Genomic DNA, 72,089 nt, shown 5'->3' on the forward strand with positions numbered 1-72,089 from the left:
GCCCGAGGCAGGATTCGAACCTGCGACCGTAGCGGTCGCGCGGCTCCAGAGTGTAGCGCCTAGAACCGCTCGGCCACCCCGGCCGGCCACAGATGAAGAACAGCGTTCTGTAATCCGTTTTTTGTAAGCTGAAGTTGCACCAGGAACTGTTCTGTATTGCGAAAAAGCTAAAACGGTGCACATTCCCAGTAGCAAGTTTTCTATCCAACAGCTTGCAGAGGGAACAAAAATTTGAATTTCACTATTTCATAAAATTATTGACCTAATTTAAAAATGAACAATAATCTTCCCATCAAGAGGTATAACCTTACACAATAAGTCAAGTATTAAAGTAAGAAATTGTGTCTAAGCATTGATGCAGTATAACTCACAGAGTGCAAATTAACCAGACTATACTCTTCCAGTATTTGTGAATGAAAGCACTTAGCGATTTCCAACAAAGTTTATACATAATTTCAACCATTTTCGAAACTTTTTATCGCTGACATCCCCCATAAAATAGTGAAAGAAAAAAAGATTATTGCTTATTGCATGCCATAAAACTTCACCACCAGACATCATCTTTTTATTTATAACTTGTTTACTAGTAAATGTACTCGCAACATATTTTTTCGGATAGTATCCACATATGCCACTGAATGTTCTTGAAGAATTATGTCATTGTACAACACAATGGTCTGGAGATATGACATCATCGCTCTTCTCAAAATGGAACGCCAATTGCACTGACCACGTTCATGCATAGGAGTTCGATTCTTTAAGGAATCATGGGTCAGGGTGTTACTGACATCCACAGAATACTTTCAGTACAGTGCGGGGGGAATGTTTTGCCGTGTCGAAGTGTCTGCCAGGGCATTTCAGATCGGTCGAACAAGCATGAAGGACGAGGAAAGCGCATCATGTCCAGTCTAACCTACTTCTGATACCAACATTGAGCTAGTCCATGACAGGATTCTGAATAAATAACGATTGAATGTTGATGAACTAGCAACCCAGATGCATATTAGTCATGGTTCTGCGTATGACGTTATCCATAACAGGTTCAACTTCTATATTGCTCGTATAACATACGTCCCAAAACAACTTAATGAAAACTAAAGACGAAATGGTGTTCGAATTTGTCAGCAGCTACAGAACAGTCACGTTAATGAAGGTGAAGTTTAAAATGCAATTATCATCACTGGAGACGTGACATAGTTTCATCACATTGAACAGAGAGCGAACGGCAGGATATGGAAACACGTCAGATCTTCAAGCAAAAGGAAATTCAGTGGTCAGTCTTCTGGAGGACAAGCGATGCTCAAAGTTTTTCGGGACGCTCGAGGGGCAATTCTGAAATAGTACCTGGAAAAGGGGTATATAGTAAACAGTTGATGTTACAGTTACATACTTAACAACTAGCTGAAGTCTGCAGTCGAAACAAACGCGGAGTTTTAGGGCGGAACGGATCCGACGAAGTGATGAAGGAAACAGCACCTATTTGGCTTGTTGCTCACACATATTGATTTTTTCTCAAGGTGTTGGAAAGTTTGTCTAACGATAGACCTAGTGGGTTGAGAAGCTGGACGACTATCTTGTAAAACGAAGTCATTGTAAATTTTGTGATTAATAAATTAGAAAAATGTTGTGCGGATACTTTTGGACTTACCTTCGTATTTCTCGTGAAAACATTACGGAGACGAGTGAAACCTCAGTTGGTAGTGTGCCATGCGATCCAGTTGGCAACGTGTAGTGCAACAGTTCCGGGCCATTACAAGTGAAATGGGCCACTGTGCGGGTGAACAGACGTGAGCGGCCGGCTCCTGTAGCGAGGCAAGAAACGGAACTAAACAGCACCAATTCATATCAATCTATATTTGTCATGCAACCCATGTATCATGGACTTTGATGAGGTAGAGTGGCCCGAGTACCTCGACAATACAAATAGCCATCCGTACGTGCTGAATGAAACGAGGCGTGTCTCTGGAGACGCCAAATATCTGCTTCCCGAAGGACTTGCTGTGCTGGTACTGTGAAACTAGAGGCGTTATTTTTACCGAGGATTAGGTACCGAAAGCTGGTTGAAACCAGACATAAAAAGCAGTGAATTTGAACTCTGATTGGACAATGTTTAGGAAGGATAGGACTGATGCTATGGGAGGTGGTGTGTTCATTGCAGTTAAAAGCTGTTTAAACGCAGTTGAGATCGATAGTGCGTCGGACTGTGAAATAGACTGGATAAAGCTGTCAATCAGACAAGGATTGACCATTGTATTAGGATGTTTTTATAGACCACCAGCATCCGCAACAAACGTCGCAGAAGGTTTCAGGGAAAGTATTGAATACATAGGAAGTAAATATCCAAATTATCTATTAGTTATAGGTGGAGACTTTAATCTAGCATCCACTGACTGGGAAAATTACACGTTTATCACAGGGGGCAGAAGCAAAGATTCGTGTGAAGTTATTCTAGGAGCGCTCTCAACATACAACCTTGAGCAATTGGTTAGAAAACCAACTCGAGATGGGAACAAATTAGACATCTTGGCAACAAACAGACCTGATATTGTTGAGGAAGTTAATCTAGAAGAAGGTATTAGTGACCATAATGTTGTTGTGGCTTCTATGCCAGAAAAAAAAACCAGTGTAGAGTTTTCTTGTTTGGGAAAGCAAATAAAAGTGCCATTAATGAACATCATAGTCAGCTCCAACCATTCACCGCGGGACGCAAAAGATATTGAGCATCTTTGGTCGGAATTTATAGGTATTGTCCACCATGTGCTAGAGAAGTATGTGCCTAGCAAATGTATAGGAGAGGGAAAGAATCCACCTTGGTACAACATACATATTAGGAAGTTGCTGAGAAAGCAGAGAATTTTGCATAGTCGTTTTAAACGTAGTCACTGCCCCGCTGACAAGCAGAAATTATGCGAAATGAAAGTAGCTGTCAGAAGGACAATGAGAGACTCTTTTAACGAATTTGAAAGCAATATTTTGTCTGCAGATTCTAAAAATAACACCAAAAAATTTTGGTCGTACGTAAAATCTATGAACGCTACAAATAATTCAATACCTTCTCTTGCTGACAGTATGGATAACGTAACTGATGATGATAAACAGAAGGCCGAAATTCTAAACTTAGCTTTCAAAAACTCGTTTACGATAGAGGACTGCAGCACCATTCCCCCTTTCAATTATCGAACAAACGAAAGGATGGCTGACATAGTGTTTAGAGTATCTGGGATTGCAAAACAGTTAAGATCCTTAGACGCCAGAAAGGCGTCTGGCCCAGACTGTATCCCCGTAAGATTTTATGTTGACTATGCTACAAATACAGCACCATTCTTATCCGTCATCTATCAGAGATCATTGCAATGCGGAAAGTTCCACGGGACTGGAAGAAGGCCCAGGTCATAGCAATCTACAAAAAGGGTAGAAAATCGGATGCACATAATTACCGGCCAATTTCACTGATATCGATTTGTTGTAGAATCATGGAACATATTTTGTATTCAGACATAATGACCTCTGAGAAGCTCATCTGCAGAAACCAGCACGGTTTTAGGAAACAGCGGTCATGAGAGACACAGCTGGTCCTCTTTGTGCATGATATACAGCAGGCTCTAGATACCGAGTCCCAGGTTGATGCCATATTTCTCGACTTTTGAAAGACATTCGACTCAGTTCCGCACTGTCACTTGCTACAAAAAGTGCTCGCTTACGGTCTATCAAATGACATATGCGGTTGGATAGAAATTTTTCTAACAGACAGGGAGCATTATGTCGTCCTGAACGGGGTAACTTCAACAGAAACAAGAGTAACTTTAGGTGTGCCCCAGGGCAGCGTTATAGGTCCTCTGCTTTTTACGATTTCCATAAACGATCTGGTTGATGGTATTGACAGCGGCCTTAGACTGTTTGCCGATGATGCTGTAGTCTACAGGAAAGTAGTATCACACGAAAGTTGTGAACAAATCAATGAGGATTTGCAGAAAATAAATGCGTGGTGTGATGACTGGCAGTTATCTCTCAATATCAGTAAGTGTAACCTACTGCGTATAACAAGGCGAAAATCCCCATTAATGTATGAGTACAAAATAAATGATCAGTCTTTGGAAGCGGTAACATCAGTCAACATCTGGGTGTGACTATTCGAAATGATCTGAAATGGAATGATCAGATTACACAAGTAACGGGTAAGGCGAACTCTAGATTGCGGTTTATTGGTAGAATCCTGCAGCGATGCAATAGGAAATAGCTTACATTACGTTAGTTCGTCCAGTCTTAGAGTATTGTTCGTCTGTATGGGACCCTTACCAATTGGGTCTGATTCAAGAGATCGAGAACGTCAAAAGAAGAGCGGTAAGATTCGTGACTGGTACATTTAGCCATCACGAGAGCGTTACAAATCTCATAGAAAGTTTGAAGTGGGACACACTTTCAGATAGACGACGCGCTAAATAGAAGGGGCTGCTCACTAAATTCCGAAATCCAATCTTCACCGAGGATGCAGAGCATATATTATTACCATCAACTTTCAAATCGCGTAATGATCATCATTCAAAGATAAGGGAAATAAGAGCTCGTACCGAGGCGCTCAGACAATAGTTTTCCCCTCGCGCGAGCCGTGAGTGGAACAGGGAGGGGAGGGGGGGGGGGAAGATGACTTTGGCGCGTATTGTGCCCTCCGCCACACACCGCTTAGTGGCTATCGGAGTATATATGTAGATGTAGATGTAGATCTCCACTTTATGGTTAAATGATGATGACATCCTCTTGAGTAAAATGTTCCGGGGATAAAGTAGTACCCCATGTGGATTTCCAGACAGGGACTACTCAGGAGGGTATCGTCATCTGGAAAAATAAAACTGATATTCCACGGGTCCTAGGGTGCAGTATCATGTCCCTTAATTGGGTAGGGGTGTTAGAGAACTGAATAAGGGGAACTGATATCTTGAAATTAGATATACAGTGGGAATCAGTGAAGTATGATGACAGGCCTAACAGGAGTTCAGGTCAGGTGAGTACAGAATTATAAATACAAAGTAAAATAGGCGTGATGCAGAAGGAGCTCCAATAACGATTAAGAAAATGGGAATGGTAGTATGCTTCTATCATCAGTATAGTGTACGCATTATCGTAGCAAAGATTAGCATGACGTCTACACTCACCGCTCTAGTACAAGTTGATATGTCAAATAGTTCCGCAGATGACAAGATTCAAAGAATGTGTTGTGATGTAGTAGGGAAAGGAACAAAGTAAGAAATAATAGGAGATGGGGAGTGTGGTAAAGGAATGAACGAAGAAGCCGCCTGGTAGAATTATGCACCAAGCACAATCTACCATTGTTAATACTTGGTTTAAGAATAATTTAAACGGTTGCACACGAGGAGGAAATCTGGGGACACTGGAAAGATACAGGTTCGTATAGTGGTAAGGCACAGATTTAGAAACCAGATTTTAAACTGTAAGAGATTTTCAGGGGCAGATGTGGATCCTGACCATAATTTACTGTGTATGAACTGCAGATACTAACTGAAGAAACTGCAGGAGAGCATGAAACTCTGTCCTTGGGACCTACATAAGTAGAAATAATCGGAGACTATTGAGAGTTTGGGAAGGAGCATTAGGTAATGTTTAATTGAACTAGGGGAATGGAATACAGTAGTAGGTGGATGAGCAGCTTTGAGAGATGAATTAGTGAAGGGAGCAGACGACAAAATAGATAAATCGGAAAGTCTAATTGAAGTCCTTGAATAACACAGGAAATAATTTAATCGACAAAAGGACAAAATATAAAAATACAGTGGGATGAAGTAGGCGAAAGGGAATATAGACTTCTAAAAAATGATATTGGAAGAAAGAAGAAGCGGGAATGGCTAGAGGGCAAATGCAAAGCTGTAGAAGTTTGTATAACTAGTGGAAAGATAGATACCGCTTATAGGAAGATTAAAGAGACCTTTGTAGAAACTCAAATAATATCAAGAGCTCAGGTGGTAGACTAGTACTAAGCAAAGAAGGGAAAGCTGAAACATGGAAGACGTATACAGGGAAATGAACTAGAAGACAATGTCATAGAAAGAGAAGTAGATAAAGATGAGATTGGAGGTAAAATGAAACACGTATGTATTCATTACCAGCGATGGCGAGGCATGACAGAATCTCTGACCAGAGAGTTATTTATCGTGGCTAGTCTGCGCTTGACCGCGCGAGTCGACAGTAGGATAGTAGTAGCAAAAAAATGGCTCTGAGCACTATGGGACTCAACTGCTGTGGTCATTAGTCCCCTAGAACTTAGAACTACTTAAACCTAACTAACCTAAGGACATCACACACATCCATGCCCGAGGCAGGATTCGAACCTGCGACCGTAGCAGTCGCGCGGTTCCGGACTGCGCGCCTAGAACCGCGAGACCACCGCGGTCGGCGATAGTAGTAGCAGTCTGGTACAGTTGCGTGTAGCGAGTCGGCAGGAACAGTTGCACTCTGTCTGCAGTAGTGAGTTGTACTCTGTAGTAGTAGTCAGTCGTCAGTAGTAGCGAGTGGACGGCTGTACTGAGCAGGCGTCGGCATGCGTCGGCGGCGTGTTCTTCTTGTGACTCTGGTCAGGATTGTGGTGGACGATGAGTATTGTTGTAGAAGGTAATGAAGCAGCGTTGCGCACATCTAGTAATGTATGTTAATTGTAATTAATTTGTTCAAAAAATGCCCCAATAATAATTTTTTTATAAAGTAACTCCTTTAAAAAAAGTATTCATTTCAATTTAAAGAATATTTCCTATGCATTTCCTCCAAGAATCAAAATTAAATACACGCCAGCATTGCACGAAGCTGTGTCGATAAATAAGAGCAGATATAGATGCAGTTTTTATTGAGGTAAGAATTGTGCTTTTGTTATTCAGAATACAGGGCCGAAGGTCAGCGCTGCTGTCCTTATAAAATTTATCAGGTTTAATTATTTCTGTTGAGATGCTAGATACGGTTCATGGTTCACTATTTAATTAACATTATTGTGTGGTTTTTGGTCAATTACCATTCTGTGGGGAGTTCACGCAAGCTTGGCTCCATTTTGCATTTTTATTCATTAATTATTGCGGGGAGGTTACAAAAATAATACGAAGTGAATTTGACAGAGCACTGAAAGACCGAAGTCGAAACAAGGCCCCTGTAGTAGATGGCCTTCCCTCAGAGCTACTAAGGTCCTGGTGCGAGCCAGCCACGATAATACTATTCCACCTGGTGTGTAGGATACTGTGACTGGCGAAATACCCTCGGTCTTTAAGAAAATGTAGTGATCAAATAGCAAAGCATTCAAGTGTTACGGGTGTGAATATTGCGTAACCATCAGTTCAACGTCTCATTGTTGCAAAATACAGACACGAATTATTTACACAAGAATGGAAAGACTGGCAGAAGCCGACCTCGGAGAAGATCGTCTTGGGTTCCGGAGAAATGTAAGAACACTCGAAGCAGTACTGAGACTACGTCCTACCTTACAAGTCAGTTTGAAGAAAGGCAAACTTACGTTTATAGGTGCTCTATCCGCATTGATATTTTGAAGGTAGCAGAGATAAAATACTGGAAGGGAAATGTTACTTACAAATTGTTCAGAAACCAAACTACAGTTATAAGAGCCGAAGAACATGAAAAGCAAACAGAAACTGAGAAGGAAATGAGATAGTGTTGGAGTCTGTCCCCGATATTATTGAGTCTGTACACTGAGCAAGCAATAAAGGAAACCAACGAAATTTCAAAAGGGAATCAAAAGCAAGGAAGAATAAATAAAAGCTTTGAGGTTTTCCGATAACATTATAATTTTATCAGAGATGGAAAAAGAGCAGTTGAACGGAATAGATAGAGGTTGAAAAGAAATTATGTGGCGAACGTCAAGAAAAATAAAACAGAGATAATGGAATATAGGCGAATTAAATCAAATGATGCTGAGGGAATTACATTAGGAAATGAGACCTAAAAGTAGTGGATTAGTTTTGCTACTTGGGAGGCAGAATAACTAATGATGGCAGAATTACAGAGAATATAAAATGCAGACTGGATATAGCAAAGAAAGCATATCGGGAAAAGAGAAACTTGTCAACATCGAATAAAAATTTAAGTGTTAGGAAGTTTTTCCTGAAGTCATCTTACTTGTCTGGATAGTAGCCTCGCATGGAAGTAAGATGTGGACAATAAGTACTTCAGACGAAAAGAAAACAGAAGCTTTTGAAATGTCCTGCTACAGAAGAGTGCTGAAGATTGGATGGGTACATCGAGTAACTCATGAGTGGGTACTGAATTAGACTGGGGAGACGATAAATTTATGGCACAACTTGATTAAAGGAAGGGATCGATTGATAGTGCACGTTCGGATGCATCAATTAATTGTCGGTTTGGTATCGAATGGAAGGGCTGAGGGTAAAAATTATAGGAGGAGACCATGGGATGTACACAATAAGTAGGTTTAAATGGATGTAAGTTACAGTAGTTATTCATGGAGGAAGAGGCTTGCACAGTATAGAATAGGATGGAGAGCTGCACCAAACCAGCCTGGACTTACGACCAAACTAATAACAACACATGTCATGTTCTAAACAGACTAGAAGAATTATTTTAAGGTATCGTCATGCTTTGTTTACGCCTTAACCTCAGCCCAAACCTTCCCCCTTTTCAATCATCGTACGAACTTCGAAAAGGCAGATATTGAGATAACCGATCGCGGAATTGAGTAGCAGCTACAATCGCTTAGTAGTCGAAAGGCTTCAGGACCAGATGAGATACCTAAAGGATTGTATAAAGATTATGCGAAAGAACTTACTCCCCTTCTAGCAGTAATTTATCGTAGAACGCTTGAGCAACGAAAGGTACCTAACGACTGGAAAAAAGCGGAGGTCATTCCTGTTTTCAAGAAAGGCCGTAAGACAGATCCACACAATTATAGAACTACATCGTTAACGACAATCTGTTGTAGAATTATGGAAATTGTTTTATGCTCAAGAATTATGACGTACTTGGAAAATGAACATCTCCTCTATAAAAATCAACGTGGATTCCTCAAACAGAGATCCTGCGAAACTGAGCTCGCTCTGTTCCTCCATGAGATCCACAGTACCGTAGAGAATGACGCTCAGGTTGATGCCGTGATCCTTGATTTCAGTAAGGCATTTGACACCGTCCCGCGTTGCTCTTTAATGAAAAATATACGATTTTAAGGAGAATCGGAGCAGACCTGCGATTGGATTCAAGACTTCATTGCAGAGAGAGCTCAACACGTCGCTCTTAACGGAACTAAATCGACAGATGTAAAGGTAATATCCAGATAACCACAAGAAAATGTGATAGGACCGTTGCTGTTTACAATATACACTCCTGGAAATTGAAATAAGAACACCGTGAATTCATTGTCCCAGGAAGGGGAAACTTTATTGACACATTCCTGGGGTCAGATACATCACATGATCACACTGACAGAACCACAGGCACATAGACACAGGCAACAGAGCATGCACAATGTCGGCACTAGTACAGTGTATATCCACCTTTCGCAGCAATGCAGGCTGCTATTCTCCCATGGAGACGATCGTAGATATGCTGGATGTAGTCCTGTGGAACGGCTTGCTATGCCATTTCCACCTGGCGCCTCAGTTGGACCAGCGTTCGTGCTGGACGTGCAGACCGCGTGAGACGACGCTTCATCCAGTCCCAAACATGCTCAATGGGGGACAGATCCGGAGATCTTGCTGGCCAGGGTAGTTGACTTACACCTTCTAGAGCACGTTGGGTGGCACGGGATACATGCGGACGTGCATTGTCCTGTTGGAACAGCAAGTTCCCTTGCCGGTCTAGGAATGGTAGAACGATGGGTTCGATGACGGTTTGGATGTACCGTGCACTATTCAGTGTCCCCTCGACGATCACCAGTGGTGTAGGCCAGTGTAGGAGATCGCTCCCCACACCATGATGCCGGGTGTTGGCCCTGTGTGCCTCGGTCGTATGCAGTCCTGATTGTGGCGCTCACCTGCACGGCGCCAAACACGCATACGACCATCATTGGCACCAAGGCAGAAGCGACTCTCATCGCTGAAGACGACACGTCTCCATTCGTCCCTCCATTCACGCCTGTCGCGACACCACTGGAGGCGGGCTGCACGATGTTGGGGCGTGAGCGGAAGACGGCCTAACGGTGTGCGGGACCGTAGCCCAGCTTCATGGAGACGGTTGCGAATGGTCCTCGCCGATACCCCAGGAGCAACAGTGTCCCTAATTTGCTGGGAAGTGGCGGTGCGGTCCCCTACGGCACTGCGTAGGATCCTACGGTCTTGGCGTGCATCCGTGCGTCGCTGCGGTCCGGTCCCAGGTCGACGGGCACGTGCACCTTCCGCCGACCACTGGCGACAACATCGATGTACTGTGGAGACCTCACGCCCCACGTGTTGAGCAATTCGGCGGTACGTCCACCCGGCCTCCCGCATGCCCACTATACGCCCTCGCTCAAAGTCCGTCAACTGCACATACGGTTCACGTCCACGCTGTCGCGGCATGCTACCAGTGTTAAAGACTGCGATGGAGCTCCGTATGCCACGGCAAACTGGCTGACACTGACGGCGGCGGTGCACAAATGCTGCGCAGCTAGCGCCATTCGACGGCCAACACCGCGGTTCCTGGTGTGTCCGCTGTGCCGTGCGTGTGATCATCGCTTGTACAGCCCTCTCGCAGTGTCCGGAGCAAGTATGGTGGGTCTGACACACCGGTGTCAATGTGTTCTTTTTTCCATTTCCAGGTGTGTATATAAATGATGTAGTATAAAGCGACGAATACTCTTTAAGGCTATTCGCAGATGATGCTGTTGTGTATACCAAAGTAGCAACGCCAGAAGATAGTAAGAATTTGCAGAACGACCTGCAGGGACCTGGTGAATGGTGCAGACTCTGGCAGTTGACCATGAACGTAAATAAGTGTAACATATTGCGCAACATAGGAAAAGAAATCCACTACCGTACAGCTACACTATTGATGAAAATCAGCTGGAGACAGCGTCTGTCGTAAAATATCTAGGCGTAACTATCCAGAGCGACCTTAAGGGGGGGTAGGACGTCAAACTGGCCGACGTGGAGCAGGAGAGGCACCACAGGACATTTTAATTTCCACTGTCTATACTTTTACAAGTAAATTCATAAAACTTTGTCAGCATGACCAGGAAGGATTCTGGATTCACGCTCGTAGCAGAGTAAGTCCAAAAACATAACAAAATAATTTTTTTTACATGTGAAATTTCATCATTTTTTCACTTACTATTGGCTGTATTTGTTGCTATAGTTACACTTTTCTTCATAAGACTGTTCGATGAATTTTGCACAGCATACAAACCATACTTACAGGTGTCTGAAATTCTAGAATCTATTTAATTTATGAAAAAATGAATGAGCTGTTACGTTTTAAACTTTATGTTTAGAAAAAAATCAAATTTTGTAGTTAATTATCTCAATTTTCACCACAATTTTTAATAGATTTGGAAAATTCTAGAGTTTCATACATCTGTGCAAAATTCATCAAAGAATCTCTCTTACTTGTGAAGAAAAATGTACCTATAGCAACAAATGCAGCCAGCAGTAAGTGAAAAAATGATGAAATTTCTTATCTAAAAAAATTTATTTTGTTATGTTTTTGAACTTCCATTGCTATGAGTGTAAATCCTGAATCCTTCCTGGTCATGCTGACAAAGTTTTATGAATTTATTTGTAAAAGGATAGGCACTGGAAATTAAATTGTTCTGTGGTGCCTCTCCTGCTCCAAGTCGGCCCTTTTGACGTCCTACCTCCCTTAAGTGGAATGACCACATGAAACAGATACTGGGAAAAGTAGATGCCGGCCGTTGTGGCCGAGCGGTTCTAGGCGCTTCAGTTCGGAACCCTGCTGCTGCTACGGTCGCAGGTTCGAATCCTGCCTCAGGTATGGATGTGTCTGACGTCCTTGGGTTAGTTAGGTTTAAGTAGTTCTAAGTCTAGGGGACTGATGACCTCAGGTGTTAAGTCCCATAGTGCTCAGAGCCATTTGAACCATTTGAAAAGCAGATACCAGACTCAGATTCATCGGAAGACTCTTAAGGAATTGTAACTCATCCACGAAAGAAGTGACTTATAAGGCGCTTGTTCGCCCGATTCTTGAGTTATTGTTCATCAGTCTGAGATCCCTATCAGGTAGCACTGATAGAGAAGATTGCGAAGATCCAACGAAGAACGGCGCCTTTCGTCAAGGGATCGTTTAGCTAGTGAGAGAGCGTTACGGAGATGCTAAACAAATTCCACTGGCAGACATTACAAGAGAGGCGTTATGCGTCACGGAGAGGTTTACTATTGAAATTTCAGGACAGTAGTTTTCAGTAGTCAGACAACATATTACTTATCCCCAGATACATCTCGCATATTGACCACGAGGAGAAAATTCGAGAAATTAAAGCCAATATAGAGGCTTACCGACAGTCATTCTTCCCCCGCACTATTCGTGAGTGGAACAGGCTTGGAGTTATCAGATAGTGGTACAGATAATACCCTCCGCCACACACTATTAGGTGGCTTGCGGATTATGAGGTAGATGTAGATGTTCCTACACAACTGCAAAACCAACAGAAAGTCTACATCAGTAGCCGATCTCATGAGCTTTACTTAACTAATTTCCGTTACGCAAAATACCTTTTGTAAAACATTGTAAAGCGGATACCATGAATTGTTTACTGATGAAATTGTTTTATACAGTGTAATGACGAGAACATGTAGTTGTGTTCAAACAAACGTATCGTGAACCACTTATCTAGCGCCACATAGGAGTTTAGTCCACTTGGTTTCTGATTTGTTCTTTGGTAGCAGTTTGCACTTGTCTCTTGATTAAGAATGTTGACGAGTTACAGTGCATCTAGTGCACAATTTTCTATAATTGATGTAACATCGGTAAGCTATGCTATGACTCTAATCAGTGGTGAAATGTAACATTCTTTCAAGTCTTTTGAGACCAGTTTGTATTGTATTTTATAGCCTTTGGAAAGGACGATAGGTCGAAACGCTTAAGAACATCTTGGAAATAATAAGGAGTGTGGTCAAGACACCTGAAAATTATTAAGCTGCATCACACTAATAGGTGCAACCCGTCTCTAGACGTGGTAACGGTCTCTATTAGGCTAGGCGGAAAGTTCACAGGTTTCTTCAGGGTCGCCATATCCATCTCAAGCCAGTCGATGATTACTTGCTACAGAGCTACCAACGTTACATGTTACCCGTTATCCCAAGCAGTCGCATATATTCGCTGCGGCATGAAGATCTGGTGATTCAACGAGTCATTCGAAGTGTGAGAGGATACCTGCGTGTTACGAACCTTGTCGCCAGCATGCGAGCACATTGCACACCATGCATTACTAAAAATGGTCAAACATGTGTGAATTCCTAAGGGATCAAACTGCTGAGGTCATCGGCCCCTAGACTTACACACTACTTAAACTAACTTATGCTTAGAACAACACACACACCCATGCCCGAGGGATGATTCGACCCTCCGGCAGGAGGTGCCGTGCACTCCGTGCATTGCGCCTGAGACCGCGCGGCCACTCCGCGCTTCCATACATTGCTGTCCCTGGTGATCACGCACCCCATTAAGATGCATGACCCGCGCTTGCTGATGTCCAGGGAACCATCATGGCTCGTGGTGACTTCAATGTAACTATTGACTTCGAATAAAAGTGTCATTTCTCTTCGTCTCGTTGCATGTTTCTTTCAGTGATCTTCTGCACTACACTGCAGCAGTCCTTTCTGTCCCTCATATCTCTCCTCGACCTTATCGCTCTTGCCTGAACAACATGACAGAAGCGCCCGTTCCCATCAGAGCAAAATCAATTCCGTCCCATTCCATCGTTCAGCCACTTTCTCGAAGTCCTCCTCAGTAGCAGGAACCATGCTCTGGAATAACCGCCCGCATTATATCAGAGAACTAACAAGGGAACCTCCCCATCGCACCCCCCTCAGATTTAGTTATAAGTTGGCACAGTGGATAGGCCTTAAAAAACTGAACACAGATCAATTGAGAAAGCAGGAAGAAGTTGTGTGGAACTGTGAAACAATAAGCAAAATATACAAACTGAGTAGTTCATGGGAAGATAGGCAACATCAAGGACACTGCAAACGCAGGAGCGCCTTGGTCTCGCGGTAGCGTGAGCAGCTGCGGAGCGAAAGGTCCTTGGTTCAAATCTTCCATCGAGTGAAAAGTTTAATTTTTTATTTTCAGTTTACGTGACAAACTCTTATGTTTTCATCACTTTTTTGGGAGTGATTATCAGATCCACAAGAAAACCTAAATCGGGCAAGGTAGAAGAATCTTTTTACCCATTCGCCAAGTGTACAAGTTAGGTGGGTCGACAACATATTCCTGTCATGTGACGCACATGCCGTCACCAGTGTCGTATAGAATATATCATGTGTTTCCCTGTGGAGGAATCGGTTGACCTATGACCTTGCGATCAAATGTTTTCGGTTCCCATTGGAGAGGCACGTCCTTTCGTCTACCAATCGCACGGTTTTGCGATGCGGTCGCAAAACACAGACACTAAACTTATTACAGTGAACAGAGACGTCAATGAACGAACGGACAGATAATAACTATGCAAAAATAAAGAAAGTAAAATTTTCACTCGAGGGAAGACTTGAACCATGGACCTCTCCTTCTGCAGGTGCTCACGCTACCACGGGACCACGGCGCTCGTGAGCTGACGGTCTCCGTAATATTGCCTATGTCGCCCATGGACTACTCAGTTTGTATATTTTGCTTATTTTTTCAGAGTTCCACACAACTTCTTCCTGTTTTCTCAATTGATCTGTGTTCTGTTTATCAAGGCCTATCCACTGTGCCAACTTATAACTAAATCTGATGGGGGTGCGATGGGGAGGTTCCCTTGTAAGTAACATCTCCAGCTTCAGAAGACAGTTACTGACATATCTGTTGAAGCAACAATAATGACTACCATTATCCTTGTATGCACTAATTAGGGTCTCTATATACTTCTTTATAGCCAGATCTTCCTCATTTCTTCAGTTTTATTAGCTGGTGCAATCTGTAAAATCTTTTTAAATATGCAACTATAATTATTGTTGTTACTGTCACTGTTATTGTTATTATTATTACCAACGATAATTTTATTAATTCATAATGTTACTTACTCACGTTGTCTCTATAGACACTCTAATAATTTTAATATTGTTATTTGTTTGATAACTATACTGTAAAAAGGTAATGTATGTGTGAAACGCTCATCATATATAAGAGAGGGCTTGATGACTATAATTAGCTCGGGTTAAATAAATAAATGCTGGCAGCTATACAAGCTGTGCGCCGTCGCAGTCAGATCTTCTGCCGTTCTTGTGCAGTAGACGGCTCTCGCACTAGTGCGTGGAGTCTCAAGAATCGCAAAGAGCAGAAATGTATAACTTCATATCTGCGGCAAATGGGAATACGGCTTATAAATGGAAAAAGCCAGACAAAAATAATAAACCGCGCAACATTCATACCATTTGGTAAGTAGGAGACGATATCCAAATATACCTGAAATATGTTAATTAGAATTGTTAATTAAAATCTTACGTAAATCCCGACCGCCTTCGTCGCCGAATGGTTAGCATCGCTGCCTTCGGCGCGGAAGGATCCTGGTTCAATTTACGATGCCTTTTCGGATTTTTCTGAGGTATGCAGGTCTCAAAAGGGCTCCAGTCATCCTCTTTAGGTCAAATGAGGAGCTGCTAGAATAAAGAAACAGCGGCATCATCAAGAGTATCTACTGCCAATAACGGCTGGAGTAACTGACGACATGCTGATCACACGTCTCACGGTCATAGATCGCTCTTCGTACCGCGTTGTAGGCAGTATTCTGGCAGTTGGAACAGACCTAAGGCTAATCCGTGAGCGTGTTTACTTTTACGTAGCTCTTATGCTGCACCATTACCATCTTTCGAGAGAATACACCGATCCCAGTGTTTCTCCCTCTTTTGAAATGATCATGGAAGTCAGTCTTTCATAGGACATTTAGTACCGCCTGCAATTCCATTTGAATTTCCTATATTACAATAAATCTTCACTTCTTCAACTGGACTTCCGCCTTGGGGAAGAGCTAGAAGCCGCACGGAGATAAGTTCTAGTGAGTTATACGGATAGAGAACAACTTGAAACGTAAACACTGCCAATTTATACATACCTGACACAGCTTTTTATTTCCTTTGCCGAATTACTTTTTATTTGTCTAACGCCATTATCGATTCTATACGATTATTAAAATATGACTGCCGGCCGGTGTGGCCTTGCGGTTCTAGCGCTTCAGTTTGGAACCGCGTGACCGCTACGGTCGCAGGTTCGAATCCTGCCTCGGGCATGGATGTGTGTGATGTCCTTAGGTTAGCTAGGTTTAATTAGTTCTAAGTTCTAGGCGACTGATGACCTCAGCAGTTAAGTCGCATAGTGCTCAGAGCCAACCAGCCAGAATATCACTGCTCTATTGTTTTCCTAGGTACAATGTATTTGTAGCCATGTATAGTGATTGCATCAAGGAAATTGTAATTATCAATGGGAGTGTGTAATTTCACCTTCGTTAGGAAGGCTGTTTGCAAATGTTTGGAGAACTCCCTGTGAGGTTCAGCTGCGCTGCGTATTTATGAGCGCCAAAATCCCACTGATACTATTGTGGCGACATATTTTAGACAAGCTACGGGCAGAGCTTTGACTGGAGTTTTCTTTGGCACGGCGCGAGAGCACGCTACTTGTGGGTGGGCGATCTGGAGACGCCGCACAAGCGCAAAAGAGAAGAGCGGGGCTTGGGCGGTACATTGGTGCTCAGGTCGCTAGCAGTGGGAACGCGTGAAGGCTGCCCAGCACAGCGGACAGTGTTGATTTTGAAAGCTGGCATGTTTCCCCGTTTGGAGGTGGCTACGTGATTGGTAGCCACGTGAAAATTGTCACTTCTTTTGCGGTATTTCCACTGCTTTCATGCAAGGTTCAATGTAATGAAACTGGGTTCTCCACCGCCACAAAAGTACTTCACCGTAGTGCTCTTGCTTAGAAACCATGTGGCACTTATTACCATCATACAACAGAAATTAATGGTGAGCTCCTGTCTGCCTTTTCCATAATAACTGGGTTTTGTCAAAGGCCAGTGAAGTTACTATTCATCATGGAAGTTCGGATGCCCCCACCATTTATGTTCCCTGTGTTCTAAATTCCTGTGAGTGGACCAGCGGTAATACGGGTGTACTTTGGGTGATTTGAATCCGTGTGCAATTATCAAACAACCTGGTCAGTCGTTTGTCACAAGCTGCTTGGCGTTTAGCCACCTGAGCTGGTAGCCGTTTAAACGTCTGCGATTCGACCAAAAGGACCACCTAGTAATCGATTATTCATTTGTGACATTATGTCACGAGTGATTCCTTCTGTTGGATAATATGTAACTGTTTTAAGACGCTGTTGTTCATGTAGCAACATTATTTATTTCCGTTTTAGAGCTCTAAAACTTGATTGTCCTAATGCACCTAGCCGGCCGCGGTGGTCTAGCGGTTCTGGCGCTGCAGTCCGGAACCGCGGGACTGCTACGGTCGCAGGTTCGAATCCTGCCTCGGGCATGGGTGTGTGTGATGTCCTTAGGTTAGTTAGGTTTAAGTAGTTCTAAGTTCTAGGGGACTTATGACCTACGATGTTGAGTCCCATAGTGCTCAGAGCCATTTTTTCCTAATGCACCTCTAAATCTGCTGTAACGACCAGCGTCTAAACAACGTTTTTAGGACGAAACCTTGATATTCGTCGTCGGTGTACGTCTGGCAGATTTGGTAAAAATTAAGAGTTGTGATTTGGGCTGTGTAACTGCAGTTCTGTCTGTATTGAATGTTTATTTTGATTACTAGCGTGTATAAACTACTTTGATAATAGGGACTTCTGATCCAGTTGCTGGTACCTTTTAAAAAAATTTTATGTTAAATTATATACTTTAATCATTGGGGTTTTGAGTAAATTTTGATGTGCAGCTGATGCTTTAATTAGCGGCCCTTTTAAATATTTGTTTGGATGTTACACTGTCATATCTTTTCATTGGCGTCTTTTCCACATTAATAGTATTTGATGTACTGTACACAGTTTAGTAGACACAAGTGCTAACGGAGTTTCAGATGTGCTTAGGTTACGAGTTTGTGTCTTATGTAAACTGTGTGTGTTCCATGAAGTTGTGAGTTTTTTCTGCCAAGAGTCATCTTACTACGAGTAGCTTACCACTCGCAGATCCCCGCAACCTTAAAGCTTTTCGATGGTACCAGGCTGGGTGGTTCGTGGGCGGACGGGTAGTTGCACACGTTGGTAATGAGGAAATGGCATTTTATGTAACTATAGTTCTGCTTGTTTTACAGAGTATATGGTAATGGGAGCAAGAAGTATTCTATGGCTGATCCATTTAAGGACAGGTTGTCTAAAGTAGGAGTTAAAAATTCATGATAAATCGTAGGGGGACAGCGTCAGTGAGTTATGTCAGCAGTTGGCAGGCAGCATTAAGTCATCCAGTAAACATAACCATAAGGATGGTTGGTGAGGTAATTGCCACCTGCTCCACTTGTAGGTCGTTGTTTCCTGATGTGCAAGAGAATGTTAGACTGGTAGTTGGTACCTCTCTGTCTCGCATACAAATTTTACGTTTGCAAGCATTATTGGGTCATCTCGTTTATAGTGTTTTTGATGTGCATCTGATCTGTGTGGATCCCAAGTTTTTGCCAAACACGCAAGCATTGCAACGAAAGTTTCTGTTATTGCAACAACGAATTTCGTTTTTCAATTGGCAGGCATAGGACGGAGCAATTAATGCTGGTCGAGAACGGAATTCTAGTACGATCGGGGGGGCCAAATCATAATGTAGTTCTGTGGAATGAATGTAGTATACAACGGAATCCACTGACTGCTATTGTTCAGAAAATGCAGACGTGATATATTGAAAATACTAATCACATGTATGGAGTTGTTGTGGATAACCATCATATTCTAAAGACCGATCGAAGTGCTGAAGATTCCGCATGGAATTGTGCTTCAAATGATTCGTCTATTAGCGGCCAGCCGATTGAGTAGGCAGGGTTAATAAAACAAATTGTATTAGAAGATCTGGGGACTCATAGACGAAAGGAACTCACTGACCAGAGTGATGGCGGTGAATGAATCCTTGAGTGATTACATCAAAGGTGTACGTACAGCAGTGACGACACTTTGATTAGACATTCCGGAAAATGAGGCTGCCTTTAATGTTCTCAAAGACATGTGACCAGAAGACTGGTCGAGAGTGCTGCTTATGGTTAAAAGTCACACATTTTCTGATTTAGATAAATAGGTTGCCGGCATTGAGCATGCACATTTCAGCGACGGGGGGGGGGGGGGGGGGTGTAGAGCCACGAGTTACTGCAATTCCACTGGCCCGGATAGAATTCGTAGTTTGCCACGGGGAACATGTGTGCGCTATAGTAACCAGAATCATTTTGTTAAGGATTGTGACGAGCGGCGAGACCTGCGCAAGAGGAGCTGATGGCCGCCGAAACGCTGTCATAAGGTATATGCCCATCATAAAGTGCGTCTCCCTTTTGTCTGCGCTGCCCTCTACTCAGAACCAGTTTGTGCCTTGCTCGATTCCGGTAGTACTGCTGGTATTGTAAGTTATCACTGGGTAGGGAAATCTACTAGTTTTCAGGCTGTTCGTGGTTGGTCCATTAAATTTTGTAGGGGCAGGCCCATTTTAAATTAGGTCTTCGGGATTTTATATGGCGTTTTAAATTTACTGTCGTTGAAGTCCTTACTACGACGTATAGTTGGGCTCGATTTTTTTGTGTTACTGTGTGATGGATTATGCGGGGAAAGGTTTGCTGTAATTTGCCGGCTGAAAGGAGATACAGATCTGTAGCCACGTCGGTTTTGCTGATGTTCACGTTAGTGATAGTAAATTCAGCATGAATCATTTAGCTAAACCTGAGGCCGTACAGTTATTGCTGTTACTGGATAACCTTACTGAGGTTGTAACAGATAGATTACGTGTTACCAACAAGATTCAATATCAGATTCAACTCACTAGCCAGATTCCGATCCAGCAGACTGCATACCGTCTTTCGCCACCAGATACGATAATTATGGGAGTTACGTAAAATCATAAATCATATGTTAGACGGCGATATCAGACCTTCTGTTCCGACCTTTATACTCCCATGTTTTTGGTGCCAAAACTGTGCAGTGGAGGGTGTATACCAGTCGTTGCTTACTGATCCTTAAATCAGAAAGTGCTGTTGGAATCTGTCCTGCTTCCTGACCCACATAACTGCCTATGTGATTTGCAGGGATGCATGTTCTTACAGTGCTAGGCTTACCCTAGCCTATTGCCAAATACACTTCACCAATGATTCCAAGCCTTTAACGGCGTTATGCAGTGACTACGACCTTGTGGAATGTAACAGAGTTCTGTGGAATACACCACTTCTAACAAACACCGAACAACGCGCTCCAGTACGCGGCCGCCAAATACATCGCTGGCCGCACTTCTCTGGGCGGCCTGCTGCTTCCATCGCTGGCCGTCTTCACACGCTCGCCCCCTTGCGTGGCCTAGAAATACATCGCTGGCCGCACTTCCCCGGGCGGCTCGCGGCTACCATCGCTGGCCGCCTTCGCGCGCGCGCGTTTGTCAGCACCCAGCAATTGGCTACGCCAGGATACATTGCGATTGGTTTTCCCTGGAAAACAGTGACCCCAGCCGACGGCTCCATTAACTAGCAAGCCTTATATAAACCCGGCCGCCGCCGCAAACGACAGTTCTCATCGGGAAGTGAAGTACGCCGTGTTCCAGCTGCTTGTGGATGACTCGCCGCACCACTCGAGGTGGCTGCTCGGCGGAAATCTTGCGACATCACTTGGAGAGACTGAACTTCACTGGACTTGGGAATAATTACGGGACGTGCACCCCACCATGCATATTTGGACATTGGTATAACCAAACTTTAATTATGCATTACTTCTGAGTGTGAGCCTGGGTAGATGCTTGGCTAACATAATTGTTAAAAAGTGATTTGTGATTTAATAAACCAGACTGAAGAGGTTATTGTGTTATTCCTGGTTATAACAAGTTCCATTTGGTCTCTTCACAGGGGTGGAGGTTTTGTCACACCTGTTAGATTCTGTGTTGGGAAGCTAACGTTTAAGTGCATCTACAATTACTAGACGGCATGATTGTTTATAGTCCAACTTTTTCTAATCATTATTCAAGTGTTGGTCCATCTGAGGGATGTGGGCTGGACCCTTTAGCAATTCTACAGCTGTGAATTCCAACAATGCTGCATCAGAAGTGAATTTTGCCCATAGTGAAATACTGTTTTTAGGGCTTATAGTGTCAGCCGGTGGAATTAGTATAGATCATGCACGTAAGCAAGCTTTTTACAAGTTCCCATCTCTCAGGGGCAAGAAGGTTGTTGCCCGTTTTATAGGTATGGTGAATATTTTTAGAAAATTTATCCCCAATATTGCATAACTTGCGGTCCCAATGTGTTGCAAAAATGAGAAACTCTGATGAGGAGATTATCAAAAGTCAGCCTTTGATTCACTGAAATATGCATTGAGCAGTACTCCAGTACTTGGTACCCAGATTTCAATTTAACATTTGTTATCTAGACAGACGCATCTAATTCTGGTGTTGCCACTATTTCATTACAAGAACGTGATGGAGAGCAGACGCATAAGGCTTATGCATCGAGAGCCTTGTCAGCTGCTGAAATAAATTATTCTGTTTGCTAGCAGGAAGCTCTGGCCTTCCGTTTCGCCTAGAAAAGATTGTTTTACCTGGAATGTAAGATATTCGATTAAAAAATGATAATAGGCGCTGAGTTGGTTTCTTGCTGACCCCGTAAGACTGGAAGAATTGCGTAACGGGCGGTCCAAATATCAGCCTTCCAGTCGAATAGTCGAATTAGTACTTATCAGGGAGGCACAAAACCAAGTCACAGATCCGCTCAGCCGCAAGTCTTAGGAGAACTTGCCGGAATCTCACGATGAAGTAGAGGCACCACCGTTTGTGAAAAATGTGGCGGTTTGTTGATCTTAAGGAGAGACAACAGCAAGATAGTAAGTCGGTCGAAATTTGGCGAAAGCTGGAGGAGGCTATTCCTTACTGAACACGTTGAGATACAAAACGCAGAATCTATTTAGTCCCAGCTGTCTTTAGTTATTTTCATCGTTCTTTCTGTGGAGGCCACCGGGACTTTATAAAATCAGGATGAAAATTAAAGAACATCTGACTTGGAGAGCATGGACTATGTTATTAAGAATTTGGAACTTAACTTCAGCAATGTGAGACTGCTAAGTCTAATACTAACACCAAAAGGGGTCCTCCAGGAAATATCAGACTGTGTATAAACTCTGTGATTATTTGTGGCACCTTCCATGTACCAAAAATGTCAATAAGAATGTTTTAGTGGTAGTTCAAGTGTTCACAAAGTTCGTATGGTTGGTGCCTAATAGAGGCATGACGATCGCCGTCAATAAGCAGTACATAATTGTTATATTTGCTAGTTATCTCCTGCGATCTTAGTAAGTGACAGTTCTCTGCAATTTATGTCACATTATGTCAACAAAAAGTTTTAATAATGGAATTTATCATGTGACAACTGTCCTGTATTACCCTCAGTCGTGTTTTGCGGAAAGTGTTAACAGGGATCTGAAATCTGCCTTAATAATTCATCATTCTCGTTCGCAGAAACGTTGGGACAGTTCCTTGAACCTCTTTAGTCTTCTGTTTAATACTGCCTGCCATGAAGCACATAAGATGATGTCCACCAAACTAATTTTCACATTCTCTCTACATTCGCCTTTGCGTAATTTGCGGTCGTTGAATGATCAGTTACCTGACTGCATTGACCCTGAGGACGTCAGCGTAAGTGGTAGGCAGCCAAAAATAAAATCGCTTGCACATCAGAGTGATACTTGTGGGTATAGTCGACGGAGATGCGTGATGCTTGATAGCGGGTATTTTGTTTATGTGGAGAATTTCTTGGGGCAAAGTAAAGGTGCACAGAGGATCATGGAGAATATACTGCCCGGATTTCTCGGTCCTTGTAATGTCATTAAGAGTTTGTCTTTAGTCAGATTCTTGCTCCAAGATTTAAAAACTCATAAGGCAACTGGGGCTCATTTGAGTAAGCTGAAATTAAGTAGTACCGAAGCAGAAGCAGGTACGTAATGAATTAAAGAAACTGGGCTGCCAAACCCAGTTTCTGATTTAAGGGGGAGAGATCGGTACGTTCGTATCGATATATTTGAGTAAGCTAGCGGCAGTGCTTTGATTTGAGTTTTCTTTGTTATACAGCAGGTATATTACGGGTAACCACATGTTGGTTGGTTGATTCGGGGGAGGGGACCAGACAGCGAGGTCATCGGTCCCATCGGATTAGGGAAGGATAGGGAAGGAAATCGGCCGTGCCCTATCAAAGTAACCACCCTGGCATTTGCCTGAAGCAATTTAGGGAAATCATGGAAAACCTAAATAAGGATGGCCGGAAGCGGGTTAGCCACACGTAAAGTCGTCGCTTCTTTCTTGGCATTTTCATTGCTGTCACGGCAGATTCAATGTGGTGATTATACTCTGCCACGAAAGTACTTCGCTGAGGTGTTCCTGCTGCGATGTCATGTGGCAGTTATTACCAGCATACAACGGAAATTAATGGTGAGCTGCCATCTGCTCTTTTGCGTAATAACCGGGTTGTGTCAAAGGCCACAGAAATTATTAGCTATCGGATTCGATTGCCTTACCACTGAATTATGAGTTGTGAATAGGTCACGGTTTAGACGCAGCACAACTGTGTCTTTGGGTAGCTTGTTAGATACTGTGATAATGTAGACTGTCATTTTATAGCTAATGTAAATTCATTCTAATAATTTTATTAGGGGACATTATGAATAAGATGAAACCACTAAATTATATAGACTTACAGCAGCACTGAAAGTTCAGAATAAAGGGGCTGTTAAAAACTGTCATCTTAGTTTTAGTCAAAAGTTCTTGAATAGTGTAGGCCTTGTGCGGTCGTGCGTTGTTATGGTGAAATATCCTGTAGTTCGTCCTCCACTACCGTGGATGTTTTCTTCCTCGTCCTGCGTTAACCATCTTACAAGGGAACCTCCCCATCGCACCCCCCTCATATTTAGTTATAAGTTGGCACAGTGGATAGGCCTTGAAAAACTGAACACAGATCAATCGAGAAAACAGGAAGAAGTTGTGTGGAACTACGAAAAAAATAAGCAAAATATGCAAACTGAGTAGTCCACGCGCAACATAGGCCACATCATGGATAATGTAACATCTGGAGCGCCGTGGTCCCGTGGTTAGCGTGAGCGGGTGCGGATCGAGAGGTCTTTGGTTCAAGCCTTCTCTCGAGTGAATGCTTTTAATTTTTTATTTTCAGACAATCATTATCTGTCAGTCCGTCCGTCCGATGCGAGATAACTGCGCAGTAGTACGGCGACGCTACACATGAACAGACATCGAAACACACGGCGTCAGTCGACTACAGCGCACGGAAGAGAGAGTATTCCTGGATTGATTCGTTGCAGTTTATGTGACAAACTCTTATTTTCATCACTTTTTTGGGAGTGATTATCACATCCACAAGAAAACCTAAATCGGGCAAGGTAGAAGAATCTTTTTACCCATTCGTCAAGTGTACAAGTTAGGTGGATCGTCAACATATTCCTGTCATGTGACGCACATGCCGTCACCAGTGTCGTATAGAATATATCAGACGTGTTTTCCTGTGGAGGAATCGGTTGACCTATGACCTTACGATCAAATATTTCCCATTGGAGATGCATGTCCTTTCGTCTACTGATCGCACGGTTTCGCGGTGCGGTCGCAAAGCACAGACACTAAACTTATTACAGTGAACAGAGACGTCAATGAACGAACGGACAGATCATAACTTTGCGAAAATAAAGGAAGTAAAGAAAGTAAAATTTTCACTCGAGGGAAAACTTGAACCGAGGACCTCTCGTACCGCAGCTGCTCACGCTAACCACGAGACCACGGCACTCTTCGACTCACGTACTCCTTGACGTTTCCTATCTTGCGCATGGACTACTCAGTTTGTATATTTTGCTTATTTTTTCATTGTTCCATACAACTTCTTCCTGTTTTCTCGAATGATCTGTGTTCAGTTTTTCAAGGCCTATCCACTGTGCCAACTTATAACTAAATGTGAGGGAGGTGCGATGGAGAGGTTCCCTTGTTAGAACACAGCTATATAACTACTTATTGACTGTATGATCAGGAGGGGTGTATTCTTTATAAACAATTGCGTCAATATAACATTTTCAGGCTCTTAACCGCAAATATAACTTTCGTCAGGAGCAACAACTTTGAAAGGAAGCTTGAACCGCCTCAAAGCAACTTCTTAAGTTCCCTGCATGCTTCCACGCCATGTTGCTTCTGATCTACTTAATGCAGTCGCGGCAAAGAATTCGCCACAATCTTCTTCGTGTTCAGTTCTTCTGACAGATTTCGTCCACTTGTACCAGAACCTGTTCCCAGAGTGTTGTCTTGGATGGTCTGTCTACGATCTTGCAGAACAAAAATTATTCCATTCCATGGCGGCAGAGTGCTATAGCAACAAATTTCGAATTATTCCAGAATAAAAACAGTATTGGCTGCGAAATTATATACTGTCGCGTTTCACATCCAGCTGCTTTTACACAATCTGATGATACCCCAAAAGGGTGAAATACGCCTTTTGCATTAAATAACTTCGCAACCAAGACTGGTTTTACTCTGGAGAACTTTCGCAGAATCTTTCTGAATATTTTCTGTTGTGATGCCAGGTGCGGGCCGACTGGAAGGCACGAGTGTGAAATGCTGATACCAGTCATAAGTCTGGCCCCGAACTAAAGCGTTATCTCCGGAAGCTTGCTTTAACATTGTGAGTTTTGCAGTGGTTTCCCCAAATTTAAAACAAAACTTCTTGCAGACACGCTGCTCTTTCAAGCCAGTTATTGCAAAACCTGAAATCACGGAAACACGACCAACTACTAACCAACCACTAACCAAACCACTTAGCTCACGACCGCTTGGACGGTTCAATCCCGTCTCCGGCCATCCTGATTTAGGTTTTCCGTGATTTTCCTAAATCGTTTCAGGCAAATGCCGGGATGGTTCCTTTGAAAGGGCACGGCCGATTTCCTTCCCAATCCTTCCCTAACCCGAGCTTGCGCTCCGTCTCTAATGACCTCGTTGTCGACGGGACGTTAAACACTAACCACCACCACCACGACCGCTTGCTGTATTGATTCAAGAAAGACATAGCCCTACAGACCGTGTGGTATTTCATTATACTCAAAACCATTCTAGTGCAAAATCCAAATTTCGAGAACCTTTGTACTCCATCCTGTAAAATAACGACAGTGGAAATCTCGTCTAATGGACTGTTCTGTGTTATCTTCGCTGCTATTGCCCGTAAGTATCGTGGAGTCTGCATTTAGCCCATCACTCTGCCCGTCGTTAATGTCGACTTCTCCCATCCTGAAGACGCTACTTCTCCTTCAAAGAACTGCTCGCTTGTTCTCCAGACGTCCCAATAAGGGCAAATCTTTGTCGTACTGGGAATCGAACCTGGGTCCTTTTCGTGGTAGTCAGACAAGCTCATCGCTCAACCACGGAGGTGGATCGCAATCAGAATGCCTCTTTACTGTGATGAGACGCGTTTCCATTTCCTTGTGTATGCCATAGTTGAGAAACTTTTGTAGATAGTAATGCACGAGGATGTTATGTATGTCGTCGCAAGAAACTGTCCACCATATCTTAGAGAGAGACAAGAAAAAAGGAGCGAAGAATCTCTGGGCCATTTTCCACACACGCGCTAATCTTTTTTAAGAGCGGCAGCGCTAACGAGCAGCGCCTGGAGGTGAATGGAGTACCCGCTGTCCTTGGTCCACAAAAGACGCGTTAGAGTGTAAACACGAAATGCAAGTGGCACACGACCCGCCGCGCCCGGCACGTTCCACACAACCGCCCAGCAGATGGCGCGCCACGTCGCACACTGCGCCCCGAGGGCGCTTATCTTGTCACGAGGCACTTGTTGCTGTCAGCTTCAGTCCGAAGAATGATTTGATGCGGCCATTCTCGCTGTTAAAGTTCAAAATGGTTCAAATGGTTCTGAGCACTATGGGACTTAACATCTGAGGTCATCAGTCCTCTAGAACTTAGAACTACTTAAACCTAACTAAGGACATCACACACAGCCATTCCCGAGGCAGGATTCGAACCTGCGACAGTATCGGTCGCGCGGTTCTAGATTGAAGCGCCTAGAATCGCTCGGCCACACCGCCGGCGCTGTTCAAGTCTCTTCATCTCTGGACTATAGTAGCCTACATCCAACTGCATCTGCTTGTTGTATTCAAGCCTTAATCTTCCTCCTACAATTTTTACACTCCACAATTCCCTCCACAATCATATTAACTATTTTTTTGATGCCTAGGGATGCGTCCTATCGGCCTCTCCCTCATTTTTCAAGCTGTGTCATAAAACTCCTTTTCTCCTAATTTCATGCAGTGCCACTATATTAATTATCTGCTGTACCCAACCTATTTCAGCATTCTTCCGTAACGCCCGCATCTCGTGGCCGTGCGGTAGCGTTCTCGCTTCCCACGCCCGGGTTCCCGGGTTCGATTCCCGGCGGGGTCAGGGATTTTCTCTGCCTCGTGATGGCTGGGTGTTGTGTGCTGTCCTTAGGTTAGTTAGGTTTAAGTAGTTCTAAGTTCTAGGGGACTTATGACCACAGCAGTTGAGTCCCATAGTGCTCAGAGCCATTTGAACCATTTGAATCTTCCGTAACGACCTACTTTGAGGGTTGTATTCTTTTACAATAATAGTCGTTCGGGGTCATGACCATAAAGAGTAAAAATAACTTTAAATCCCTAAATAATTTTGAATGCCTTAGTCATTTTATAAACACTCCTCTTCGAGAAAGAGGCTATGTCAGTGAACGAAGAATTCAAATTCCTTTACAAAGTCCTCTGCAGTGTGCATGGAACCGACAATGTACGCCTGTCGATCGGAATGCCACTGACTGGGAGGAACCACACCTGTTAAATAGGTGAAAGCGATCAAAAATGGTTCAAATGGCTCTGAGCACAACGGGACTTAACGTCTGAGGTCATCAGTCCCCTAGAACTTAGAACTACTTAAACCAAACTAACCTAAGGACAGCACAAACATCCATGCCCGAGGCAGGATTCGAACCTGCGACCATAGCAGTCGCTAGGTTCCGGACTGGAGCGCCATATAACCGCTCGGTCACAGCGGCCGGCTGGAAGCGATCATTTCAGTACGGTACCGGTAGGCAGTTTTTTTCTGTTTATCCATAATAATAATATAAATAACAATTCCACATACCCATTAGCAGATAAAGTGGCGGTGATAATGACGGTGGCCAGCGGTAGTAATAGTGACAGTAACATTTCGCTTTCATTTTAGCTGTTATTATTTAACCTGAAATGTTTGGGGAATAGAATTGTGGCCAGAACATTAGATAATAGGCTATAGTGTGGAACGAGTATATAAATTCTAATTGTATAGATAGCAACATATCGTTTTCTTATCCAAGTTCTTCAACACCATGTCATTTTTGTGATACATTTCACGGGTACGGGGTAACGAGTTAACTGCGAACTTGCAAAGTATTTCACAACTTCGTATTATTTGAGTTTAATGCGATTATGCTCCAACTGGACAAAAGGGTAAGACATGGAACCACCCACATCGGTAGCACCTGCAGAAGTTTCCAGTTGTTTTCCACACCGAACTGTTTCTCGCTTTAGGATTAAATAATGTTATGAATTTGGATGTCATTCCGCCACAACAAAACATAATGCTGGAGTTCAGTGAGATGTAAGAGAACTTTTTCCTTCCGAACTATGGTGTTACTTTCGATCTTAAATTAAAACAGCTTAGAGTGAAGCGTATAACGATTGTGGCTGCTCAAAAGTTGCTTATAACGAAATTACATTATATTAGCCTGTGGAATAATGATTGGATGATTAGAACGTATTCTCCAGGAACTTCTCCAGTTTCTTGTAAAACAACTAAGCTCATTCTTTAACATCGCAAACAGATGTTTGTGTTCAGAATGGTTGTGGTAGTTTCTTGTCCATGTCTTTTAATGGAGGAAGACAGACACAGTCTTCATGATGTGACCATGGTGTTCCCATCCAAACGCTTCCTCATACTGTGGCTGAATGTATTCACAACAATTAGGCCCCCACTTTCGTCATATTCCTGAAGCTAGGACTGTCGCTACCGCCACTTGGTTTGGTCGTCTGTTTCACTTCCCAGTAACTGACAATTTTCGTAGTCTTTGTCCTGGTTGGGTCTTTTAAGAATTATATCCTTGTTTACATCTGCCAAATTTATAGAACGTTATGCCAACAAAACCACAGAACACGGAAAATGAGGTTCACAAAATCAAATGGTTCAAATGGCTCTGAGCACTATGGGACTTAAATTATGAGGGCATCAGCCCCTTAGAACTTAGAACTACTTAAACCTAACTAACCTAAGGACATCACATACATCCATGCCCGAAGCAGGATTCGAACCTGCGACCGTAGCGGTCGCATGGTTCCGGACTGAAGCGCCTAGAACAGCTCGGCCACACTGGCCGCCTGAGGTTCACAAACACAGAAGAATGTTATGTCGGATACTGGAGCACATCCTTTCAAAGAATTAATACTGTTCAATACAACACATATATAGAATTTCTCCACGCAAGCTGGTGGAAAAACAAATGAGCAGAACTCACGCAGGGCGATGTAATTCAACTCACACGTATGACATGCGCCACTTTAAATACACAAGTATCTGCAGAAAACCTGCTGCCCGTTAGTACTAACACTTCTGGTTGCCGAATTCATATTCTGGCTACATTTACGAGGTATACAAACACGCGTCATGGCCCACCTAACAGCTTCAGAGTGGAAGATTCGGTCTGAAAATAGACTCTCAGCCGTAGATAGCCACTTCTCCTCCATATCCTTAGTCCAGTGGCAGAAACTCAGGACGTGTAAACGAGTTACACCAAACGTTTTATCATGGAATCCGCTCAAGAGTAATGCGGGTTCAACTTTGGCATCGCTGGGAAATTATAGGTAGATAGTAGAATAGGGTTAATATACTTCTTAAGTCTCTCATTTGCTTTTCCAATAAAAATCTGATTATTTCCTCATGTTACTTAAGTAATGCCTTTTCTTGTTTTAGATTGGAGATTGTGAAGAATAGTAAAGAAGCCTAAGTGCTATTTGAGAAATACTCCTGAATTCCCTTGTCAGTCAGAATCAAAATTGTTGGTTATTGCAAGCGGCAAGAGAATTCAGTCAAAAAAATGGTTCAAATGGCTCTAAGTGCCCTAGACTTAGAACTACTTAAACCTAACTAACCTAAGGACATCACACACACCCATTCCCGAGGCAAGATTCGAACCTGCGACCTTAGCAGTAGCGCGTTTCCGGATTGAAGCGCCTAGAACCGCTCAGCCGCAATGGCCGGCATAATTCAGTCATCATTATCGCGAGTGAGACGAGAGGCGACACTGTGCACTATGACCCACACTAACAATTGCAGGCTGATTCAAATATGACAATTCTTCGTCGTAAAGGTTGTGTACGTCAAAATGTCATATCGCAAAGTTCGTAAATATGCACAAAATTGTAAGAGAATCTGGGAGTGAAGCACTGGGAAAATGTCGCCGTTCCGAACTTCTGGCTTTTGATTTTCTTCGGCATTGTATATTTTGTGTCATGCAGTGCTTAATGGAAAGAGACGGCAAGCGTCTTGGTCGCTGGAACTGCAGATGCGCATTCATGGAAAGTTTTAACGTTGCCGCAACTGCAGAAGCCAAAAAGGAAGATGAGGACGATGACTACTTTTTCAGACGTGTGACCCAGCAGATGAACAGTGGCCAAAAATTAATTTTGAATTAAATCTGTATGTACAGTGTGTGTACAGAGAGTGGTGGAAATCTGCAGCGTTAAGACTGTACGTAAGAAGTTGATAGACCACTTCGCTCGTGATCTTGTGTTGCTATCTAATTATGGTATAGCGAATATAGTTGTATTTCGCAATACGGCATCCTCGCAACTTCGAATTATGCAGGATGACAACTATACATCTTTCATTGAAAGAACAGGCGTCCAGATCGTGAAATAAACAAAGGAACTAAATGCAGAATGGAACTAAAAACGAAATCGGTGTCCTCTGAAGTGAGCTGATCACTTCCCTACTGTAAATACTGTCACACATTTCCGAAAAAATTCATGGAACCTTGCGTGCTATCATTGTCGCAAGTATGATTACAGGTACTATAACATTTTACCCGACCATCTACCAGATTTGAGGTTGGTATCATTTTGCGAAAGGAAGAACTGATTGAGAAATTACGCGATTTTCGAGTGTGCTGCTCGCACGACGAAGTTCGCCGTTTGAGAATAACAGTTGCTACTCATGAAACTAGAATTAATATTTGGGGATATTCCTCTGGTAATAATAGAGCTCTCATGCAGGCAGTAGCAAATAACTTTAGTTGCTGGATTCATCATCTAACGATCTATAATCATCTCACACCACGGCACTTTCGGTTACGATGTCTAAACGAGATAAAACTATTCCTCGTGCAACAAAGGAAAGCCTCAAAATCTTGTTGTTGCTGATGTCAGAGTTCAGAGATATCATCGTCCTAAGAAGCCTCAAGTGCCACAAACTGAAGCGATAATGAAGGAGCTGTACCAAAGTTATCGGAAATCCAAGACATATCTTTTCGCAACGCACAGCAACTGGATTGCTAGTTCCTACGTGCTTTTGTTTCAGAAGAGCACTGGGCATAATTCGACGGATTCAATACTCTTGTGTTTCGAGACCAAAGACACGCAGTGAGACTTGTGACCGCTGTAGCATATACGCCCATAATCAACATGATGCCTTGAGACGCCGACATCATGCTTACCACGATGATGGAGGCCAAACGACTCACAACTGATGCAGGTCGAGAATACGTTGTGCTTACAACGGACAAGACAGTATATCGAGTTGCAGGTGGATTAAGAAGGGCCTTACCTGGTGCATGCGACGTGTTTGTTCTGTGGCTAGGTGGGATGCACGTACTCGTGAGTTTCGTTGATTGTATTGGAACACTTATGAGAAAGTCTTCAAGAACTTATGAACAGTGGATTTGGTGGTATTGCTCGTACCGCTGACAGGAAATATATTTCTTTAAACATGCACTACTAATTGTAACCGAACAGCTACTGAACGATATTTTGAAAGATGAAACAATTAGTAGCTCTGCAGACATTACAGCAACGTTATAAACGAAAGCGGCAGTCGGCAAAACAACTACATTGTGCGTGGACTGTCTTATTGAAGCCGGTGTTTGTAATGATGGTCTCCATTAGAGCCGAAACGAGGAGCAAATTTCCCACTACATCTCTGGGCAGCAGAGGACATGCTTCTCTTCTTTTTTTTTTTTTTTCAGCTTACCACTTCATCTATGCGAGGTACTAAATGGTTCAAATGGCTCTGAGCACTATGGGACTCAACATCTTAGGTCATAAGTCCCCTAGAACTCAGAACTACTTAAACCTAACTAACCTAAGGACATCACACTCACCCATGCCCGAGGCAGGATTCGAACCTGCGACTGTAGCAGTCCCGCGGTTCCGGACTGCAGCGCCAGAACCGCTAGACCACCGCGGCCGGCTATGCGAGGTACTGTTTATACTGTTTGAGATCTATGGAAAAACTACCTGATCATTTCTTGCAGAAATTTCTGAAGGGCGACCATATGTTGCAACACAAACCGGGATACTCTAATGCTACTTGGAGTGACATCTTCACTGAAACTACATCCATACGACACGTGAAAGGTAAAGATTGCGTTAGGGGTCTAACTCTTAATCTGTAATGGTGAAAATATGTGCCCACAGTTTGCACACCTGCAGTCAAGTAGTCAAAGAGGGAGACTAAAGGCTCGGTAATCACAATGCAGACAGGTCTGTCACATATCACCGGGAAGAAACAGCAGCTAGGAAAAAGTCTGACCATTCTGAGCGGGAAATGCTATGTAAGGCTGTTCGGTGTATCTTGTACCAAAATATAAATACGTTATCAGTAACAAGCTGCAAAAAAAAAAAAAAAAAAAAAAAAAAAAAAAAAAACTTATGATAAGATTTCTGATATTGCATTTAGTTGCATTATATTTCTAGTTTTCTTTGTTTTTGTAATTTTAGGGTTATAAAAAAAACTGCCAAGCAGAGCTAGAGCTGCACCCGCTGAATAACGTTTTTACGTCCATTTCTCACCAAGATACCATAATATTATGTTGGGTGTAAGCCATTTCCACTCAAGAGCAATTTTTAACTTACGCCACCAGACTACCTCGCTGGAGCGGTGGTCCAGTAAGCAGAGCTTTGGTTTTAAAAGTAGGAGAAGCCAGAAAATATTCCTCAACTTACTCTAGAAAGTACCTAATTCACACAACCGTTCTCCTCAATGGAAATACAGTGTAACTCCTCCTCTTAAGATATATTTAGCGGTAGAATATATATATATAAAGGAAGTAACTTTTCCCTAAGCTGGGTGGAATTAGTTACGAATCTTTCAGTCAAAGAGTTTGTAACAAGATCCAGATTTCATTTACTACTTTAACGAAACTTCAGTACCTTCTCACAATTCAATACCAATGTTCACTTCCTGTGTTGGTAAATTGCTAACAGTCTATTACTTTGGGGCAAAGTTCAGTCTTCTCTGTATGATTATCAGTTTAAGACAAGTTCGGATCTTTTCCTCTCTTGGCTTTACATAATGATATACTCAAGGTTGCTGATCTACCTGTTTCAAGTTTGATTCCTAGCAGAGCGTAAATTTCCCGAAATGCACAAAAAACTATCTCGTCGCGCATATGTACAAGAGCACACGTTGAGACAGGACCTGATCCATCAAGCGCAAGTAGCACGTTAACAATGTATGATTTCTTTCTTCTGTATCACGCAGTGACCTCAAAGAGTACTCAGAAAGAGTATTATTTGAGTTCACTCATTTTATTCCGTGACCTATAAGTACACTAATTTGCGATCTACTATTATTTTAATTTGAAACTACTGGATTCTATTTCTTTTCTTTCCCTTTTGAAAACATTAAGTCACTTTATACTGGATTTCTTTTCTATATACTTGCTACTATTCAAGTGATGCTATTCCAGTAGGACCTGAAATGTGGATCTTGGATTTTGGGACTTTTATTCGGTTTTGGGTACTATTTTATATTTTCAATTTTGCGTCCAAAGGAAGAGGCGTTCCAACAGATGAACGGATACAGTGAATCGCTCACCATGTGGCACTGACAGAATGTCGTTTGCTTTTTGGTGCGCTGCAAGTTAATGTATTCAGGTTAGCGTCATCTTCTATGATTGACAATCGAAGAAATCTATTAGACCGCACAATGCACAACATACAGGATCAGTCGTCTAAACTTTTAAGCTCGTATGTACTGACGTCCAAAATTAAAGCAACAAACCGCTATTTCCCAGCCCCGTGTCTATTTCACGATGTAATCATGCAAACTGTCAACAGATGTCCGTGCAATCGTGTTCTTCACGAAAGATAGCATTCCGGTCAACGGACAACTAGAACAATGATGACGTCAGCGCACCAATCAAACAGGGTAGTTGAAATGTCCCCTTAGAAAAAAAATGAATGACTGTGCTAGTAAAAAAGAAAGCTGAGTAAAACTGAACGTACTCAGACAGTTCTCTCTTTACTTATTCTGATCATCACTAAACTGACACACAATATTTTTAGCGCAACGCTAAACCCCTACAAAAGAATGGCCCTGACTAACAATAACCTATACGTTTCATGAATCACTCACCTCACAAAAATCTTCGTTACTCGAACTACTGCAATACAGCGAGCGCCAATACTGCCAGCTAAATAAAAGATTCTAACTACTAAAGGCACTAACTACTAATAGGCATAGTTAGCAAATGAATGATTTTGATAGAGAACAAACAATGTATTTACCTTGATAATGTTCAAAAGTCATCATATATATATCAATTCATGTCCTCTATCTTTACAAATTTCCTTTTTCTGGCGGACACACGTCCAGATCGCAAAACTCTGGCATCTCTCTCTCCACATCCACCACTGCTGGCGGCTCACCTGCAACTGCCCGATGCAATGCGCTGTTCACATCCAACTGCCCAACACTACACAAGCGAGTGTTCGAACAATGAGTCCAACCAGCCACAGACTTCACACAGCGAAATCAGTGATTTTCATACAGGGCGCTACGTGGCTTTACCAACATAAAAACCTAAACAGCCTACTTACATAGTGTTTGCTGGATAGTCTCACATCCACTGTCACATTGTTGCATGGGGGCTTATTTAAATGTAATGAAAATAATTTTAATTTCTGCTTTAGTAGCTGTCTGTTCGATTACGAAGTCTCGTAAACGGTTGGCCCTGACTAGTATTATTACGCAATCTGACTGCTTAGAACAATAACAAAGAATGAAATGGAAATTTTCATTAACACAATTAATTAATTAAGTCCCCAGCAACTATAAAAACCTACGAAACCAAAGCACAAGTGTAACTGTTCTGTGTGTGGAAGTATGACTCAACGTACGCATCTGGCACGGTTCTTCTTCAATAACACAAGAAATTTTAAATATCATTTATACTGAATTAATTAAAGAAAATAAAAATACCATAATTACTCAAGAAAACCAGAATTACACTCTAATACAAGAACACAAGCCAGATGCTTTGTTGACTGAACCTGTAATGACGCATTATTTAAAACATGGAAATAATGAAAAATAAATCAAGTTTCGTTACCTTCATATATTGACCAAAATCACTCTAATCATTACAATATATCTCCACACCGACTCGCTATTACCACATCTCAACAAGAACTTTTCAGTATCACATCTCAGCAAGCACTCCCTACTAGCACATCTGAACACGAACTGACTACTACGAGTCCTCGACAAGCACTGCCCACTACGAGTTCTCAATAATCACTGCCAGTGGAGGCGGCGGAACAATGCTCTCTAGCGATCTCTGGTGCTGTGGCTCAGTGTAGCCACCTTTCATTGTACACAGTCACACATGGTGCATCGTAGTAGAGAGAAGACGTCTGTCAGACTCTCTGCGCTGGAGGGTCATATGAATAATAAATGCAGGGCAGTCGCAAACTGATGTGGCCCAATGGCTTAATGTGAATCGTTCTGTTGTTTCTCGGATGTGGTGACAATTTATAAAGACCGAAACTGTATCTCAAAGACCATGGCAGGGCCGACCACGTGTGACATCAGAGAGAAAGGACCGTTATTTGGCTGTAAGGACACGACAATACTGCCTTAGTACTGCACGGCAGCTGGAGTCTGACGTCGCAATATCCACTAGACGTGTTGTATCGAGGCAAACGCTGTACAGAAGACTTCAGCAGAGTGGCCTTTATTGCCGGAAACCTGCTGTATGTGTACCTCTGACGCGTCTTCACAGAAGGGAACATCTAGAGTGGAGTCGTCAACATGCCACCTAAGGGGTCGGACAGTGGGCAAATGTTGTTTTCACAGGTGAGTCCCAGTTTGGTGAGTCCCGTTGGATTCGCACCTGGAGGGAACTTGGAGCATGACTTTCATACCCAGACATTGTGGACAGGGGGTGAGCAGGCATTGTGTTGACCACTGAAACACCTCTTCATGAAATTCTGCAGGTGAAGTGGCAAGGTTTAACTGCTCTCAGGAATAGTGATGAGATCTTAGGATATCATATGTGGTTGTTGCGAGCTGCTTTGGGCCCAGACTTCGTATTGATGGACGATAATGCTCGACATCATAGACATGGGTGGCTGATGTTTACTTGGAAACGGAAGATATATTGCACGCATGGCGTGGCCTGCTAGCTGTCCCGATTTTATATCCATGGAGGCGTCTGGGATGCACTAGGGAGACAGGATGCATCACTTCAGCATCCACCAACCATTCTCCAAGTCTTGAGGGCAGCTCTGCAAGAAGAATGGGCGTTATTGCCTCAACATGAAATTGGTGACATCATTCACAGCATTCCCAGTCGTTGTCAGATTGTATTGCTACCAGAGGTGGTCACACGCCATACTGAGAACATTAACCAGTTGTCAGAATGTATGTGCAAATCCGTTAAGTTGGAAAAAACGAGGAACATTTTTGTCTACCATTGTGATCTTGCAATTGTTTATGTTCGGTATTTTTTACACTCTTTCTACTTTGCTATCACCTGTAAACATTATTTTGCAGCAAAATAAACGCAACCTTGTAAAATTTCCGTTTGTTGTTTTAATGTTGGACACCAGTGTACTTCCGGAACCGTCGAAGACGTCATTAGTTATCATCCAGATGATATGTGAGAAAGTGTTCACTAAACGACCTATGTTATCTGATTAGAACATTAGTAATTACTGAAACTTTACTTTTTCCGAATGTAGCTATAGTACTTGTGGAGCAAGTATTGTAGATACGAAAGAGGCAAAATTCAGCATATCACTGTCCAAAATACAACAACAAATTTCGAATTATTAAGGGGAAAAAGAATTATTGTACCGTATCAGTGCTGGTGAAATACATTCAGAGTAGAAACTAATCTTTGTGTTCCGTCTGCGACGTTCATATGTGTCGAATGCCGAAGTTAAAAAACAAAAAAGCAAAAAAAAAAAAAAAAAGAGACGTCTCAGACTTCTTTACGAAGAAATCAGAATAGACGCGATGAGAAAAACTGGTCTGTTAGCAAAAACGTATGCTCACATACTGTGTAAAATTTTCATGACAATTTGCGAAGGTGCAAATAATTGATGTATGAATGGCACTGGAATTCCACACGGAACTTTATCAGCAGCGTATAAAGTGCGAAACTAAAGAAGCATTTTCTGGAACGGCGAGGGTCTGCAGAGCAAGACAATCCAGACTGGTTTCCGACGTATCATGCGTAATTTCACCAGTAAACTGACCAATTGGAGCGCAGAAGGTGCATGGAATTCTGTCGCACGGCACTGGTGCGACATCAAGACAAGTGGTTATTTTTTCAAACAATTCTCTTTACCGGTGAAGCAGCGTTTACAAACAGGGAAATCTGGTTACAATAAAATTTCATCTTTGTTGGTTGAACATCAAGATTAGTGAGATTACTGAAGACTGTGAAATTGATCCTTACTTCATTGAGGGAATTAGACAGGAAACAGATGCGCACAGTTTCTTACCCAGCTGCAAACAGCTCTCCTAGTGAAATAACCATTCAAAGTTATGCATATTTGTGTGCTGCTATCATAATACTTGCCATGTTTACTCTTCGATTGTAGCTATTTATAGCTTACCAGTCTCCTTCCTGGTCGTTGGATAACACTTGAAGGAATTATTAGGTGTCCACAACGTTCGCCTGAATTGGCCCGACCGGACGTTTTCCTCTGGGTTAGCTCGAAGATGAAGTTTATATACAGGGTGGTCCATTGATAGTGACCGGGCCAAATATCTCACGAAATAAGTATCAAACGAAAAAACCACAAAGAGCGAAACTTGTCTAGCTTGAAGGGGGAAACCAGATGGCGCTATGGTTGGCGCGCTAGATGGCGCTGCCATAAGTCACACGGATGTCAACTGAGTTTTTTAAAAAGGAACCCACATTTTTATTACATATTCGTATAGTACGTAAAGGAATATGAATGTTTCAGTTGGACCACTTTTTTCGCTTTGTGATAGATGGCGCGGTAATAGTCACAAACGTATAAGTAAGTGGTATCACGTAACATTCCGCCACTGCGGATACATTACCCGTGTTAAAATGGATCGTTTACCAATTGCCCGAAAAGGTCGATATCGTGTTGATGTATGGCTATTGTGATCAAAATGCCCACGGGCGTGTACTATGTATGCTGCTCGGTCTCCTGGACGACATCATCCAAGTGTCCGGACCGTTCGCCACATAGTTACATTATTTAAGGAAACAGGAAGTGTTCAGCCACATGTGAAACGTCAACCACGACCTGCAACAAATGATGATGCCCAAGTAGGTGTTTTAGCTAATGAGGCGGGTAATTCGCACATCAGTAGGAGACAAACTGCGCGAGAATCGGGAATCTCAAAAACGTCGGTGTTTGAGAATGCTACATCAACATCTGTTGCACCCGTAACATATCTCTATGCACCAGGAATTGCATGGCGACGACTTTGAACGTCGTGTTCAGTTCTGCCACTGGGCACAAGAGAAATTACGGGTCGATGATAGATTTTTTGCACGCGTTCTATTTAGCGACGAAGCGTCATTCACCAACAGCGGTAACGTAAACCGACATAATATGCACTATTGGGCAACGGGAAATACACGATCGCTGCGACAAGTGGAACATCAGCGACCTTGGTGGGTTAATGCATGATCTATCGTGATCCACTGACAACGCCTGACAACATGGGTCAGCGCATTGACGATGCATGTGCGAACATTACGGAAGAACTTCTCGCTATTGAGAGGAATGTCGGTACACGTATTGCCAAATGCATTGAGGTTGACGGACATCATTTTGAGCATTCAGTGCATTAATATGGTATTTACAGATAATCACGCTGTAACAGCATGCGTTCTCAGAAATGATAAGTTCACAAAAGGTACATCTATCACATTGGAACAACCGAAATAAGATGTTCAAACGTACCTACGTTCTGTATTTTAATTTAAAAAAACCTACCTGTTACCAACTGTTCCTCTAAAATTGTGAGCCATATGTTTGTGACTATTACAGCACCATCTATCACAAAGCGAAAAAAGTTGTCCAACTAAAACATTCATATTTCTTTACGTACTACACGAATATGTAATAAAAACGGGGGTTCCTATTTTTAAAAAAGGCAGTTGATATCCGTTTGACCTATGGCAGCGCCATCTAGGGGGCCAACCATAGCTCCATCTGGTTTCCCCCTTCAAGCTAGACAAGTTTCGTTCCTTGTAGTTTTTTCGTTTGACGCCTATTTCGTGAGATATTTGGCCCGGTCACAATCAATGGACCATCCTGTATAAATTTCGACGATTTTAAAAGGTTTAAAACATTGCATTGTTGGAGAATGACTACCGATATTGAAGAAAATACTTACGTCTTTCCAGATATGAAGATGTGTATATACGCATACGATGTTTAAGTCTACATCTTTTGACGATGATGTGTGTTAATGTAGTGCCTCTACATCGCGTATTTTTTATTAGGTATCGGTGTTATTTCGTATTTGGTTACGGGAAATACAGTTTGTAAACGTTTTAAAAAACATTGGAACCAGAGTTGCTGTTGGTAAATACTGTCCAAAATTGGTATTGTACATAACTTAGACTAAGTCCAATCATTTTATTCAAAAGCGGTAATTGTTAATCAATACTTCCCCCCCCCCCCCCCCCCCCGTCGCCATTCCTCCCGAAGAACTGAAAAATAACTGAAGCACTTGTAGAAAAGTTAGGTGATGTTTTATGTTGTATGACCCACCGTTAACATTTCCTTTTATTGAACACCCAAAACGCTTCGCATTTTTTAAATGTGTAGATATCATTTTAACACCCGATATGCAGCATAGAACAATTCAGATGTGTAAATGCTTAATTTGAGGGAGCATTGTGTCTCACACCATGTGTAGCTGTAAATGATGGAATTCATTAGGTTCTTACAGTAGCTGGCAGCAACTCAAAAGCGTGTGTGTGTGTGTGTGTGTGTGTGTGTGTGTGTGTGTGTGTGTGTGTGTGTATGTATGTGTGTGCATACTGACGTGCGGAAATACTGCAAGTCACGCCCTTTAGGTAACGTTTTGGACAAGGACTTTTAAACATGGCGCAAATAATTCAGATTTTTTTTTTTTTTTTTTTTTTGCGTAGCAAAGATGTCTACTGTGGGGGTCTACATGGTGACGGGTTGCATCAAAAAAAATGTTTTAAAGACTTTGAGCACTATGGGACTCAACTGCTGTGGTCATCAGTCCCCTAGAACTTAGAACAACTTAAACCTAACTAACCTAAGGACATCACAAACATCCATGCCCGAGGCAGGATTCGAACCTGCGACCGTAGCAGCAGTGCGGCTCCGGACTGGAGCGCCTAGAACCGCACGGCCACCGCGGCCGGCACGGGATGCATCATTTTAATTAAGTAGGAACAGGGATGTGACTGGAGGAGACGGGAGGGGAGCGGAGGTGGAGGGGGGGAGAGTAGGGGAGGGGTTACAAACCACAACTGAGATAGTTCCACCATCTTGTAGTTATGAACTTTTTTGAATTTTTTTTAGAGTTATTATTTTTTTTTATTTTTCTGCCATCTTGCCTTTTTTAATTTTCGGCAAGCGTCAATTAGTATTTTCAAATTTTCCACGATCTACCACCTTGTATTCATGAATTTCGCACAATCTGCAATACTGAAATTTTTAATTACATGCTATTTGCCATATTCATCATCATCATTTATTGCACATTCATAAGCCATTTAGGCCCATTGCAGAAAGCAAAATTCCACAAATACAAGACATACATAGAACATAATGAAATGATTAACGCAACAAGTCCACGAATCATGACAAAATAGTTATAACACCACAGAAATTTATTACATGTATTTGCCCATTTACTTCTATCTCGAGCATCTTTAGTGCTGGCTGTTGGATCTGCTTCTTCCAGGGTGACGGAAGTCCTGTCTCTCAGCCTCGTTAGCGGAAGACCTCTTGGACGCCCACCAATTGGCTGGTGTGGAACTACTCTTTTAGGGAGAGTGCCCTCTGCTCGTAGAACATGTCCTGCCCATTGTAGCCTTCTTCTTGCAATCACTCTTCTGATATCAGCTTTCTTAAGCCGGCGATACAGATCTTTATTGTGCCTTCTTTCCCATCTTGTAGTTTCTACATTGTACACCGGGCCATAGATTTTCCTTAAAATCTTCCTCTCAAACGCACGAATTAGCTTTTCCTTTGTCTGTCTACCTGACCATCTCTCACAACCATACAATAAAACCGGTCGCACTAGTGTCATTTATAGCTGTATCTTGCTGTCCCGGGATATGACGCGTGACATGTGTAGGTGGTTTAAACTGTAGTAGACCCGGTTCAAACTTAATATTCTTTGTCGAATTTCCTTCTCTATCTCACATGCATTCGACAATATTGACCACAGGTACTTGAATTTTTCAATTATTTCAAAATTGTGACCGCCTATACTGATGGTATCCATATCATTTTGTCGACGAGAGACTACCATATACTTTGTTTCCTCATCGTTGACCAGTAACCCTAGTTTGCTGGCTTCTAGCGTAAATCGAGAGGTATCTGCTGTCACATCATTCAGAGTTTCGCCCACAATCACCACATCTTCTCCAAATGCAAGGATCGTATCACTTTCAACCATCTCCATCACCCTATTACGGGCAACTGCACGTCCCACCTTTTCCAACGCTATGTTGAACAGAACTGATGAGATAGAGGATCGCCCCGTTTCAACTCATTCATAACTGTGAAGAGCGCCGTCAATTGATCTGCAAAAGCGTACTTGATCCGTTGTAACAATCTGCACTCATCCTAATGTACTTCAATGATATGCTGAACTACTGCATTATCTTCCAGAGGTCGGTCCGATTATTATTGCTGTCGTATGCCTGCCGGAACTCAATGAATATAATGTGTAGGTCTTGACTGAACTGATTTGCCATCTTGGAGTTTTGAATTTCACACTACCACAGTGACTGCACCACTTCGACTGTGCCGAATAATGGCGGAAACATGAACTGTGAACCAGAGTCGCCACAAATATATTGCTGATAATCCTGTTGCCATTTGACAGTTACGTTGTTTTCCATTGGAATTATTGCATTTCCATTCTAAAGGGAAATTTGTATGATGTAACTGCTTTGAACATTGAAATAATTCAACATCTGCACTTGAAAATATGTGAGCCGATCAGGACTTAAACCCGGATTCTCCACTTCTCGCGAACGGTCGTCTCGACCTCCTCGACCATTTGGACATGCTTCACGTCCGACTTAAATTCCCATGTGCTACTCACCACTGACGTTGTAACCCCGTTCATTTTCCCCATATTCTCGCATGAGGACGGACGATGGTATGATCCGCACTGAAATACTCGTATGCCACTCGAGGCGAATCTATACAATTATACGTGTAGTGCCTGTTCTTTCGGACATACCCTTTCATGAGAAGTGGATTATCCGGGTTCGAGACCCGATCCGGTGTCAAATTTTCAAGTGCAGCTGTTGAATTATTTCAACGCCTAAAGCAGATACGTCATACAAATTTCCCTTTAGTTACGAATTTATTGCCGCGTAAGCCGATATTTGTCTGCTTTTTCGGACGTCTCTGAAAGAACAGACACCACACATATAACTGCAGCTCTGTCATCTTCCACGAACCATAGACTTCGCTGTGTAACCATATCAGAGGGTTATCCATCGAGAGACCAGGCTGATCTGTGGTTCCTGAAAAGGGGCAGCAGCCTTTTCAGAGGTACCACAGAGGATGACTGGCTGATCTGCCCTTGTAACATTTAGTTAGCTTAATCTTGCAATGTTCGTACTACAGCTGTTATTTTTCCATAGGGCATGCTGCTCTACTATGTGGATTAATATGATGGCATTCTCCTGAATAAAATCCGGAGGGACTGCTCACTCAGACCCTCGAACAGGGACTACTCTAGAGGATGTCGTCAGTAAAAAAAAAAAAACTGACATTCAATAGATCAGTGAGTGGGGTATTAGGTCCCTTAGTTGGGTACGTAGACTAGGAATTTAATATTGGAAATGTATAGTTTCAAGTTAGACATAGTTGGAATTAGTGAAGTGCTGTGGCATATGAAGAACAGGACTTCTGTTCAGGTAAGTACAGATTTATCAACACAACATAAAATATGGGTAATGCTGGAGTAGGTCTAATAATCAATAATGAAGTGGAAATGCACGTAATCAAGTAAGAACTTAGCATTCGACCCATTCAACATCCACGACAATAGTACACGCCTACTAGCTTGGCATACGATGAAGAGAGTAAAAGAATGTATGACCAGACTGAAAAAATGTTCCAACAGTTAAATGAGAGGAGAATCTAATTTTGATTGAAGACTGAAATTCGATAGTAGGATTGAGTGTTCTCTGTTTGAGAGTACTGAAAAGCAATCTGTTTTCATTGTTAAAAACCATTCATCAGCCATGATCACATAAAATATTTCTTTATTTAAAACAACGGGTTTCAAGAAACTTTGCTGCCATATTCAAGTCTTAAAAATCTTTTTGTTGTAAAACATGTTCATTTTACGCTGAACCTCATGCACAAGATAGGAGGAAACAAACGAGAAGGAATACTAGTAGCAGAACATTGGCTGACGGAGAAGAGTGACAGCAGAAGACACATGGCAGAATTTTACACGTAGTACAATTTAATCATTGCATTACTTGGTTTAAAAATCATGAAAGGAAGTTGTGTAAGAGAACTGAAGACATTGTAAATCTACAAATATATTACAAAACAGTAAGACAGATTTCGAAAACACATTTCATACTGCAAAACATTTCCAGAGGCGGTGTGGACTCTGACCATAATTTATTGTTTATGATACGTATATTAAAACTAAATAAATTGCAGGAAGGCAAGAAATTAAGGAAACGGGTCGTGGATAAACCGAAAGAGGTGTTGTAGGACAACAAGTGACTGAAGTAGTGTTAAGGGATACAACAGAAGACAAATGGGTACTCCTGAGAAGTGAAACAGTGAAGGCAGTAGAAGGTCAAAGAGACAAAAAGACAAGACCCAGTAGACTTCAGTGGATAATGTATGAGGTTTTACCCTTGTTGATGAAAGGAAAAAAAACATAATCATGCAGAAACGAAGCAAGCAAAAGGGAATAAAGGCGTCTAAAAATGATATTTATAGGGAGTGAATACATGTTTTACAAGCATGCATGACTATGGAAAAACAGAGGCAGCATAGATGAAAATTAGAGACTTTTGGAGAAAAGAGAAGCAGCTGTTTGAGTATTAAGAGCTCTGACGGCTCTTGAATAACTCATAAAATGTGGTCTCTAGCGAAAACGTATCTCGGTACAAAATTAAACGACTTCACTTTTTCATCTGGTACTATTTTTTTTTTTCTTGAGAACCGATAGTTTGCATGAGGAGAGCGAGAAAATACTGAAAATCTAAAATGATGCACATACACTGTAGGTTGGGAAGTTCTATAGCCAGTCGGAAGTAATTTCCTAACTTGATAGACAACAAGTGTCCTGTATCAAACCATTCCTCTCGACTTCTTCTACACTTCTGTGGTAAATTGTAAACAGTTACCGCTTACAGCTTATCTATTTGCTCTTGATTTGAAAAGAAAATCACAAATTTCAGAGCCCCAGTAAACTTTTAAATACTTTTGAGCCAGTCGTTGCTCCTTATCCTTTAATGTAGCATCATACTCAGAATATGTTGTTGGCGATTATGTGAGCTGCACAAGTAGTGGTCTGCAGCCCCTTGTCGCAAGGAGTGGATTGCAAAGTTACTCAGAACACACTCAACTTCAAACAGCTCACCGGCTGGTCCAGATCGTTGGCTGACCTGGCTCACTAGCTGGTCTGGCTCACAAGACTCTTTAGATTTGTCGACCGCTGTGGCCGAGCCGTTCTAGGAGCTTCAGTCTGGAACCGCGCGGCCGCTGCTACGCAGGTTCGAATCCTGCCTCGGGCATGGATGTGTGTGATGTCCTTAGGTTAGTTAGGTTTAAGTAATTCTAAGCTCTAGGGGAATGATGATCTCAGATGTTAAGTCCCATAGTACTCAGAGCCATTTGAACCATTTTGAACTCTTTAGATTTGCTCTCCCAGTTATTTGACGACACTGTTTTGTATTTATTTAAGCACACTCTGACGTCATCGTATTTTTTGTATGCTGGACATTATTTTAACCAGAAGGACGGCTTCGCGATGGGAAACCCATTAGCTCCAGTTATAGTCAACCTCTTCGTGGAGTAGTTTGAGAACATCGCCCTGAACACGGCTCCTGGAAAGCCTTGTTGCTTTTATCGTTAAGTCGACGTATCATTCGTTGTCTGGCCTCATGGGCGTAAAAAGCTGGGAGAATTTTTCAGCCGCCTCAGCAGCATCCATGATAACATCAGATTCACGATGAAGGTAGCGACAGATGGTGTCTTGCCTCTTCTAGACGTCCTCGTCCATCGGATAGGAAATGGGTGTCTCAGCCACAGTGTTTATCGGAAACCCACTCACACAGACCGATATGTGCATGCTACCAGCTGTCACCACCTTTCGCAGTAAAGTTCTTTTCTGAGGACATTGGTGCATCGAACGGAAGGCCTTTTACACGCTGAAAGCCTTCCGAAGGAACTGCACCACTTACGGAAAGTCTTCAAAGAAAACGGCTACAGCAACCGCCATATTTCGCAAGCCATTTTGGCGATGAAACATAAGCAGAAGACCTCTGAGGAGGTCACGAGAAAGCTTACGTTCTTGCCGTTCTGTGGATCAATAACAGAAGAGATTAGCCGGCTTCTAAAGAAGCATAAAATCGATACGATTCTTAGGGCACCGGCTTGAATTCGACAACTAATGAGACCTGTGAAAGACGATGTTGGGCTTAGAACGTCAGAAGCATACAAAATACCGTGTTGGTGTGGACAGTTCTATATTGGACACACTGTACGTACTATTCAAAAGCGCCGTGTGGAGCTCTAGAGATGTTTTCGCCTACGATATCGTAAGAAATTAGCGGGGCGGAACATGCTTTAGATATTGGACACCGTATTGCATTTTAGAGTCATCTGTTATTACGCGGACTACTAGTTTTTGGGACAGTGTTATAAAAGATGCGATATAGTTAAAAATTTCTGATAACACCCTCAATAAGGACTGCGGCCTGCAGCTAAGCACAGCTTGGAACCCGGCCATCTGAAAGTTGGAGCGGGCGCGGCAAACGCGCGATGAAAACATTACCACGTATGGCGCTAGAGTGAGCACCAGTGACGTCACTGTAGACAGTGCGGCTGCATAAGGATGGCAGCAGCAATCATTCGGCTGTCACCACTTGACAATGTCCGACCAGAACTCGGCCGGAAGCTCGTGGATTTTAAACAACTGGACGCGGCTGGAAGCCCGAGAAAATTTTATCAGAAGTAGACATAATCATCCAAAATTTTCAGAATGTGAAAAGGGATCGAGCGAAGCAAATAAAAAGTTTGTACGTTAGGAGATAGATTCAGCACTACGTGTAATATATCGTAACAGTGTTAATGTTGCTCAAGTTATTATAGACAATGGAATGAGCGCACGAGATTTACAAGAATATGAACCAAGACTAGGTATCTCCGCCGTAGCTTTTTTTTTCTTCAAACATTTTGAAGACGTATTTCCAAAACATTACACGAAACAAAATAAAACAAATACGTGCATCAACCGTATGAAAGGCAAATCAGATATCTGGGGTATCAGTGTATCTGCAAAATGTTTATGTATAAAAATTTTAAACCGCATACCCAAAAAAAAAATTGTCTCGAGAAAAACAACGGTACATTATTCAAGATCCAGCGAGCAACACAAGACATTAAGGTACTATGAGAGAGGATACGCAGAAATATGGGATCACAATGCCTATTTTGACTATCTGGTTAAAGAGGAAGAATTAATACTATTTCTAAAACCAAAGCTACCATGTCCATTTGAATACGGAGTAGATGTGTTTGGTAATAAAGCCAACTGAAATCGTCGCATCGGAACATCAACAAAGGAAAATTAATAATGAAGGCTAAAATCCCGATCTGGCCCACCTGACTCGAATTTCACAGGATGGTTCAAATCCGCATCTGACCATCAGGATTCAGGTTTTCCATGATTTCTCTAAATGACTCCAGGCAAACGCCAGAATGCTTCCTATGAAAGGGCATGGCCGATTTCCTTTCCCAGCCAGTGCTTATGCTCCGCCACTAATGCCCTCTCTGCGGGCAGGACGCCAAACCTTAATCTCGTCGCCTCGGTGGCTGCGAGGTCAACGCGATAGGTTGCTAAACGAAGAACCTCGGGCTCGAATCCCTACCGGGTCGGAGATTTTTCTCTGCTCGGGTATTGGTTGTGCTGTCCTTACGTTCGTATCGTCACAAATAACATTCTAACGTTGAGATGGCTGTACGGGCACATCCCGATATCCGATAAATACAAAGAAATCCCCTAATCTTCCTTCCATCCTTTTTATTTGCCCATGTCGAAGAGAATTTCAGACTGTGAAGTAGATTCGAATAACGTAACGATGATATTCTAAGAAGGGCCGAATAAAAATTACTGAACAGATTAGATTGAGAGCGGTTCTAGGCGCTTCAGTCTGGAACCGCGCCACCGCTACGGTCGCAGGTTCGAATGCTGCCTCGGGCATGGATGTGTGTGATGTCCTTATGTTAGCTAGGTTTAAGTAGTTCTAAGTTCTAGGGGGACTGATGACGTCAGATGTTAAGTCCCATAGTGCTGAGAGCCATTTGATTAGATTTAAACCATCAACCAAATCGATAACTCTTGCAGGGGTCAGTACAGAATCGCTGGCCGGAACGTGCAAGAAGCAGACACCGTAACCCACGAAACGGTGCGCCAGTAAATTGAAGTTTTTTTTATTTACTTATTTTCAGCTATGTATGAAGTAACATACACTGGTGACGACCTTGCATTTGTACTAAACTTATGAAATTTATTCGTAATCGCGGAATATGTCTGACATTAGCAGCATTAGGCATGAAGATATTACCTATTGGTGACACACGAAAATTTGTTACATTTGTTTCATGTATCACCAATAGGTAGTACATTCTAGCTAACGTAGAAAGATTCCGCAGTTGCGAATAAATTACACAACTAAATAAAGTTTCGGAAACGGACCGCTCTGAAATTAATTTTTACAGGAAATTGGAGCAGAAATTATTATGAACGCCATTAAATGTAACTGTTTCACAGATATAAAGATCTCCACAGAGCGTAGTAAGAAGCTGATAAAGATATATTAAATCCTCATTGTAAAAAGGGATATATGTGGAATAAGTATGGACGTTTTAGTATGGAGGCGAGTGCCAGCTCGGAAAATTACTTTTCACAACTGAACAATCTGGGTGCATTACCGACATTTCCCGTTAGCAACGTTCGCGTTGCCATCGCTGTAGGCCAGCCCATAAAAGGTCAGACAATATTAAAATCCAGAATTCAGAAAGATGAGTACAAGCAGAGCGTGTTAATGGTTGAATTCCTTTAAGTTGGTTTAGTTTCGGTATTGACTGGTTGACAGGGGTGAAGTATATGGCATTTTTGGAAGAGAGTTGTCTGTGTGCGAAGTTAAACAGTTGAGTGAATACCGTGAGATTTAAAGGATTCGTAGTGAAGATAAAATGGGTGGTCCATGTGTGAATATGACATCAATGCGTTTTCTAGAAGAGAGAACTGTAGTTTTAAATAATTCAGAGTCAAATACTGAACTACGTGAGAGTAATAATGGTGAATATGCTCTGACTAGTGTTCAAAACCAAATTCAGACATTAGTGAACCTGCCTGAAGCTAACTGGGAAGAACTGATACAGCTGTTAAGATGCTAAGTTGATCTGTTTTTAAAAATTACTTGTTTGGTTCAAGGTATTCACAAGCAAAATTAAAGTCAAGGGCCATGAAGCAGTTAGCAGTAACTCTTACGAAATACCATTGGCCAATAGAGGAGCAGTCAGTAAATAACTAAAGAGCATATTGAACGATCAGATAATTGAACTGTCATATATAGGACAATACAGTGCATACAGTCGTCAGCCGGCCGCGGTGGCCGAGCGGTTCTAGGCGCTTCCGTCCGGAACCACGCGGCTGCTACGATCGCAGGTTCGAATCCTGCCTCGGGCATGGATGTGTGTGATGTACTTAGGTTAGTTAGGTTTAGGTAGTTCTAAGTCTAGGGGATTTATGACCTCAGATGTTAAGTCCCATAATGCTTAGGGCTATTTGAACCATACAGTTGTCAACGCTAGCGCAACTGCATCAGTCTGCCACAACGTGCCCAGCTGGAAAATTTGGTGTGTCTTTTACAAAAGTTTATAAGGGTAAAACACTTAAGCAGCCTCGTTGTAAGGAGTAGTTACTGGCTACTACTGTTAGATGAAGGCAGGTGAGTGTACACAACTATTTTACGCAACAGCAGATGCTACCAGCTAAAGAAAACGCCTTTAGGCCTTTCAGTTTCATCAGCAGCCTTTATGAGAGCACTGGATGAAGTTTTGGAAGGATCATAATTCAAGAGTGTAACACTCTATATAAAATGGAAATACCGTGTGACTAGGGCCTCCCATCGGGTTCACCGACAAGTGCAAGTCTTTCGAGTTGACGCCACTTCGGCGGCTTGTGTGTCCATGGGAATGAAATGATTATGATAAGGACAACACAACGCCCAATCCCTGAGCGGAGAAAATCGCCGACCCAGCCGGGAATCGAACCCGTGCCGTTAGGCATGATAGTCCGTCGCGCTGACCACTCAGCTACCACGCGCGGACACACTCTATATAGACAACATTGTAATTAGCAGTGCTCTGTGGGAAGAACACTTAGAAATTTTATGCTGAGTACTACAAGCTTTTACGTGAGCTGTTATAACGAGCAACTTACTTAAATCAGAATTCTCCGAATCACAGATTAAATTCCTTCAACAAGTGGAATGGAATTTTACCCAATAACTGTGGAAGCAGTAGGAAATTTTCCCGCTCCAAAGTGCCGTAAAAAAACTCAAATCCTTTTCTAGGATTTTATAGTTTCTAGTGCCAATTCATTCCTGAGTATTGTCTATCTTCGTCTTTGCTCATGGAACTTTTAAAGAAGGAAATGGGATAAGAGCATCATGAAATGTTTGAATTAACCGAAAAAACAATTTTTTATTTTGTCAATGCTTCATCATCCCGATTTGAATGAAATTTTTTATCTTACTACGGACTGCAGAGATTATGCTGTTGGTACAGTAGAGTAGCAGTTGATCAAAGTTAATAGAATAATCAAAAACCGCACTGCAGCTTTCATGACACGTGTGCTTAATAGTAGGGAAAAAGTACATAGTCATTGAAAGAGAAACAGTTGCCATTATATGGAATTTTGAAATGTTTCGTTTCTACGTGCTAGGAAGGCTTTCTACAGTCCTTACAGAACATCTTGCTAAATTGTGAATTAATGTGCAAAGGGCGAATCCAGTGGGCATTAGCACTTCAAAACATGATTTTGAGGTTTACTATATACAATGATACCACATACTGTACTGGATGCTCTACCGAGGTTACCAAAAGAACATGAGTCTATTAACGTTGCTCATACCAAACAGAAAGATATCACAATTCATTTTATGAGAGGTGCAGAAGGTAAACACTTCATATGATACTATATGCACAATATTAAACTAGAACAACAGGTACATGAAATTCTTCAAATGATCAAAGAAAATAATGAAGATCCCTACGAAGACAATCTAGGTCAATATTATTTAAAGCATGATGACATTTCATATACAAGTATTAGCTTCAATTCATATAGTTGGAGGCTATGTGTACCCAGACACGTTTTGGACGAATTTATAAAATATATGCACATTAACTATGTTCACTCCTAATTACGCAAGTGTTTGGTGAAGTTGAAAGAAACTGTAAATTTGGACAATGTGGCCCAGAGAATACTATACAGCCTTGCGATATCTGTCAGAAAACAAATATTTATTCCATCCTCAAGAAATGTTGGAAGAGCACGTGTGAGCAAAAGTTTTTTTTTTTTCAGCGAATATCTCAATTGCCTTGACATTAATAGACAATAGTCGGTAGCTGGTCTGTGCCTAAGTTAGTGGACAGTAGTAGATAATAGCTCTGTGTAATGCTTGAGTGACTGTAATAGTTGGTTGCTGTGAGCTAGTGATAAATATTACTATGTTTTGGCGTGCTACACCAACACTTTGTCAGTGTTCTTCACGAAGGCAGACGACAACGGCAGTCAGGGTGATGAATGTTTGAATCTGTTTCCAAACAGGCAGCCAGGAGGTGAGGTGTAGACAGCATGACATTGTGCTGTTCACTTTGTGTTTGTATGTTGGTGAGACATCGAGAGGAATACAGTAGTTCATCAAAATAACAAAAGGAAACTGACGTCATCGGCTGTTGTTACTCACTATAGACATAAAAACGTTGGGGTGCTTTCAGTATATCGCTATCATGTTAAAGAGTGATGTGTTTACGACTCTTTTCCAACGCTTTCTTTAGTTCCCAGTGGCACTTAGGTAACAGCCCAGTACTACAAGAAATTTTGAAATTGTTTGTCGCATACAGCTTAACAGGTAGGCAGGGTGTTAGAAACTGGGCAAATATGTCAATTTTTACTACAATATATTCTATTGTATCAATGACCATTGTTTTCATGATGCTTAAAAACTATTTTTTACTTGGCACATATATGTGAAAGACCAACTAAAGGTATGTCGATATATATACTATTGTTTAGGTATAATGTAAACTGTGTGCCAAATTAGTTCGTTTTTAAAATGATAATTTTCAAACAATCATTAAAATGTATATGATATTATGATTCTCTTTAGGGATATTAAAATGTATTTTGCCATCAACTTGCTAAGGAAACATTTTTTGAGCCATAAAACACTAAAATGGCACATATGTTCGGATTTATTTGTTTGATATATTTGCATTTTCTACACATACATTGTATCCATTGCATTTACTTGTGTAATTAAGGAATGTACATTTATTTACCATGTAATCTGAGGTTTGCTATCTAATACAGATACTTAGGTATGAGACTAGTTTGGTATTCACATGTCAGTATCCAAACATAACCTTATTTCAGTTGTCTGTTTAATTGTTAGCATAAATGTGCCTGAGTTGGTTTACATGTACATACTCTCATTTGTGTAAATATTTTTAATATATATCATTCTTTCTCTCTCATATTCACTTTCATAATTATGTGTTTTGTCAATTTTAATTTTAATGAGTCAGTGCAGTTGTACCCTATTTGTATAATACCACATGACAGCGTGTTGCACACATGCAGTTTAGTTGTTTTATCTTGCTAATTTTATTTAAAATGCTTCATTAGTGATATTTACATTTTGTGCACATTTATACACTTTTATTATGAAACTTACCTTGTTTTACAGACAAACTCATTTATATGCTTGCAAAAAGTTTACATCTCCGAGCCAAGCTATGAAGCAACATGTACAGTAATTATATACCGTGGTTTAATGTGTATAAAATAATGGTTGCCTTGATGCAACTTTGATAGTAACTAACAGCCATTTTGTCTGGGAATAGTACCAGCCTTCATTATCGACCTGCTTAGCAGGGCAACCTATGCATTGGGGGCAAGAAATTGTTTTGCCGCCCTTGACGTGTAAGCTGTTCTGCATGATAAGCGTGTAAGAATAGTATTGGCCCACTTTATTGTCCTGCTTTGCATAGTAGTTTGTATGTCAAGTTCAAAATGGGTTTTCAAACCTCTGACACATAGACTGCTCTGCATAACAGTTATGTTGTAGGAGTAGTATCAGTCCATTTCATTGACCTGTTTTGCAGGGGCTACTTATGCTGATGGGCATAGCTGGAGAAAGGTTGAGATGAATAGAGGAGAGGATGGTCAGAGGGTGGGGGCAGGAAGGGATAGACAGGGGGCATGAAGAGAGGAACAGAGAGAGGGGAGGAGGGTACAGAGGTGGGAGGAGGGGAGGAACAGAGGCAGGGGAGGAGGAGATGGTTAGTGAGAGTGGGAGGGGGAGATGGACAGAGAGAGTGTGGAGGAGGAGGTGGACATGGAGAGGGACTGAGGAGACGAGAAGGGAGAGTTGGGAGAAGGAGATGAACAGGAAGAGGTATGGAGTATGAGATGGATAAGGATAGGGGGCAGGAGCAGATGGTCAAGCGGGGGGGGGGGGGGGTTTCAGTTGATGGACAGAGAGAGACAGAAGAAGAAGAGATGCACAGAGAAAGGGGGTAGAAGGTGATGGACAGCAGTAAAGGGATCAGAGAATGATCAGAAACAGGGGAAATGGAGGTGGGAAGGAGAGTATAGTGGAAGGGTATATGGACATTGAGACAGATGTAGAATGATCCCATGTGTTTTTGCGTCCTAAAGCAAAACAAAACAAACAAAAACAGACGTGGAAGAGATGGTCACACACTTAGTGAGGATAAATAGAGGGTTACAGAAGGTAATGGATAGATAGGAAGAGTAGGAACAGGACGAAGTGGGCAGAGAGATAGATGTGGAATAGATAAGCAGACAACTGGTGAAGATAAGGAGAGAGTCCAGTGATGGACAGATAGGAAGAGTGGGGGCAGGAGGAGAAGAACACAAGATGTGGGAAAGATAGAACAGACATAAGGAGGAGGTGGGGATGTTGGGTGGGGAAACAGACAGATAGAGGTGGGAGGATATGGTGAAGATGTTGGACATAGAGAGGGGGAGGTGGAAATGTATGGAATATATTTGTTGAACGTTTATTAGTCTATATGTACATAACGTAGCTTGGTTTTATGTATGTCCGTATGTCTGGGATCTGCTCCCAGATTCATGTATCGATTTCAACCAGTTTTGGCACACAAACAGAAAACTTCACGGGTAGCTGTGTTGTGGGGTTTATAACCTCTTGAGCCAACAGAGATGTGTGCAAAAAGTGTATTTGCTGCTCCTGTCATATAGGCTGCCATGCATGATAGGCGTGTGGTATGGGAACAGTATTGGCCTGCCTCATCAACCCACTTTGCAGGACAACCTTCAAATCATGGGGAAGAAATGGTTTTCCCGTCTCCAACACAAAAACTGCTCTCTGGCCTAGTTTATCGACCTGTTGCGTAGAGCCTAGATATGTGGACGTGCATAGCTATGGGAAGGCTGAGATGGACAGAAAGAGGGGGGGGGGTGAGTGGACAGAGAGAGGGAGGGATGAGAAAGGGGGAGGTGGAGGTACAGGCGCTAAGAGAAGATTGACAGACAGAGGATGAGGAGATGGTCAAAGAGAGAGAGAGAGAGAGAGAGAGAGAGAGAGAGAGAGAGAGGGGGGGGGGGCATGGATAGAGAGAGAAGGTTCGGAGTGGGGGAGTTGGACAGAGACACAGAGGGGAGGAGAGGATGGACAAAGAGAGAGAGAGGGAAGAGTAGATGAGCAGTGAGTGGGCTGATGACAAAATTGGAATAGATGGGGAAGGAAGATGGAGTAGGAGAGGGGGGCAGGAAGAGTTGTGTGCATTATATGCAAAGACCTTGTAAAAAATAACTAGACTCACTGATGGCGCTGCAGTCGCGGGATAAGTTGAACCTTCGACTGGACGCCGTTATAGTGGTTGTAGTCTGATGTGTTGTGTAGTATTGTTGTTCATGAAGACCCTGATTCAACGTTGTATATTTGTTGGGGCGTATATACAGTATTTGTTACTCGTAATTCTACTGTCTGTACGTTCCAATCAAAAGAAGTACAATGGTGAAGAGTTGTGCAGCGATTAATTGTACAAATAAATTCGAGAAAGGAACGAATATTACGTTTCACAGATATGTGAATATTTTAAGTTGTTTTGTATGTCAGTACACTTACTTAATAAATGATTTTGTAAGACGGTATTAGCATAATGTCTGTGCATCTATTTGCAGGTTTCCTTTCTCAAAACCACAGCTGTTACAAAAATGGTTACACGCTGTCAGAAGGCAAGATTTCCGACCGACAGAATACCATTTTATATGTTCTGATCATTTTGAAGAAAGTTGGCTGATCGGTAGTGTTTTCATGGTCTAGATTAGGTTGAAACTTAATAATTTGGTCGTGAGTTGCCAAAGCACTATGCCATATATAACGCACTTCTCGTCATAAAATCTAAAGCAAGGTAGAGTCAGAAAATATCTATTATTATAGTGGGAAAATCTTAGAGTATTTTGATGCATTTTGCGTACATCTATCGTAAATGAACTACGAAAACTGCTAGGGGTCCAGTACATAACTTTTAGCTACGGCAGATTCCGTGTAGTACGTAAGATAAATTCTTAAACAGTGACTGGTTGCTGTTTGTTAATAAATTAAGAAGTATATTGTAGTAACGTATTTAAATGAGGCATTATGTTTGTGATCTAACTCAAGGGAAGGCATTTTATAACCAAAGGCGATGTATAAACATTCAAACTCGGCGCGTCAGTTGACCACTCTAATGGCCGCCGGCCAGCTATTCAATTTGTCCGCTCTTCACAGTCGACCACTTATGCGGTTGTGGGGGCCTGATTATATGTGACACTCTTTTTCCAGAGGCTTCATAAAAGAGTGCATCATCGTGTGGGTAGCAACAAACTGCTCACATAGTGGTTTCACTGAATAATATATGACACTTGGAACACTCTGTTGTTGTATCAATAACGTCATAAAGACGAATGTAAGGTACATTACAATATGTCGTCTACTCCCTGACAATCACGATGACCAGACCTGTCCCCGTGGAACACGACTTGACGCTCCATGGTTAAGTGCGCGTTTTTGGCATCTTTCTGTGACCTTTTACGGAATTTATTATGGATGTTAGTTAACGACATTCGTAATTTAGTAAGATAAATGTAAATTAACGTAAATAATAAATAGTTACCGCTCATACAATGCGGGCTTTCACGGCCTGTGTTTACATTCTCAGCGAGATTGGTTTTATGAGCATTAGGTCCAGTTCAAGACAAGTTTCTGTGCCTAACGTCTGTCGCGTAACGCAAGAGACATCTTCTGAGAATATAACTAAAATCACCAAGAGTGTGAATGAGCATACATTCGGTATCTGACGTGTTGTGTGAGGGAAAATACCTTTCTAACAATTTGGCAAAACAAAAGAAAAATAAAAAAATACTGAACACTTCTCATTACTACTAGTATATCGAAAAGCACTATAGACCTCCTAGGTGTTTTTTGCTTTTTAGATTTAAGTGGAGCACTGATGACGGTAAAATTTCGCTGAAAATAATTTGACTTTAATGGACAGTATTTTGCATGAAGAAGTACCTGCAAATCTATATTGTTGTGGATGAAGTTTCTCAGACGTCACTGCGCTCATACATACTCGTATGCTGCTAATGTTTTTCTACACTGAAGTGACAGTGCCTGTGAAACCTGCACCCAAATTCTCACTTCATTGCTCGTACACAGTAACAAACTGTGCCAAATTACAGTAATTGAAGACCAGAAACCCTTCCGTTTATGTGACGTAAGAGAAATGCGGACTTCAGTCACAATTGGGCGTTAAAGTAAATCGAGTGGTGACAAGTGAAAATTTGTGCCGGACCGTGACTCGAACCCTTATTTGCCGCTTTACGCGAGAGGTCACCCTAATTGCTTCGGCTATCCGAGCATGCTTCCCATACATCCAAAATTCTCAACTTCTCGCGCACTAGATATGTAGTGTCCACTGTCCGTAGTCCTCATTGGTCACAGATTCATCTGAGTCCGGTAAGAGTTCGGACATATTCTGTATTTGCACTGAAGGTATAATTATTTGCCGTCAAGGCGCATGTATACACTGAGATGACAAAAGTCATGGGATAGAGATAGGCACGTATACAGGTGGCGCACGCAAGGTACGAGTGTAAAAGGGCTGTGTATTGAAGGAGCTGCCATTTGAATGCAGGTGATTCATGTGCAAAGGTTTTCGACGCGATTCTGATCACACGACGGGAAAATTAAGAGACTTTGAATGTGCAATGGTAGTTGGATCTAGACGTTTCCATACGCGGAGATACACAGTGTCGAGAGTTTACCGAGAATACCAAATTTCAGGCATTACCTCTCACCACGGAGAACGCAGTGGCCGACGGCCTTCATGTTCCGGCGTAAAAGTCAAGGGCCGGCACGACGATCTGGATCGGTAGAGTGGAGAGGGCTGTGAAGAAGACGTCAGCCATGGTACACTGACCGAGCCCTCTCTAGGACGACGCCGAGACAGCAGCGGCCTCTAGGCGGAGAGAACATAAGCGCCGCCCCGCCTGGGCCGCAGCGCAGTTGAAGACTAGCCGTTCTACGAGCTGCACAACAGCAACATAGGAACTGTATTGCTCCATTTGTATTAGGAGTTGTGTAAACAGAAGAGATTTTATTGTTTTGTCCATTGTCATAGCTTCCGAAACACAGTTGTAAATTCTCAAAGTACTGTCATTTATCTTACAATCATAAAAATTCATTAATACGATTTGCTTGAATTGTTGTCGAGCGATCCGAGAAATCAGGTTTTCTAGGCACCCCACATTCGACGAGTAAGTAGGACACAACTTAACGACCCAGAACGGCGACGTTTGCATGAAGTTGTCACTGCTGACAGACGAGCAACACTGCGTGAAATAACCTTACAAATCAATGTGAGGCGTACGACGAACGAATCCCTTTGGACAATGTGGGAAAATTTGGCGCCAATGGGCTGTGGCAGCAGAATACCGACGCCAGTGCCTTTGCTAACTCGCTCCAGGCAAATGCCGGGATGATTCCTTTGAAAGGGCACGGCGGACTTCCCTAATCCGATGAGACCGATGACCTCGCTGTTTGGTCTCTTCCCCCAAACAACCCAACAACCCAACCCTTTGCTAACAGCATGACTTGATAGATTTCAGTTGGTAAAAGCTGATGGCAAGGTTCGAGGTGGCACGGACCCCACGAACCCGTGGACGCAGTTTCTCAACAAGGCATTGTGGAAGCTGGTGGTGTCTCCACAGTCGTGAGGGCTTTGTTTGCATGGAATGGACTGGGTCCTCTCGTCCAACTGAACCGATCATTATTGGGAAATGGTTATGTTCCAGTACTTGGAGACTATTTGCAACCATTCGTGGACCTCATGTTCCCAATCGACAAAGTCATGTCACTGGGCCACAATTGTCCGCGACTGGCTTCAAGAACGTTCTGGAAAACACGAGCGAATGATGTTCAAAAATAGTTCAAATGGCCCTGAGCACTATGGGACTTAACTTCTGAGGTCATCAGTCCCCTAGAACTTAGAACTACTTAAACCTAACTAACCTAAGGACATCACACACATGCCCGAGGCAGGATTCGAACCTGCGACCGTAGCGGTCGCGCAGTTCCAGACTGTAGCGCCTAGAACCGCTCGGCCACTCCAGCCGGCGCGAATGATGTGGCCACCCAGATCGCGTGATATGAATCCCTTCGAATACTTATTGGACATGATCGAGAGGTCAGTTCGTGCAGAAAATGATTCACCGACAACACTTTCGCAATAATGGATAACCACAGAGGTAGCATGGCTCAGTATTTCTGCAGGCGTGACGACTACTTGTTGAGTCCATGCGGCGTCGTGTTGCAGCACTACTCGGGGCAAAAGGAGGTGCGACACATTATGACGTATCTCATGACTTTTATCATCTCAGCATGCTTTACATACACAGTAAGTAAAATTTTCGTATTTCAAACCCTTCATGCTGTTGCCATCTGTGAAAACCAGTAATGCAACATTCCAGCGTTAACAATCGAACACGTATGGCCGTGCGTGCGAAATCTTTCTGACTGCAAAAGTTGGCTGTGGCGGTGCGCGGCGAGCGCTGAAGGCAGTACTACGGTAACTTCGCGCGACGGTGACGCCAGCCAGGCCAGCTAAGTGCGTGAAGGCCGCGGCTGGCGGCGGCGGCGCTCCTGGCCTGCCCCAACGCCGGCTGCTCTCCTCTCCTCCCCCCACCCTGCCGCACTGTGCGGCTCGGCTCTGCCCGACGTTTCATAATCGCGAGATCCTGGTCGGCGCTAATGCGACTGCCATATCCAGGTTAATACCCGCAGCCGTGCCTTTTGCAGCGGCGAGAGTAACGACCTCCTGCGGACCGGTAGGTGGAGCAGACCTGAGGCCCCCGGGCCGCGCCGCATTCCTCAGCTTTGCAAACTTGCGAGCTGGCGCCACGCGCGCCGCTGCGGCAACCCCAGTTCTAGTTCTTAAAATCTCCGAAGTCGTCTCGACTCTGTAGACGAAGTGGATCGTGCCGTGGCGCTCATGCTGGTGGCAGTTAGTTCAATGCTGATTTTTGACAGACAGTGGTGGCCGTGGGGGGGGGGGGGGGAGGTGGTGATCATTCCGCGGAAATGGAGCTTCCTTTTTATTTATTTATTCGTTCTTTAGCGTTATCCATTTAGCCAGGGAAAGTATTTAGAAACTGTATTCTCTACCTTACAATGAACTACCTGGGTGTTAAAATTACGAATAACTTCAGTTGGAAAGACCACATAGATAATATTGTGGGGAAGGCGAGCCAAAGGTTGCGTTTCATTGGCAGGACACTTAGAAGATGCAACAAGTCCGCTAAAGATGCAGCTTACACTACACTTGTTCGTCCTCTGTTAGAATACTGCTGCGCGGTGTGGGATCCTTACCAGATGGGATTGACGGACGACATCGGAAGGGTGCAAAAAAGGGCAGCTCGTTTTGTATTATCACGTAATAGGGGAGAGAGTGTGGCAGATATGATACGCGAGTTGGGATGGGAGTCATTAAAGCAAAGACGTTTTTCGTCACGGCGAGATCTATTTACGAAATTTCAGTCACCAACTTTCTCTTGCAAATGCGAAAATATTTTGTTGAGCCCAACCTACATAGGTAGGAATGATCATCAAAATAAAATAAAAGAAATCAGAGCTCGAACAGAAAGGTTTAGGTGTTCGTTTCTCCCGCGCGCTGTTCGGGAGTGGAATGGTAGAGAGATAGTATGATTGTGGTTCGATGAACCCTCTGCCAAGCACTTAAATGTGAATTGCAGAGTAATCATGTAGATGTAGATTTTAAATTAAATTAATGCCATTTAAACGTCATTTTTACAATTTAAATAGAAGTCAAACTTTTGTAGCATTTCGATTTAGAGTAACATTACTGTTAGCAGGCAATTATTTAGGCCGAGACCCTGTAGGATCATGCAAAGCATTCTGCCTCATTTGAACATTTTTTCCGGTCTTCCACGATTCTCTCATTTTTTCCCCACGGACTCTCTTTCTGTCTCAGTCCACTTTGTCTCTGGGTTCTCTGATACTTCTGTGACCTAACATTCCACTTGTATATTTTGTATCTGTATTTTTTTGTCTTTAGTATCTACTGGATCGATTTGTGCTTTTTCTAGGTCAAGTTTGACGTGTGTTATCCATGATACTGATGACTTGATACCTTGTACGTAGGTTAGAATTTTGTTGGTGAACCTGTTGGTAGCTACCTGCTGATGTGCCCGTCGAACTTAAGTCTTGTTTTTCTGACGTCTTTAGCAACATATATTTTTATGTAATAAAAAGAGCTTCCTGATATTGTTACCTCCAGGGGCAGTGGCGAGGTGTTTTCGAGATTTGTACTTCTTAAAGCGTTATTTTAACATATTTTAAAAGTGCGAATACGACATCTGTACTGGTGAAAACTCCCACGTGCACCAACAGTCTTTTATTACATGTTTTATTAATTAAGTTAAATATTATTTCTCAATTCACGATTTGTTGCAAGAATGAAATTGCAGTAAGGTGAACACAGGTACATTTGAACTACAAAATACTAAAAAGGAATGTCTTCCAATTTTTAAATCTATCCAAATCTTTGGAAGGTTACATTACACGTCCCTGCTATCTCTCTTACCTAACTGCCGGCGTCCACAGCGAACTGCCGTCCACGAAGCAGCAAAGGTTCCACGTACTTTGATGGGTCAAAACGAGTCCGTGGTCGCCCATCAGCTTAACTAAGAAACAGTTTTCGTTAATAGACAGGCTCTACCGTCATTAATGGCCATATTCATCTGGGAAAATCCCACCGGCCTGTGTGGCCGAGCGGTTCTAGGCGCAACAGTCTGGAACCGCCTGACCGTTACGGTCGCAGGTTCGAATCCTGCCTCGGGCAGGATGTGTGTGATGTCCTTAGGTTAGTTAGGTTTAAGTAGTTCTAAGTTCTAGGGGCTGATGACCTCAGATGTTAACTCCCATAGTACTCAGAGCCATTTGAACCATTTGGGAAAATCTTTCACATTCACTAGATGACGCTGGAATTGTCTTGACGGTAAGTTTCGACGGAAGCAAATTGCTAGTATACTTTGTTTTTTTTTCCACAATTGCCGCTAAATTTCTCGTGACGGTCTAAACCATATTCATGAAACGCTTTAATCGTATCTCGTTTGTTCATCTGAAAGTGAAAGGCAAGTCATTCAACAACTTATCACCTAAAACTATATTCTTTAATGTCTTCGGGCCAAGTGCTTGTGTTAACTATAAGAGCTGAATTGGCCAAAGCTGCATCCTCCTCACTTCGCATTCTCTTTTCAATTGCTTGTGGAAGGTTGTCTTCATTGATGAGTCCCGCTTCGAATTCAGCGCCGATGACCAACAAAGACGTGTCTGGATATGACCCAAACAACAATGGGACACGAAACTGACTGTCGCCCGACATACGGCGCAACAATGAGGAATGATGGTCTGGAGTGCCATTTCATTTCATAGGAGGACCAGTTCGGTTGTCATCCGCGTGGTACGTCGACGATATTCCACGCCCCGTTTTGTTGCATTTCATGGCAAGCCATCCTGGTCTTACATTTCAGCAAGATAATGCCCGCCCGCACGCGGTGAGAGTTTCTACTGCTTGTCTTAGTGCTTGTCAAATCCTACTTTGGCCACTAGGATCTCCAGACGTCTCCCGAGCTGAGAACGTTTGTAGCGTTACAGACAGGGCCCTCCCAATCAGCTCTGGATTTTGTCCATCTAACGCGCCAATTGGACAGAACCCCTAGGAGGACATCATACAACCCTATTAATCAAAGCCAAGACAAATAACTGCTTGCATAAGGTCAGAGATGGACCAACGCATTATTGACTTGTTCAGTTTGTGAAGCCCTTTATCTTGAATGAATCATCCATTTTTTTAAGTATTTGTTTCTCTGTACATGTTCATCACACCCACTGATTTCCGTTCCATTCGGATAATTCCTTCGTGGTGTGCCGTATTTTTTGTCTTACAATGTACAAATTGCTCCATTACGAGTTTCAGACCTAAAAAACTGAATGCAATAAAATGTTATTGACATTTAACTGTTTAGTAAATACTAGTAATTCCGTAGACCCTCGCTACGCTGCAAATAACCCAGGCGTTGAGAACCGTAAACGTACGCCCCCTATCCCCCCCCCCTCTCTCTCTCTCTCTCTCTCTTTCTCTCTCTCTGTCTCCCTCCTTCCCTCCTCCCTCCCTCTCTCTACCTCTCTATCTCTCTCTCTCTATCTCTCTCTCTCTCTCTCTCTCTCTCTCTCTCTCTCTCACACACACACACACACACACACACACACACACACACATAAACACACACAAGCCTAAGTTATGAAACTTTTTTTATAGAAGATTAGGGTAAACGGGCCGTCGGCGCCAAGGTTCTATAGACGGAGTACGTGCATGGATTGTGGGTTGGAAAGGATGGAGAAGGAAATCAGTAGGATTATTTCCAGAGGAAGCATCCCCATATTCTCCTTAAGTGATCTAGCAAACCAAACACACATAAACCTGGATGAGCTGACAGGGATTTGACCCCCCTGCCTTCCAAACGCATATGTAGTATCTTACCGAATTGCTACCTCGCACTATCAATTTCTTACCTCCTATCTCGCATGCTGGATGTTCATATGGCCTCTTTCGATGACAGAACATATTACTTTCTATACATTACATCTGTACATGTTGTTTACAATCCATCGGCTGACCTGTTGACTGTGGCCTCAGCGTACTACAGATGGGATGCCGGATCTGCAACGCTAAACGCCTTACAGCAAAGTGATTGTTTTTGCTTGTTGAGTGGTATAGAACATACATGGGTACTTGGAAGCTAAACTTGTGGAAGAACACGATTTTTTTTTGTAAAGGGAAGGGGGGAGGGGGGAAGCGATCATCTGTCTTCTGCCAAGTTCGGCAGGGCCCCCCACAAACAACTTCTTCTCCCATACCAAACTCATCTTCTCAGGATAGCATTTACACTCAAAGTCCTGGATTATTTGTTGGATATATTCCATCCCCTGCAATACTCTACAGTTTTTGCCATCCATGGATCCCTCTAGCACCACAGAAATAATTCTGTGATGTCTTAACACTTGTTCTATCATCTTGTCCCTTCTTCTGGTCAATGTTTTCCGAGAGAGTAGCGTATCGTGCACGCGAAAACGTTCCCCTCACCTCATATGTCTCCGCAGATGTCCGGACTGAGCATGTTGTCAGAAACAACTCTCTCCTTACATCCAACTTAATGGATCATCAATTCTTCGACAACTTTGTGAGTAGCATGCCGAGGATTGGTTGTTTTGGCGGAGGAGAGCAGACAGCGAGGTCATCGGTCTCATCGGTTTAGGGAAGGATGGGGAAGGAAGTCGGCCGTGCCCTTTCAAAGGAACCACCCCTGCATTTGCCTGGAGCGATTTAGGGAAATCACGAAAAATCTAAATCGGGATGGCCGGACTCGGGATTGAACCGTCGTCCTCCAGAATGAGAGTCCAATGTCATGCCGAGGAACGTGCAGTCATGGAGTCGCTAAACGTAGCAGAAAACATTACGCGGAAAGGAGAGAGAGAGATGTTTCTAAGGCCTTGTTGATTTCAATATCATTAGAGATGCAACACCAGCTCAGTAGAGCAAGGACGGGGTGGGAAACTGCCAATGGTCGCGCTAAAATACCGTGTTTGGAGGTGCACGGATAGGAGTATGAACGCCGCCAGACTGGTTTCTTCGTCGTCACACGGGCCTGGTCCAGCACTATGCACGGCATTTTAACGTGCCGTTGCGTACACAATAGAACCACATGTGATTCGCATAGGCGGTAATTCCGACCACTTTCATTGCTGGTTTGTTAAGGTCGGTGGCTGTGTCCCGTCTTTGAGGTCTTCTTGATACCATTCAGCACGATGAAGCAAGGTCGCGCGTTGCCTGTTCCTCGATACAGAAGTTCCCCAGCCAGCTCGTCCTCCTGACCTTCGTATTGTGAACTCCGTTTACAGGGCCTGGCGGGTCCATCGGTTCAGACCGACATCAGTGTCATCCCCCGCCAATGGCTTCATTAGAAGAGGGATGGTTGGGTGTAACGTCAGCTCACCGCTCTCCCGACCGTTGTAATTTTTTGTGAATCGGAGCTGCTAGTACTCGGTCAAGTATCTCCTCAATTATTGACATCACGGGACTAGTGTACCCCGTACAGTGCTCGTACCAAGGACAAATTCCTGGTAATACCGGAAATCGAACCCGGCTCCTCCACATGGTAGTCAGCCGCACTAACCACTCTGCTATGGAGGCGGACCCTTCTCTCACCCTCCGAAAATATCTAATCATGTATTATCTAGAGACTAGCACGACGCCACTCGTCAGCCACTTGAAATGAACTGGGACGTAGAACTGAAGTAGGAAAAAATGACATACCCGTATTTCTCATCCAAGGTTAGTCCGACTCGTTAGTCGATAACCAGGATAGTCTGCCATCTCATGTTACGTACACAGTGGTAATGTTCTTATCGTTGTGTTGACTTAGGAAGATGAAAATAATTCTGATCAATAAAGTCTTTTATCACCTGCTGTGTGACTTTTTATGCTGCCTAAACAGCTTAACTGCGGAATGTCAAATGAAACACATTTCAGCCATCTAAATTTCCAAATTATATTTTATTAGGGTACCAGTTTCGGCGATATGTTACGCCATCTCCAGGCCCCCTGACCGATGTGTAGAAACATTCCCAATTCTGGTCCAGTCAAAATAGGGGCCAGCACTCAGTACTGATGTCCGTAGATTTTTGATACAGCGATCACTTCAGACATCACCTGTCGACTCGGTCAAGGGGCCTGAAATGGAGTAATACATCGCCGAAACTGGTAGCCCAATACAAAAATAATTTGGAAATTTAGACAGCTGAAAGGTATTTGATTTGACACTCTGAACTGAACAGTGAAAGTCCCACAACCATCTGTGAAAAGATGGACATACAGATCTACGCATATTTAACGGTTAGGTTGGCGCATAAGTTCGAAAATGGGGTGCCAAGTGGAGAAACCGGAAAGTTCCCGACATATTCTTGCCGGCCGGAGTGGCCGAGCGGTTCTAGGCGCTACAGTCTGGAACCGCGCGACCGCTACGGTCGCAGGTTCGAATCCTGCCTCGGGCATGGATGTGTGTGATGTCCTTAGATTAGTTAGGTTTAATTAGTTCTAAGTTCTAGGGGACTGATGACCTGAGAAGTTAAGTCCCATAGTGCTCAGAGCCATTTGAACCCGACACATTCTTCTGTTTATGTTCGTATAGGGACGACAGCAGCGGAGGCAGCCAGAAACTTTCGCGTCAGGTATCGGGATAATGCCATTGGCCAGAGCACTGCAAGAAAATGGTTTTCTAGTTTTAAGGAGGATCGTTTGGACATTAGTGACTCTCCACGTTGAGTAAGATCTTCGGGGTTTGATGAAGATCGTTTAAACGCATTACTCCACAATGATCAAAAAAATGGCTATGAGCACTATGGGACTCAACTGCTGTGGTCATAAGTCCTCTAGAACTTAGAACTACTTAAACCTAACTAACCTAAGGACATCACACACAGGCCGGCCGAAGTGGCCGTGTGGTTAAAGGCGCTGCAGTCTGGACCCGCAAGACCGCTACGGTCGCAGGTTCGAATCCTGCCTCGGGCATGGATGTTTGTGATGTCCTTAGGTTAGTTAGGTTTAACTAGTTCTAAGTTCTAGGGGACTAATGACCTCAGCAGTTGAGTGCCATAGTGCTCAGAGCCAACCATTTGACATCACACACATCCATGCCCGAGGCAGGATTCGAACCTGTGACCGTAGCAGTTGCACGGTTCCGGACTGCGCGCCTAGAACCGCGAGACCACCGCGGCCGGCCACAATGATCAACATCAGTGTACTCGAGAACTGGCAAATGTGATGCACTGCGATCATTCCACCATCATGCGACACCTGCAGATAATGTGGAGGATTCATAAATCACGTGTGTGGGCGCCGCAGGCTCTAGACCAAAATCACAAAAATCAGCGGGTGGCCCTATGTGTATCTCTGGTTTCTCGTCATCAACTGGCTCGTAAACGATACCGCCATACCTATCCTCTATCGTTATTGGCGACTAGAAATGGTGTCTTTCCGCTGACATAAGGAAACGAAAGGATTGGTTGAACCCAAACAAAGCAGCAACTCCTCGTACAAAGACGTGTGTGCATACACAAAAGATAATGTTACGCATCTGGTGGAATAGTGACGGTGTGGTGTACTAAAAAATTGGTTCCCTGATGTGTAATCGCCACTGCTGACATTTATTCTCAACAACTGAGTCCAAGAAGACTGCATGAAGTGATGCCAATCCATAATAACGCCCTTTCGCATTCTTTTTGAGTGACAAAAAATACTACGGAGGAGTTGGGTTGGGAAATCATTCCGCATCCACCTTATTCACCTGATCTTGCGGCTTCAGATTTTCATCTTTTCCGCTCCCTATCGAACAACCTTCAATAAAATATCTTTCCGGATGGAAATATGCTCGGACCATGGCTAAACGAGTTCTTTGCCTCAAAACCATTTGGTACCTATAGTCGCGGAATCCGACGTTGACAGACTGTTGTAAGGAGTGAAAGAAAATATATTATTGACGACTGCTGTCTGTTATGTGCATCTGTTGTGTCTGTTAAATTTAGCTAAGCGGTTCTAGGCGCTTCAGTCCGGAACCGCGGTGCTGCTACGGTCGCAGGTTCGAATCCTGCCTCGGGCATGGGTGTGTGCGATGTCCTTAGGTTAGTTAGGTTTAAGTACAGGGCTATTACAAATGATTGAAGCGATTTCATAAATTCACTGTAGCTCCATTCATTGACATATGGTCACGACACACTACAGATACGTAGAAAAACTCATGAAGTTTTGTTCGGCTGAAGCCGCACTTCAGGTTTCTGCCGCCAGAGCGCTCGAGAGCGCAGTGAGACAAAATGGCGACAGGAGCCGAGAAAGCGCATGTCGTGCTTGAAATGCACTCACATCAGTCAGTCATAACAGTGCAACGACACTTCAGGACAAAGTTCAACAAAGATCCACCAACTGCTAACTCTCCATTCGGCGATGGTATGCACAGTTTAAAGCTTCTGGATGCCTCTGTAAGGGGAAATCAATGGGTCGGCCTGCAGTGAGCGCCGAGTGTGGGAGGAACTTGATTATCGGCTTTATGTCTGCCAAATCACTAAAGGGGCACATATCGAACATTTGTGAATGCCTAAAAAAACTTTTTGAGTTTTTGTATGTGTGTGTAAAGCATTGTGAAAATATCTCAAATAATAAAGTTATTGTAGAGCTGTGAAATCGCTTCAATCATTTGTAATAACCCTGTAGTTGTAAGTCTAGGGGACTGATGACCTCAGATGTTAAGTCCCATAGTGCTCAGAACCATTTGAACAATTTTTTTTTGTTAAATTTATGGAAGAACGCTACGAACTTATGCAACAACCCAATAAGTGCGAAACGCGTCATGCATACGTTACATACTTCGTGATCAATGAAGTTTCATAGAATGAAGTCTATCACGACCGGATGACATAGCTGCTGGTAAACATTCGAGATGTGAGGTTGAAAGGTCTCTGTTGGATTCCTTTCATGTTTAATTTCTTAAATCTGTTGTCATTACGGCATAAATTCCTCTTCTAAATTTACTGTGGCGTTTCTGACTATCTGGGAGGAGACTGAGTAGTGGAACATGTTACTTTCACACATAAACAAGAACGATCTGTCACACTACTACACTTTAAAACACAGTTTATATGTAATTCATGTCACACAGTCTCATACGGAACCTACATCCGCTTTCTTTTATATACTGTATATGATAAGATACTGTCATCCCCCTTCCATTCTGTGTGAGAGGATGAATGAGCAAATGTATTTCTAGTTGCATGCTTGAGAGTAGCAGACAAGCCTGTCTGTTAGAGAATAGTAGGACCAACGTCGGAACAGGTAGCTACGCTTTCTAAAAGCAAAGAGGTTTCTATCCTTAGTATGGTCCTGTCCGTCCGTTGTCATGTTGGTATAGGAAGCTGCCCCTCTGGCCACTTCCGTTGGTATTTGTGAGCCACCCTCAGGAAGCACGCTCGGCAGTAGCGCAGGTCAGTCTGTCCGTGGCGAGCGTCTGAAGTGGTAAGATCTCCGGCTAAGCGCGTGTCTGCTAAGTCCGTAGGACAATAGATTTCTTAAGTTCAGCCTAACTGAAAATTTAATCACCTTTATTTCAGGTTTAGCTCTAAAATATATAAGGTTATCTTAAATTGCAGCGCAGTGTAATTCTCGTGTGAAGTTCAGATTATTTTCCGGTAGTTGCTTTGTCACTACTTTATGAGTAAGGTGGAACCACATGTTGATCAGTAACTCTAACTAAGATCAATCTTAAATGCGAATGCTTGTGTGATTATAACGTCTCGTCTCGACAATATTTTTCAATATAGCAACTTTTCTTTATGTTCAACCCACGTGGGGTGTACTTTGCGAGACCAGTACCACGTGCTTATATAACTGTTTGACCCGTCAGGTTAACAGTAAGACGTTAGTAACCAGTTCGAGGTTTTTCTTTTGTAAATTGCTTTTCGATCTAATTTATTTTAATTATCAAAATTATTGTGGAGTTATACGCTTTGTGTAAACCAAGTTGACCACGTGAAGCATGTGGTGTAATCATCAAATTAGCCCTCAGCTATTCCTTTTGGGAAGATTTCACAGAGAGTTAGTATGAATTTAGTATACCAGTGTGTGGTAATTACATGACGGACAGGATTGTGCTACGAACGTAATTTCTTTGGGTGAAAATTTGAATCTGTTTGTAGTGGTTAACTTTCTCTTGCATGCGTTTCAACGTTCTTTGTGTGTTGTTTTATGAATGCAGTGTTGTATGCAGTCTCCCAATCTTGGCTCCATATTTGATGTGTTCCGTAAGATTGGAATCTCACATTTTCACAATCCTAAATAAGGCACCAGTTTAGTTAGGAATCAAGTGTAATATGCTGAAATTTCAATGATCAATCTTAAAATAAATTTCCAAATATAAACTGATTTCTTTCTTTTTATTTAAATTCTCTTTTTTATATATATATATTACCGGTTGTTGTATGACTATTAAAAGATTATCATTAATGTTAGTCTGTTTGGGAATTTGGTAAACCTAGACTAGATACCTGATGAAACAGTTGCTTAGTAATGCAAGTTAACTTCCCCAGACAGCTCACAGCTTTTAACCCGCTTTTATTGGCTAGCAGTAACGCTAACATAGCAAAATCAAAGTAACAAACTTACAAGGTCATCGTCCAAGAAAACTCTTTTGGTCCTGACTTTTCGTTCAGGACTACGCTGGACATCCTCAGAGGCGCTCGTCAGCCTCTGAGGATATCCAGCGGAGTCCTGGACGAAACGTCAGGAACAGAAGAATTTCTTGGACCAAGACCTCACATCCTGAAAGGTTTACTAACAGCAGTGAAGTTACGCTTCACCTGCTGCGTGAATTCTTGTTGTTGCTGCTGGAGACAATGAATTTCACATCCTGCACAGTCCCAAATCATCTACAAATTGAATGACGTATTCTTCTTACAATACTGTTTCAACACGATAAGTAAGACGTTATTTGTTATTCTTCGTGGTGTTGCAATCTTGACGGTCAGTAGCGTAGTCGGAGTGGCAGAGCACAGTGCTTTCGCAAGTAGCTCCGCTTTGCACATGAAGCCGAAACTGGGTGGGCAGTGCTAGTGCTCGCCAATTCCTTTCCATACCGGTTTTCGTATCTAGCGAAGTGGGCGGTGCACCCGCGTACCACTAAAATATCGTTCTTAAAATCTGAGATGCCTTTTAATTGTACGCAGTCCGAAGTAGGCTACAGAAAGGCTCAGATGATTTGTATGCGAGTGGAAAATGTACATTAGCGATATCGGCTGGCGGAATCTGCAGAGCACAGAGGCGTGTCGCTTATGCGGAGCGCGCGGACCCTGTGAACAATCGGCCCCAGGCCGCAACACCTGCGCTGTCGCAACGGCGCGTCGGCTGGTGACACGGGACAGATGCCTATCATCTCGCGCACGCCCTTCCTGTCACCCAGCCGTGTACTTTGACGTGACAGGCGGCCGCGAGCGCTATTTCGTGTTCCCATCTCACCCCATCCATCTCGTGTCGGCTCACGCTTGGGGAAGGCAGCCGTAATATTCGGCCAAGACGTGCGTCACCGCAGTTGCTCTGCGGTGGCCGAAATGTCATTGTTTGATGTCCCAGTTAGATTCTTTCGCTATCGCACCTTTTCACTGTGTTGTGGGGGCCAGCGTTCGCTCAATAACAATTTGGAGACAAGTCTCGTTTTGTATGGTTCACGTATCTGTGACAGTGCCGTGCCTCTGTTACTTAAATGTCATGGGATTAAGAGTCTTTGCATGTGTTATGTGTGTGTGTGTGTGTGTGTGTGTGTGTGTGTGCGTCTGTGTGAACAGGTATGTGCGCACGACAGAAGCGGACTTAGGTAGGAGACACAATGCCACAGTAACCACGAGCTGCAGATGTAGGATCAAGTCCAACGTCAGTGTGAAGTGACAGCACAAGAAACTGCTACCCTACAGAAACGAGTAGCGCCAACGACGGTTCACTGATATACGTGCAACCAAAGTTACGTATGATAAGTTGAAGTCTCCTGTTGCGAGTTGTCATACCACGTGTTCATACGAGGGGGAAGATATAACGTTTAAATTATCAGATTTTCATCTTTTCCGCTCCCTCCAAGGAACTATCTTTCCGAATGGAAATGTGCTCGGAACATGGCAAACGAGTTCTTTGCCTCAGAACCATGTGGTATCTATACACGCGGAATCAAACGTTGACAGTCTGTTGTAAAGAGTGAAGGAGAATATCTTATTGATGACTGCTGTCTGTTATGTGCATCTGTTGTGTCTGTTCCCTACATGGTCACCTTATAGTGCTGTACATTTTTACCAACGACA

The sequence above is a fragment of the Schistocerca nitens genome, chromosome 1, assembly GCF_023898315.1.
Source record: "Schistocerca nitens isolate TAMUIC-IGC-003100 chromosome 1, iqSchNite1.1, whole genome shotgun sequence".
In the NCBI taxonomy this organism is placed as follows: domain Eukaryota; kingdom Metazoa; phylum Arthropoda; class Insecta; order Orthoptera; family Acrididae; genus Schistocerca; species Schistocerca nitens.